This window comes from Telopea speciosissima, chromosome 6 (assembly GCF_018873765.1).
Source record: "Telopea speciosissima isolate NSW1024214 ecotype Mountain lineage chromosome 6, Tspe_v1, whole genome shotgun sequence".
NCBI lineage: Eukaryota > Viridiplantae > Streptophyta > Magnoliopsida > Proteales > Proteaceae > Telopea > Telopea speciosissima.
In genome coordinates, this window is record NC_057921.1 from 1,505,301 (window position 1) to 1,577,389 (window position 72,089).

Genomic DNA, 72,089 nt, shown 5'->3' on the forward strand with positions numbered 1-72,089 from the left:
CTTGAATTCTAAGAAAAAAGAAAAAAATAGAAAGAAGAAGAAGAGAAGATTGTTTACATAGACCTTCTATTTTTAGAAAAGTAAATTTCTAATTCTAACTGGTGCTTCCTTTTCTTTGTAGATATCTTCTCCAAGCAATAAAATCAAAGCATCTTTGATTTTTCAACCTTGCATAGATGAGAAAATATCTTTCAAAATAAATCTATCCCAAGTAGAATTTCAGAAGTGCCCTTAGAAAGTTGGAGGAGAGAGAGAATGATGACTAAGATTTCACTCATAATTAATGAAATGCCAAATCTGTCCTTCAAAAAACGTGGAGCATGGGGTGATTATATAGGCCTCACCATTGTATTTCTTGCTAAAAATCACCCAAACTAGACCCAAATTTCGTCCAATTTGGAGTTGGGGAGCCCAAGATATCTCAAGTTGAAGTTGGACTGTCCAGATCCCTCCAAATGGAATCTTTCGGGTACAGGAAAGTAACTTCTAATAATTATGTTAAGGCCCCTGGAATCCGAACTTCTGATTCACTTTATCCCCGGCCGATTGTCAATAATTATAAATAAACCCCTATAGACCATTTTCGCTCGTCGTTACGGAAACGGCCGTAACTTCTTCGTTCCAACTCGAAATCAAGTGCAGTTTGAACCGTTGCAAAGCTGACTCCATGGGCTATGCATCCATACTATTAACACCTTTAAAAAGCTTAAAAACATCTTCTTAGCATCATCTCCTCTATTTCACAAGAATTCACCTAAACCCTGAAAAGCACAAGAAAGCACCGAGTAACTCTGTCCAATGTGATAAAATGTATGCTTTATGTCCTAAGATTTCACACATAAGTGTGCTCATCAATGACTAGCCCAGTTTTCTCTCCAGCAGTTTGAAGTTGTTTTGGATCAGTCCTTTGTTTTCTTGTCTTCTGGTGGATGTTTGGAACTATTTTTCTTTTTAGTCTTCTTGCTTTTCTCTTTTCTTTTTCTTTCGATCAATTGGATTGGGAACTTTTAAGTATGGTGGACTTGTATATTTTGATCTGAGATGGACAGAATTAGATGTTTTGAGTTGGAACAGATGGGATCTTGTGTTTTGAGTTGGGAAGGGCACAGTTATGCCCAAACAGAGAATCTAGAACAATTATGGCTAAATTTGTATATTTTGGGTTGAATAAGATAGAATCACAGATGTTGAATTGTGAAGGACATAGTTGCCTTCAGGAAGGATTTGGAACAATTGGAAATTATAATTAGTTATATATATATATGTTTACTAACTTGCTCTTGTTTGACTCATTGTTGGTAATTGTGGTTAGTTATGTTTGATTCGTTATTTATTATGAATTATCGCATATAATTGCCCATCTATTACCTATTTAAAACTCAACCAAATAATTACACAGTTGTAACTTGTTAGCCTATGTTCCAAGTCCTAGGTTCAATGTTACCTATTATCTTCTAAGTTCTTGTTTCACCACAATCAGTCTTCTCCTATGTCTACACACACTTAGTTATGCTCTTAAGATTTTTAATTTAGAACCTAATTTGTGGAGAGTAAATCAAGAGGTTACGCCAGACTGTGGTTGATGTAGAGCATCATTGCTCTGATCCAACTCTGTCATGCCCCTATCCCGATGAAGATATTTTACATTACATAGGGGGTGACTAGGACAACCAACATTATCCCAATACCTACCAGGATCACAGATACAGTGTTCCGAGCCACAGTCCACCCTGTCATCAATCATGATAACAGTAAGGAACGTACCAAATGGAATAAATCATTTCAAATTACAGAGTTAGCAGAAGCAAAATTAAATCAAATCATGTGAAATTATAGAGCATCGGTTCTCTAATGATAACACATAGTACAATTTCTATAAATGTAACCATTCAATCTATCCTTATAATTAAACATAAAGTTTATACATGACTATGGATGAATATAGAAATTAAATAATAAATAATCGCCACAAGGACACCATTCTTGGGTGTACATATACATCCAAGTCACAGCCACTGGATCCACTTGATGCACATCCAACAGTGCTCATCAAGAGTTTACTTGCATATAACCTAAAAAGGGGTTGCGCAACGGGGTTAGCTACACCAGCTAGTGAGGGAGCAAAGGGGAATGCACATACATAGATACAAACAATTTCAAGCAGAATAATATATGTTAATGTTAGATTCATTTTCCACCTAATACACAAATTCTATCAGTCAAGTGTATTCTACTATGATAACTCGGGAGACACTGAGGGTCACTTAACCTATCGCCCCAGTGAAACCTCAATTATCACACGGGAGCCTACGTTGGTAGAAACCATCCGATCACCCAGTGGCAGACCCCAATAGCCATCACTATCCCTGTCCTAGCCTCTCCCACATCCACAAACCACAGGTGCTCAGACTATCCAACACATAAACCCCTGTTCGTAAGGGTCGTAGCATAAGGGAGCAAACATCTTAGGCATAGATATACTATATGCAAGTCCTATCGTCCCGAGAGGTATTCTGGGTGCATCAACGTCCCATTTCATCTAGTACCCGGGAACCAGCACGGCACGGTACATACAGATCAGGATGGCATATAGCAATTTTCATAATTAAATAAATTGGGGTTTCGATACCGGCACACCCAGCACCGTAGCTCGATACAATGGTGAGAATATTATCACATTCTTACCAGTCACAATTGAGATAAATAATGCAATGCGCACAATGCTTATATTTATATAATAGCATGCTTAAGATTGCCAAATATATATATTCAAATCCAATAAGGTCACCAAAAACCCACTCACCTAACTTGGGTGTCACTCGGTGTGGTTGACATGAATCTCACCGATGCACCAGCTATCCATCGAGTTGGGTAGCCTAAACATACAAAAACAATCATTAAAGCATGTATAAAAGGGTTCCATGCTAGGCCCCTAAGGTTAAAATCAAGTTTCAACCAAGATAGCATGAGTGGACTCATGGATGGTTGCAACAGGGTGAATCCGTCCCTAACTCCGTTCAGGCCAAAAGGTTCAAATACAAGGAGCGGATCCACGGATGGAACATCTTACTTGGATCCGTTCATGCATCCATTCGATTTTTGAGACACACCCGAGAGCAAGCGGACCCACGGGTGGTTACGCCATCTAAATCTGCCCCTGCATCCGTTCGATCCCTGAGACATATCCGAGAGTGAACTGACCCATGGGCGGATGCAACAGAGTGAATCCGTTCCTTCATCCATCCAAGTCAATTCACAGGGATTACATTGGGCGGACTGATGGATGGTACCACGATTGGTGGATCCAGTCGTGCATCCGTTGGTAATCTTTTTTGAGATTTTAAAGGGCTTCACCTCCAGCTTGAAGCTTGGGGTACCCCTTGCACTCAGGGACATGGAGAGGGTGTCTAGGTCTCCCTAGGGTCACTAGAACCTAGGTTCACCTCATGGATCCAAGATCACATAAAGGTTTGGCCTCAAATCGGTCCAAGGGTGGGGTTTCATAGCTTCGAACCAAAGGTTTAGCAGCATTGGCTGTAAAGCAGCTCATAGGAACCATTTTTAGAGTTAGGTCAACACCATTAGAGCTCCAATTAAGAACCAACCATCACCTTGAGTCCTAAATGGAACCCTAGGTTAGCTCAAGCTCAAGGAATCTTCAAAAGAGAAAATGGGAATGGAGTACCAAGTTTGAGGTCTCACCTTGGTTGGAGGAGCTGTAATTCCAACCCTAGCCAGCCTTGAAGATCCACCTCCTTTTCCTTCCAACCATCCTCTCCATCTCTCTTTCTTCTTCTCTTCTTCCTTCCTTGTTTGGACAGCAAGAGGAGGAGATGTGGGGTAGCTAACCATCTTGGCATGGCTTCCATCCTCTTCCCTTCCCCTCCTATTCCTCTCCTACTTCTACTTCTTCTTCTTCCTTCCTCCTTCTCCTCCTTTCCTTGTCTCTTCTCCTCCACGGTTTGCTTGGGAGGGGGAGAGATAAGGGAATAAAGGTTTTATGTTATCTTTTAAGGGGTAAAAAGGCCTTAGGTCATGTTTGGTTAGGTGCCTTAAGAACATAGTTAACACCTTAGGCTTTAAATGGGTTCTAATTATGTCTTACATCTTGTTTGTTCCATGTCAAAACCATTAGGTCCATTTAGTTAGTTAGGGTATGTTTGGGTGCACCCTAAGTCCATAGGACCCATTTGTCCCCTAAGGTCCATTTGGTTTAAGTTAGGTTATATGACCCATTTGTCCTCTAAGGTCCATTTACTTTAAGTTAGGCCTTATGGGCCCACTTTCATGGCCCATTCAACCAATTAATGGTAAGGGTGGGGGGTCCATATGGTCCAAAGGTCTAATTAGGATCTCCGGGACACGGAGGTGTGGGTCCCACAGGAAAACAAATCAAAAGGGCAGGTAATAGCACGGGCTGATGCTCGAGCGGATTCTGTTCGAGTGAGTCCATTCGTGACTCCGGTGCTGCTGTCAGAGCCCAAACTTCAAGGAAAGTTATGGGGCTTTGACCCGTACTTCCAAAACTTTAAGGGGACACTTGTAATAAAATATTAGATTCAAGGTCATAAATGTTGACCATTGCCACTATGGCAGGGCCCTTCGGTAAGGTCTAATAATGGGTCAGCATTGAATGTGTTGTTGGTTTGAAAATAATCGTGCAACGGAAATGGATCGAAGAACATCGCTTTTGCATTCATATTCGGAAAACCACGGTGAACCAAAAATAACATGGAAAAAGTTTGGTTACCTTAGTGTCGCAATTGAAGCTCCTCCTCTAGATAATAGTTCTTCCATACTGAAGCAAGAGGTGGATTGACTTGATCAACACTTTGTCGCCGTCAATCATCTGCAAAACAATGTAGAGCACCAATCACCAGTTTCTTGGGTTTCAAAAAACCCTTGCAAACACTCACAGCTCACAAGAAAAGAGGAGAGAAAAAAATAATGCTTGCGAGAGAGAGGGAGAAGCTCCAAAAACATGGAGCTCTCCTTTCTCCTCCCTCTTTTATATTTTGTGATCCATTTTGGAATCCTAGCTTGGCAAAGTTCACTTTCTAAAATTGAAACTTTCCAAGTAGCCTTTCTCAAGGATGGTTTCCAAAAATCAGAGTGTTGCTAAGTTGGTGAAATTCTCCACTTTCTAATTTTGTGTAACACCTTTGCTTCCATAATGGGAAGAGGTAGAATCTAAAAAGGATTGCTATCTCTTTAATTATGGTGAACCATATAATCTAATTATATTTGATTTATTGCCATAAGCAAAAAGATAATTAACCAATTTAATATTTTCAAATATTATCATGCATAATTAAACTCTTTAATTTGCATATAAGACCTTCCATTAATCTAAAATTGCATAATGAGCTATATGGCTTGTAATTAAATACTACCAACCCCCAACTCATTGTACAAATCAATTTCAGAGATTCTGTGATTGTGATCGGACGCCTAAAAAATATTTCAAATAAATTTAAATACATAAATAATTATTTTTCATATTACAAAATAGTTTTGTAAATAATTTACAAAAATGACACTGGTACCAAATTTCTGTCTGATCCATCACAGACTTTCTCTCTCCTGGATATTCCCTAATTAACAACAGTGGATTCCATGTTGAACATCTCTTTCATTAACAATGCGTGATCACGTGTCCAGTGCGCCGGTATATAGTCTGTAGGACGTCAACCATTGGCTTACCAAAACAAGTGACCCAACACTACAACGAATAGGATCTATCAGGTCAAAGTTCAACTTATGGGTACGAATCTCGTTCTCAAACAACTAGCAATAGCACATGCGAGATTCTTACTAGATTCTTTTCTATACACACACAATATGTGTACCCACATTTATGCATTGAAAACTCATTTTTGGTAACATACAATGTGACGACCATATGAGATATCCGGTCCTGTCCCTAGCCAAAAACCATTTTGGGTGAAAACCCATGGAACAACTTACAAGCCCAATAAAAAGAAATGAAGGATGAGGATGCTCGTTGGAGCTATAATGGCTCTGATGCCATGCTAGACCGAGAGTTTGAGACCAGAATTGAATTGGTGTTTATTGCCTTGCCTTTCATGAGATTACAACTGTTTATATACATGAGTGAGTGAGATCCTTGTCAAGGATTCTCAGCTATGAACTTGCTATCTACAATACATGAAATATAAGGAAACTACCCATTCAGTGTACATGAAATATAAGGTAAGTCTAACTGGAGATTGGGTTGCCGTTCTTGTGCCGCGCCATTATGGAAGCATCATGAATGGAAGGGTTTTCAAAGGGAACCGAATATAGCATGCCAAGGAAATCTTGCGTTGATATATTTGGCTGATAAGGACGTTGTACTTGTGAAAGTGTTGCATGCATTTAACTACATGTATTTTATTCCTCACATGTACTCAAAACATTGAACAATTCAATCAAAACAAAGCTCACAAATATCTGTTTGGAAGGAATTCTATATAACTGTCAATGTTCTTTGCATTAATTTCATTTTGTTTTTTGGTGAGAAAGAGTACATATTCCATCCTGTAGTGGATCATAATCCATTTATGTATTTAAAGAAGATATATTGACATATATATGCATCCATGAACTTGAGGGTGGATCCTTTCAACATGTATACTCCAAGTATAAGCAAGATAATAACAACTTTCTAAACACCAACAATTCTTTCTAATGCAATCTGGTTAACCTAAAGTCTCAAACTTTCAAGGGAATCCAATGATTGGATTCTAGTCTAAGACCCGCAGCATAAAATAGAACTCAAGATCCAAAATTTTAGGAAACCAAATATTTTCAAATCCAAGGATCAGAGCTACAAAATATGCTAGTTGAATGCAAGTACATCAGTAATTAGTAACTTGTAGAGAATAAAAAATCAAGGGAAGTAGTATTGTTGTAACAGAACATAGAAAAGGGGCAATGAGCTGTCAATCGAACTTGAGATCAATGGGATGAATCTACTGCCATTCCGGTACTAATAATCTGGTCTAAAATTAAGAAAGGTTGAAGAAGAAGGGAAAGGATAGGGGGATATAACCTTGGAATCACCACCAAGGCCTGCAAGAATGGCTTCACCACCAATCCCAACCTCTATGTTCCCCAACAGTAAAGCCAAGAAAATTTTTTCCACCCTTAAGCTTCTTATAATCATAAAGGTTATCCGTTTTGTCTCTAATTTGACAAGTTTCTTGAAAATTAATGAAAGAGAAATCGGTACTATTCGAATTTAAGGAAGTCTATTCAGTGGGTAAGTAGATTACCATTACCTTTCAAACTATTTGCTTGTAAACCAGTTCACTTATATTTGTCCTAATTTTCCATCCATAATATAACATCCTACTAATTCAAGATTTAATAGAATAACCAAAAGTAATGGACTGTTTTAGGATCTCATTAAAATCAGTTAGGTAATGGCAATTATTGGTTATTTATCATTTAACTAGAGTCAGGGTTTTCAGTTATGGGTTAAAATGATTACTGTTGGAAAGATGAGAGGAGATTAGAAAATCAGGGCTTACCTGAATAGGTAATTGTGACCCTTAGGATTAGGATCTAAGTGATAAAACTGGTTGGCAAGTAATTTTGTTTAGTCTAGTCCATAACCATTTCATACTCATTGTGTTACACCCACACCCGGAATATATCCTAATACCCCGGGTCAAATTAGACTTTTACCAACAGGTAATGCCACGGTGGCAATGGTCAACACCAGCGACCTTAAACTTTAAATTTCCAATATAAGTGTCCCCTCAAAGTCCTGAGAGTACGGGTTAAAGCCCCGCAACTTTCCTTAAGGTTTGGACCCTGACAACAACAACGGAGTCACAAATGGACTCACTAGACTGGTTCAGTTCGTGGATACGTCCGTACTGTTTCTTGCCCTTTTGAAGTATTTTGTGTGGGACCCACATCCCCGTGTCCCAAACACCATAACTAGATCTTCGGACAAGATGGACTCCCCACCCTTACCTTCAATTAGCTAATTGGGCCATGAAAGTGGGTCCATAAGGCTTAATTTAAATAAATAATAGATTCTTCTACTTAGCTAGAACTAGACACACCCTAGAATTAATGTGTCTTTTGTGAGACTTAGGGCAAACCCAAACATGTCTTAACTAAGTAGACTAATTAAGTGGTGACCTTAGCCAAATAGGCCCTAAGGTTCAATCAAACATAAAAGACTATCTTGTGTCTTAGAGACACTTAGGCAAATAGGCCCTAAGGCCTCTTTTGGCCATTAAAAGATAAGGCTTAGCCTCATATTCTCCTATCTCTTCCCCTCCAAGCCAAACCATGGAGGAGAAGAGACAAGGAAAAAGAAGAAGAAGAAGTAGGAAGAGGAATGGGAGGGGAAAGGAAGAAGATGGAAGGCATGCCAAGGGGGTTTGGCTATCCTAACTTCCCTCCTCCTGTTGTTCGATCAAGGCTTGCAGAAGAGAAGAAAAAGGGGAGAAGGAGAAAGGAAGAGGTGGATCTTCAATGCTGGCTAGGGCTGGGATTGGAGCTCCACTCACCAAGGTATGTCCTAACTCTTGGTACATCCCTCTTTTCCATTCCCATTCTTGATTTGAAGAAGATTCCTTGAGCTTGAGCTAACCTAGGGTTCCATTTGGGACTCAAGGTGAGGCTTAGCCCTTAAATGGGGCTCTAATAGTGAAGACCAACCCCTAATGGAGACTCCTATAAACCATTTTGCAGCCATTGTTGCTAATTCCTTGATTTTAAACCACCAAACCCTACCCTTGGACCAAATGGAGCCAAACCCTTATGTGATCTTGGATCTATGAGGTAAGCCTAGGTTCTAGTGACCCTAGGGAGACCTGGGACACCCCTCCATGACCCTGAGTGCCATGTGAACTCCAGGTTCCAAGTTGGAGAGGAAAACCCTAATAAATCCTGGAAAGAACTTCGACGGACGCACGAATGGAGTCACCATTGTGGTTCCATCCGTCAGTCCATCCAGTGTATCCCAATGACTGGAATTGAACTGATGAATGAATGGATTTACTCTGTTTCCTCCATCCATGGATCCGTTCCCTCTCGGGAATGTCTCAGGGATCGAATGGATGCAAGGACGGATTCATGAGGCGATCCATCTGTGGTTCCGTTCGCTCTCGGGTATGTCTCAGGGTTCGAACGGATGAAGGAATGGATCCAGGTGAAAGTTCCGTCCATGGATCCGTGCCTCTTGTTTTGACCTTTTGACCTGAACAGAGTCAGGGACGGACTCACCCTGTTGCTTTCATCCATGAGTTCGTCCGTGCTATCTTGGTTAAAACTTAAATTTAACTTTGGGGCATAACGTAGGACCCCTCTATACATCTCTTGACGTTTGCTCCTGTATTCTTAGGCTATCCAACTTGATGGATAGCTGGTGCACCGGTGAGATTCATGTCAACCACGCCGCAAGACACATGAGTTCGATGAGTGGATTTTTTGTGATTTGTTTGGGTTTGAATATATATATATATTATAGTCATTATCTTGCTACTATATGAATTATAAGCATCTTGTGCATTGTATTATTTATCTCGAATGTGAACTGCTATGAATTTGATGTGATAATGTTCTCACTATTGTATCAAATTACAGTGCCAGGTGTACCAGTACCGAAACCCTAGAATTAATTATAAAATTTATTAAATGTCATCCTGATCTATATGCATCGTGCCATGCTCGTACCAGGGTACTAGATGGAATGGGACGTTGATGCACCCGAAATACCTCTCGGGATGATAGGACTTGCATGTAGTATATCTGTGGCTAGGATTCTTGCTCCCTTATGCTATGACCCTTACCAACAGGGGGTTTATGTGTTGGATAGTTTGAGCACCTATTGCCTGTAGGGGAGAGAGGCCAGGTCAGGGGTAGTGATGGCTATTGAGGTCCGCCAGTGGGTGGTCTGATGGCTTCTACTGGCATGGGCTCCCTCGTGATAACTAAGGTTGCATTGTGGCGATAAGTTAAGTAACCCATAGTGTCTCCCAAGTTATCACAGTAGCATAAACTTGACTTAAAATTGTGTGCTAGGTGGAAAATGAATCAAACATATACATGCATCATGAATTGTTTAAAATTGCATGTTTGTGTATGTGCATTCCCCTTTGCTCTCTCACTAGCTTGAGGAGCTAACCCCATTGCGCAACCCCCTCTTAATTGATATGTAGGTAATCTCTTGATGAGCACCTATGGATGCGAATCAAGCGGAGCCGGTGGATGGGACTTGGATGTCGAAGTACACCAAAGAATGGTGCCCTAGTGGCATGATTTATTTATTTATTTCTTTATCCATCTTCATTCATGTATAAACTTTATGTGTAAATGTACGGAGGTAAATGGATGGTTACGGGATATTGCAACTGTATTATGTGTTATCATTAGAGAACTAATGCTCTATATTTACATGATTTAAATAAATTTCGCTTCCGCTAACTCTATAATTGGATGATTTATTCCATTGGATACATCCTCTGATGTTATCATGATTTGATAACTAGGTGGACTGTGGCTTGGGATACTATATCTGTGATCCTAGTGGTATTGGGATGACACCCGTCATCCCAGTCACCCCCTTTATTGTAAAATATCTTTCATCGGGATGGTGGTGTAACAGAGTGGTATCAGAGCAATGATGCTCTGCACTGACCACAGTCTGGCATAACCTCTTGATTTACTATCCACAATTAGGTTCTAAATTAAAAGCCTCAAAAGCATAAATAAATGTATGCAGACATAGGAGAAGGCTGATTGTTGTGAAATCGAGAACTTAGAAGATAATAAGCAAGTGTGGAATGTAGAACTTGAAACATAACCTGTTAAGAGATAACTGTGATACTGTTTTGTTAGGTCCTAATCGAGTGATAAATAGTCAATCACATATAACAACCCACAATAATAAAAAATGATCCAAATGAAGGAAATAAGTAAACATATAAACATATATAGATACAAAACTAAATCCAACTACCAAATTGTTCAGATCCCTCCCTTGGAGGTAATTCCATCCATCCCAACCCAAAAGATACATTTCCTCCACCAAGCTCTTGAAACCAACTGAAGAAAAAAGGGGAGACAAAGAAAACTAAAAGAAAATAGTTCTAACAACATCCAATCAAAGACAAGTAAAGAAAAGTTTGAATAAAACAACTTCAAATATCTGGGAGAGAAGTAGGCTAGTCCTCTATGCCATCGCGATCATCAGTCCTCTCACTACCACCATAGAAGAGGAAGGTGTTGATGTCATTCAATTCCTTCTCTAACCTCTCGAGATGTCAACCCTGAGAAGAGAACTGCTTCTTGACATCTTCAAAACCCTCCATCATCCTCAGGTTCATCCTCCTGATAGCCAACAGAACATCACTCCCACCTCCCTCTCGAGCACTAGAAGTCCCTGTAGCATGTGGTCCGGATCCCATGAACTCAATATCATCATCCTCCTCATCGATCTCTTGAGGCCCTCTACCCTCAACATATCTGACCGGCTCCCTAGAACTGTCATAGTTACAGTACGACCCCATCCTCTATATCGGAGCTTATTTCTTTGGGTTCATAATCGAGGTGTACTCCAAAGTGCAAAAAAATCTGAGTGAGCAGTCTACCATATGGCAAGGTGTTCTTGCGGTGTGGATTTGCCACCACATGGGCCATATGCTGAATAATCACATATGGAAGACATGTCTGCTGACCAGTGTAAAGAGAATACGCCAATGCTGCTGCCATCAAAGGGGGTTGGGTGCTGTGTCCTTTAGAGGGCGCCAAGTTGGTCTTGGCAATGAAGGTAAGAACCCGTTGAGAAGGGGTAAACCTTGTAAGATCATCATTTTCATCGGACTTGTTGTTGGTGAGTACCCTGAACAACTTTTGACTGTCTGCAAGGGACAAACATCTGTTAGGATCATTGCCTGGTGCATAAAAGACCCTATCTCCTTCTATAGAAATGTCCCAAAGTGTCCCTAACTCCACCTCATTAAATGCAATTGTGACCCCCTTCACAAATGAGGTCAACCTGACACCCTCTCAATCTTCTTTGACTAGCACCAAATTAGAATAAAACTCCCTAACCAGTGTGGGATAGTAAAAGTCGGGGTGAGTCAACATACTACTCTACTTCAGCCTGCCAAATCTGATGCCCACCTTGAGGGCAAGCAATTCCTCCACCATAATATCCCCCTCCACCAAAATCTTCATGTCATGAAGGTGCTCTTAGAAAATTCCCTCGGTCTCCGCCTGTCAAACCCTGCTCCTGACTGGTTGGATTTTTGATTTAAGGGCAGGAACCCCTGACCAGGCAACCAGGATCACTGTGGAGCATCACTCCACTCAGTGGGATCAATGAGAATACTTTGAACAGGTTTCCCTATATACCTATCAGAAGATGGATAGCAGACCCCTACAACTATGTAGCTCATAGCCTGATGTATGGTCTGAATCCTAGGTAATCTCTCTCCTCCCTATAATGGTGGGACCCACCTTTGTAAAAATGTGCAAAAAACCCCTAGAAGACCTGTGGGGACAATACCCTGACCAAGGGTCAAACCCCTGTGCAAGCCCCACTGAATTTTAGCTTGCTGGAATTCTCTGGGCGATGGCACTGGGCGATGCAGCAAGGCCTAGTGACATCGCCAAGTGAGTGATTCTGTATATTTAATTAATTTTTATTTGTGGGGACCACCCAATATGGACATGGGCACCCTCCACTGATAGAACGAAGTCTGAGGGACCACCTCATACCTTTGGTTCACTGTGGACCCCACCAGTATGCCCAGAATCAGTCAGAATCAGTTTAAAAACTGATTTTCAAAAGGGGCCTTCATAGCCAAACAAGCCTCAGTGTGGGCTGGGCCTATAAATAAAGGGTCTTGAGCTCATTTAGAGCTCTTATTTCCGCTGGAACCGTGAGGAGAGAAAAGAAGAGATAAAGGAGAGAAAGAAGAAGGAGAAGAAGAAGGAAGAAGGAAGGGGAGCTGCTGCAGCCCTGCACTGGGCCTGAACCCGAGCTCTATTAGACCTGCTCAGGTATAACCTACCTGCATATGCCTGCTGTCCCCATTTCTTCTTTATGTTTGATGTGATTTTGCTCCTTGGGCAGCCCTGAACAGCTAGGGTTTGCCCCGAACAGCACCGGATCTGCCATGCAAGCCTTAAGCATGGAAGATCTAGAATTTTTATGTAATTTCATAATTCTGATTTGCTGTTCATGGGAACCGATTCTGGCTGTGCGTAGCTGCACTGCCCAGATTCACTTCTAGCTGACTGATTGAAACCTTGGATGCAAGCCATAGCTGCAGAGACCAAACCCTAGGTAGTTGCAGCCTAGGAGGCTGGAATCGAATTCCAAGGTTAGAGAAAACCCTGTGATACTATTTACTGGGTTGCTTGGGCAGCCATTGGCAGCCTGATGGTGGACCTGATGGATGATCCATTTGGACCCATAGGTAGGCTACCCCGAGGGCTACACAACACCCTAACATGCATGGGGTGATGTTGAGCACACTGCCCAAGAAGCCCCACCTTGGAATCTCAGCCCATTTGTCGATTACAGCCTCTGGGCGATGCAGACATCGCCCAGAGCCATTGCCCAGTGAGGGGAAAATTGCTGGAATGCTGATCTGGCTATGGGAACCTCACCCATTGGCTGTGGGACACTATGGGAGGTTAGGAAATGACCAAAAAGCCCTTCCCCACATCTGTCCTTGGTGGAGGAATACTTTGGAACCCTAGTGGGCCCTGCAGGTGAAGGAAACTATGTTGTGCTTGGTCCTACAGCACAGGCAAGCTGTGGACAACACTGTGGACCTGATCTGACCTAGGGTCAGGTACACCTATTAAAAATGACCAAATTGCCCTTGTGCCACTGACACTGGATGATGCACCGGGACATGAGCCTAAGACCCAGTGATCCCAAATGAGTACCAACCAAGCATTGGGTCAACCCAGTAAGCTTAGGTTAACCCTAGGAGTACCAATGATAGACCGAAAACTTAACTTGATAGCTTTTGAATCAAATCTAGGAATTGATCCCGTGCTCGAGGTTAACAACCAGACTACTGTTGGAACTGAGTTTGCAGCCGAATATCTAGAACCCAACTTGGGTGGGTGAATAATACTATCATATGTGCATGTGTAATTATGATGTTATGCCGGCTAATAAGAATTGAATTATATATGCTGTGTTATTTACTTAAGTTCAAACTACTCAAATCACTGCATAATGACTGTTTGTTGATCAACACGGTGAATTCTTATATGATGATTGTGATTGTTAGACTAGATGACGTAGTCGGCTTGGAAATGAGGCCTATGGTAGCCCGTAGTATGGGATGCGGTTGACACCACCTGACTCATACGATGCCATATAGACATGGGGCTAGAGTTTCATCACCCTTGATACGCACCCTTGCCAACAGGGGTTACGGTGTTGGATGCCTATGGGGGCGACCATCAGAAAATGAGAAAAGAGAAAAAGGAATGAATAGAACACCGAAATGGTGATATGAGCTATATGCCGGGCTATAAGCCAGAAAAGAAAGAAATGAAATGGATTGTCCCACAGGTTAATCATAGAGGGTTGGTCGGGCTGACCTTGGTGATTGATGCGGGAGTTGACTGGTCTTCTCCGACAACTCAATGGGTGTATCACGGGAAGGGGTTAGAAGCCCGCACTAGGGATACATGTATTGGGGATTGTAGTAGCACTGACCTAACTTAGTTGTATTATTAGGTAGCTAATAATAAACTGAACTTGCACATCATGTAGGAACATATGAACTGTGAATTGTGATTGCATGTGCATGCATGATTGATGTTATTTGCTCACGAGCTCAGGTCGCTTCACACTCTATTATACATTATTTTTTTTTTCTTAGATGATTTTGCAGATAGATGCCAGTGTGGCCTGGAGGCTCATCTCGAGGAGGAGAGTCCTGGTTGTTACAATGATGTTGGTGTGGACCCCGACGGAGGTCATACCGATCCTACGTACTTTCTCGGTGATCATTAATGAAGACCGTTGAGGAGTGCTTCTGATGCTTTTGTTGTGGGGACTCCTTTTTGTTTTTGTTAGGAGTTTATTCCCGTCTTGACTGTGGTCCTGTTGTAGTTTTTACTTTCTTTTCCTTTTTGGGGTTGAGTATGCTCACCCTGTATATATTTATGTACGTAGTTCTGTTCTTGTCAGCTCTGTTTCTATGTTTGTGGGTTGGTGGGAAATGTGCAAACTTTCTTATGTATATATTATCATCATTTCTCCGTATCACTATGCTTCCTTTTATTATTGAAATTGTAGTTCATCTGCAACACTTTGATCTTGCCTTTGGTAAAGTGAATGAATTTGGTTCCATGAATGTAAGCACTGCTCCTAGATCCGTGGGATTTGGCGGATTGCCGTTATGCAATTCGGGTCACCTACCTAATCCTCCCAGGGGTGGTTTGGGGTGTGACACCGCCGATATAAACCTCCCCACATTGTAGGCGATAGGGGGAGCTGCCACTATGGCTAAATCACTTCGCCCTTCGAGGAGCCATGGGTATTTCCTACGCACAAGACACCACCCAAAGACAACAATAAATGAGCCAAACTGGAATAAATAAGATATGATTGGTGAGTATAATTATAGATGCAAATGCCTATGTGGTATGTAGATTATTGGATGAGAAGGATTACACAATGAGAAAATAAGATGTGATTACCATTGGAAACATGATTTATTGGGGAAAAGAAACAAGATTTATATATATATATATATATATATATATATATATATATAATCCATATGAAATCCCTAGGGCATAAGCATGAAGGAATGAAATCAATAGGGACAATTTATATTTTGTCTACCCTGCATCCCCAATCAAATATCAAACAAGCAAATGGAGTAAAGGAGAATTCCAACGAGAGACAAGGATTGATTATCATAAAGTAAAAGGGGAAGGGATGAGTTTCAAATTCAATATGGACAACCACATGAACAAGGAAACATGCTTGAGGATGTGTCCATGGAAGTATTTTCTATGAAATTTTTGGGCATATGATGGATTAGTCATGCCTTTGAAGTTTTTCCCAAAGTAGTGAGGATTTGAGAATTTTATCCCAACCAATACCTAGAAACAACTAAAATAGTTCAACTAGGCATGGTAAACTTGATAATTAATCTCTAGATTTTCTTTAAAAAGAATTTTAAATTCAATAAAAGACATAATATGCAAACAAAACCTGCTAAAATAGTGTCATTGATCTATTACGGCTTGAATCAATCGAAAACCCTAACCCCAATTGTCACAGCCCCTATCCCAAGCTTAGCAAATAAGCACAATCAAGAGGGTGATTAGGATAACACGCATCACCCCAATTGCTACCAGGCACAGTGTCCCAAGCCATAGTCAATAACCAAGGACCCACCCAAATAATTACATTTGAGAAAAAAGAAATAATATTCCATTTGTTGTCAGAGTTAATAGAGTGGAGCAAATATTTACATAAAGTAGTTACAATATGTTTAGCTGGCTAGGTGATAGAGTAATAGTTTAACACGGACTACCAACTGACCATGACATAACTACTCAAAATACTATTAAGTTATCACAAAAAATGTCATAACAGACACAAAGCCCCAAAAGAATCAAAAGTGGGGACAATCCCCAACAACATCAGTGCCCGTAGGCACAATCATCACAGGGGCAACCGACGTCGTGTTCTTTTGATACAAACTCAGGTTCCTCTACTCCGATACTGTCATAATCCATCGGCTGAGCTTTTAGACCAGCCAAAAAGCCACCATCTGCATCAAAATCTAAAAAGTTGTGTACACAAGGGGTTAACTCCATTGAGCCAATGAGGGAAAAGGGGAGTGTACAAACACACAATCACACATAGTCCATGATGCATGTAATGTTAAATATCTTTTCCACCTAACAAACAGTCTAAGTCATGGTATATGCTATTGTGATAACTCGGGAGACACTGAGGGTGACTTAACTTATCACCCCAGTGATACCTCAATTATCACGAGGGAGCCTACACTGGTAGAAGCCATCAGACGACCCAGTGGCAAACCCCGATAGCCATCACTACCCCTGACCTGGCCTCTCCCACCTCCACAGGCAACATGTGCTCAAACTATCCAACACATAAACCCCTGTTGGCAAGGGTCGTAGCATAAGGGAATAAGAGTCCTAACCATAGATATTCTACATGCAAATCCTATCGTCACGAGAGGTATTCTGGGTGCATCAATGTCCCATTCCATCTAGTTCCCAGATACCAGCACGCAACGGCGCATACAGACCAGGATGGCAAGCAATGAATATAATAAGAATTTTTGGGGTTTCGACACCGGCATACGTGGCACCATAAGCTAATACAATGAAGCAAAGTAACATATCCACATTTCATCAATTCGTATCCAACATGGTTTTATATGCAAAGATGCAACATGGTAAGAATGAATGCAAGCATAAAAACCATCATGTAATGTATATAGTTGTATATTATATATCAAGCGCAAACTTCACCCAAAGCCCACTCACAGTTTGCTTGCTTATCGTTCAGTGTGTTAGTAAGATTTACCTTGGTGCACGTACTCCCGTATAGATTCTGAAGTCTGAGGATGCATGAGAAGATAGTTAGAAGTGTATAGGTGGATCCCATGAGGGGTCCCAACAATTTACTTGAAGTTTGGATCAAGATAGCAAGGGCAGATGCAGGGATGGAGGCAGCCAGGTGAGTCCATTCCTGGATCCGTCCAGGCCAAACTCTGAAAACATATCGAACGGACTCACGGGTGGAGCTTCCAAGTGAATCCGCTCGTGCATCCGTCCAAACCCTAAGACATTCTCGAGAGCGAATTGAGCTACAGGCAGATTTACCCAGTGAGTCTGCTAGTGGCTCCAGCCAGGCTAAACAGCTAGGTTATACCGGACGGACTAACGGGCGGAAACACGACAGTGGATCCGCTCATGGATCCATCTACTCTTCCTTTGAAATCTGAGAAGATTTCCACCTCCAACCCTTAATCCATGGAACCATAAGGGTCCTAGGGCTAGGGAGGTGAGTCAAATCCTTTGTTAGGGGTCCAAGACTTGTATCCCATTATAGAACTTAGAGGATTCAAGGGATTGGATCCAACTCCAAGGTTTTTCCCAAACTTAATCTAGGTCTTCAATGCTTTGAACAGCAATTTAGGTCATCAAAGACATGAAGGTAGCAAGGGAGGAGAAAAGAGTCTCAAATTGGGTATTAATTAGAGATTATTGGGTTCCCAAGAGAAACCCTAGGCTGAGGATCGATCCCAAAGGAATCCCCAACCAGAAAATGGAAAAGAGAGGGAGAAAGGTGAGGACATTCACCTCAAGAATGGACCAATGGATGGCTTCCACCTCCACAGCTGCTCCAGTCTTCCCTCCAAAGCTTTCAAAGCTCTCCAAGTCTCCAATGTTTTGGGTAGGTAGGAGAAGTAAATGAGTCTTAATGACCAAGTTTTGCCTTTATAATTAATCCCCACTTAGGGCCTATTTGGCTTGGGCTTTAAGAGTCAAAACTCATTTAAAAGCCAACTAGGCAAGTGGGTCCACCTATATGGCACACCCACAAGCCAAGGAGACCAAGGGTGGGGCCCACCTTGTCTAGGTGCCTAGGCAGGATGCCCGGGGCATGGGGTGTGGGTCCCATAGGAGGGAAACACCCAAAAGCCTAAAATAGCATGGGCGGACTAACGGACGGATGTGGTCTTTATGAGTCCGTTCGTGCATCCGTTGCTACTGTAAGGGCAAAACCCCAAGGAATTGACTGGGCTTTGGCCCACACTTCAAGGCCAACAAGGGGAAGGTACACTAACATTCATAAGGGTAGTATCTTACCCCTCAACCATCAAGATGTGTCCTTCGTAATCCTGAAGAGTTTCCCAATTGTGATGCTAAGCTCATCTTTGAAAGAGGTGTCTAGGTGTGGGGACATAGGAAACACCCTCTGGTACTCTTCACTCTGAGGACTCGTGCTAGGAGGATGGTCGACGAAATCACCATCGTTAAATCTTCCCCACTGTCGATTAAGGAACCTCTCCTCCACAAGTATGCTTGTGAACTGGTCAAGTATCTTATGGCTAGGTTTGACCACAAGTAAAAATACCTCACCAACATACGGCAGCAGAATCTATACATCATAAGAGAGAGAAATTATAATTAATAGCAAATCCGGGGGCAGATGTAACATCCTCCCCACCTTACAAAAGTTTCATCCTCAAAATTTATCTTACCTTGTAAGAATCCAAGGGAGGGATACTTTGCTCGCATCTCCACCTCGGCTTCCCAGGACACTTTTTCTTCTAGGTGGTTGTACCACTTCACTTTCATATAATGAATAGGTCTATTGCGGAGATTCACCACTTTGCTGTCCAGGATCTTCTCAGGTTGTTCTTTATAAGACATATCCGCTGCCAGCTCCGGTGGTTCTTGAGATAGAACATGACTTGGGTCATGTACGTACTTTTACAACATAGACACGTGAAAGACATCGTGCATGCCATCCAAAGATGGTGGAAGTGCTAACTGATACGCCACCGGTCCAATCTTCACAAGAATTTCATAAGGCCCAATATATCTCGGGCTTGACTTGCCCTTCTTGCTGAACCGCATCATGCCCTTGGTAGGCAACACCTTGAGAAACACCTTGTCACCAATAAGGAACTCTAGATCCTTCCGCCTTTGGTCTACATAGCCCTTCTGCCTAAACTAGGCAGCCTTGATTCGTTCACGGATCAAGTCCACCATCTCACAGGTTGCTTGGAGTAATTCTGGCCCAAGGATATTTCGCTCACCTACTTTGTCCCAGTATAATGGAGTATGACACTTCTTCCCATACTGAGCTTCAAATGGAGCCATCCCGATAGTAGCTTGATAACTGTTATTGTACGCGAATTCGATAAGAGAGATGTGCTCATCCCAATTGCCCTGCATATCAACGGCATAGGCTCGAAGCATGTCTTCCAATATCTGTATAGTCCTCTCCGACTATCCGTCAGTCTGTGGGTGGAAGGTAGTGCTAAAACTCAATAGGGTACCTATAGCTCTTTGGAGTCCACCCCAAAACTTGGATGTGAACCTAGGATCCCGATCCGAGATAATGCTAACTGGAACTTCATGCAGGCAAACCACGTTATCAATGTATAAGCAGACCAACTTATCCATAGCATCAACACCTCTGGGTGTACGAGGTAGTCCAGTGACGAAGTCCATGGTGACATATTCCCATTTCCATTCTGGCATGAGCAATGATTGTAAAAGGCCATAGGGCCGTTGTTGATCTGCCTTCACCTGTTGATAGGTGAGACACCTGGCCACAAATTCAGCTACATCCCTGTTCATTCCACTCCACCAGTAGTGTCCTTTCAGGTCCTTGTACATTTTAGTACTACCTAGGTGAATTGAATAGGGAGAATCATGTGCTTCAGACAACACTTCCTCCCTTAGCTGGTTGTCCTTAGGAACATATAGCCGATCTCTAAACATGAGAACGCCGCTATCTATCAATGTGAATCTAGATCTCACTGTGCATTACCCTGGATAGCTTCAATGATTTCCTGAAAGCGTTCATCTAAAGCCTGAGCTGACTGAATCCTTTCCACCAAGGTTGATTGCACAGATAAGGCTGCTAGAGATCGAGTAACACCCTCTACCAGTAACTCCAAATCCATCCGTCTAGCTTCTTCCACAAGTTCCTTAGTGACAGCCAAGGATGCTATGGATAAGGTCTGGGACTTCCGACTAAGAGCATCCGCCACAACATTTGCCTTACTAGGATGGTAATGGATGGTGCAATCATAGTCCTTCAAGAGTTCTAACCAATGATTCTGTCTCATGTTGAGTTCCTTCTGAGTAAAAAAATATTTGAGGCTTTTATGGTCACTGTAGATCTCACTCTTCTCTCCATACAGGTAATGTCTCTAGATCTTCAGGGCAAAGACCACAGCCGCCAACTCTAAGTCATGAGTTGGGTAATTCCTTTCATAATCCTTCAGCTGACGAGAAGCGTAGGCCACCACCTTTTCATTTTGCATCAAAACACAGCCGAGGCCCATCATTGAAGCATCACAATAAACTACCATCCCTCTGGTACCATTTGGAATGGTAAGTACTAGAGCCAAAATCAATCGTTGCTTCAATTCCTGGAAGTTCTTCTTGCAGTCGTCAAACCACTCGAACTTCACTTCCTTCCGGGTCAGTCGAGTCATAGGAGCAGAGATCTTTGAAAAATTCTCAATAAATCTCCTATAATAGCCGGCTAGACCAAGGAAACTATGAATATCTACTACATTCTTGGATGTCTCCCAGTCAACTACGGACTGTACCTTGCCGGGGTCAGCTTCAATACCCTTTGCAAAAATCAAATGACCCAAGAAAGCCACTTGCTGTAACCAAAAATCGCACTTGCTAAACTTAGCATACAGTTGCTTTTCTCTCAAGCAATAGCATAAAGCAAAGGTGGTCAGCATGCTCTTCTTCGCTCTTGGCGTAGACCAGGATGTTGTCAATGAACACGATGACGTACTTATCTAACACGTTGTGAAACACCCTGTTCATTAATTCCATAAAAGCTACCGGGGCATTGGTCAGCCCGAAGGCCATAACCAGAAACTCGTAGTGTCTATATCGCGATCTGAACGTGATTTTACTGATGTCACCACCCCTGATCTTCAATTGATGATACCCCGAGTGGAGATCAATCTTGGAGAATACCCTTGCGCCTTGCAATTGGTTGAATAAATCATCGATCCTAGGCAGCGGGTACCGATTCTTGATCGTAAGCTTATTGAGTTCACAGTAGTCAATGCACATACGCATACTACCATCCTTCTTCTTTACAAACAAAATAGGTGCACCCCACGGGGAAACACTTGGCCTGATGAAGCCCTTCTTCAATAGATAATTAAGCTGCCCTTGAAGTTCTTTCAATTTTGATGGGGCCATTCTGTATGGGGCCTTAGACACTGGAGCAGCACCGGGCACCGGGCACCAGGTCAATCATAAATTCTGTCTCCCGGTCTGGTGGCAACCATGTGAGGTCTTCCGAAAAGACATCAGGAAAATCTCATACTACACTTATCTCTTTCATAGGTGTAATCTTAGCTTCAGTGTCCATCATGGAGGCTAAGTAACATTGACAAACTTGTGCTAATAGCTTTTGAACTTGGAGAGCCGAAATGATTGTCTTCTTAGGCTTTTTACTTTTGTTGCCCTTGAACACAAATTCATTGCCTTCCTTTGACTTGAAGAGTATCTTCCTCTCTGCACAGATCAGGCTAGCTCCATGAGTGGACAACCAATCCATTCCCAGAATGATATCAAAGTCCCTCATATCTAAAATTATCAAACTGGCCTCAAGTCCATGGTCGCTTACTCGAATAGGGCAAGAGTTGAAGGCTTGGTCACGTTCGACCTTGCTTCCAGTCGGTGTACAAACTATTAGCTTCTATTCCATACTGGCTGGTTCAATTGGTAATTTCTTGGCAAACGAAGGTGATATAAAGGAGTGCGACACTCCCGAGTCAAATAATACATAGGTAGGTAAGGAGCACACAAAAATCATGCCTGATAAACACCGAATAGCCAAACATGATAAACTAAACATAAGGAATTTTACTAAAGTGGTTGAGTACAATACTTGTGATGACACTAGGGTCAGACTGGGCTTCTTCATGAGTAACAGAATAAACTTGCCCCTGAGTCTTGCTTGCTGGAGGAGAAATAAGTGGGCAAACAGCAGTCTTTACATGGGGCGCCTTGGAATTCACAGCTGGCCACGAACCTGGTTATCGAGGTTGTGGGTAATCCTTGATCGTATGATCGAATTCCTTACAATTGTAACAAACAAGAGTCTGGGGCCCATAATAAGGAGCAGATGTGGCTTTAGGCACCTAGGCCACATCAGGTCTACGAGACTGAATTGGGGCTACATTTGTGTAAACCCCTCTCCTTTGGAATTTATTAGGTCCCCTAGAATCATGTGATGGCATTGGCCTCTTATCCACTTGTATGGCCCTATAATTCTCCCTCTGCTAATCTTTTATCAACTTAGCGGCTTGAACCCCTTCCGCATAGGTAGGGTACTTGTGTAGTACCATAGAAGTACTCAAATTGGCTTTAAGCCCCCTTTCAAACCTTCTCGCTTTCACTTCCTCAGTCTTCAAGTGTGTCGGAGCAAAGTAGAAATACTCCTCAAAGATCTGTTGATATTCCAGGACAGACTTGGATCCCTAGCTGAGGCTCATGAATTCAATTTCTTCTTCTCTCAAAAATTCCTTGGGAAGTAATTCTCGGGAAAGGCTTCTATAAACTGAGCCCAATTTGGGTACTTGGCCCAGAAATGTTCCTTTGAGGAACGCCACCATGCATCAGCGTCACCTCTAAGTTCGAAAGTGGCACATCAAATCTTCTCAATGTCACTACACGGTAGTACCTCAAAGATCCTTTCTAGATCCCATATCTAGGTAGCCGGGAACATAGAGTCATGAATCAACTTGTAAAAAGTAGGAGGACGATGCTTTTGGAACTTCTCTGAGAGTTTAGAGGCATCGGCCCACTCTGGCACCACATTTCTGACTGGTAAGGCAGCCAAAGCAGGAGGAGGTGGATTTTGAAATACTTGCACTGCAGGGACTTCATTTGCAGCTGGCCCAGGAGTAGGAATGATAGGAGTGGTATTAGCTGTGGGATTAGGGACTTCGTGCACCGGAGGTGGCACTCTTGGTCCTTCCCGACCAACATTTTGAAGCTGGGCAGTCACATTCTGCATGAAAGTATAATGCTCATCTTGGGATTCCCGATGTTCCCTTTGCATATCTCGTAGAATGTTCCCCAAGAGTGCCGCAACATCCACATTAGTGTTCACTGGAGGCGGTGTAGGCAAACCTTCCTCAGAGACATCACCGGTGTCATCCCTAGGAGGGGAACGATTCCGGTTGCGGGTATTGATCATGATTTAGCACCTGATATAATTAAGATGCATCACATGCTAGCACAAGAACAAGGGAAATAAATGCAAGGTAAGGGGCCTCAAGGGAAATGAGCACAAAATTTTTATACAAGGTGTGTGTACCAACACACAAGAAAAACTAGGGCCCTAAGAGTGAGGCTAAGCCAAAAATATAGGCCAATAGCCCTTTAGAACATGGGCGGATTCACGGATGGATCTAATCTTTTGAGTCCGTTCGTGACTCCGTCGCAAAATTAGACTGAATGGACTAACTGATGGATGTGGAACGTGAATCCATTTGTTTGTCCGTTCTCAAGGTGTTTCATTTTGGCCCAAAAGACCGAGCCGAACGGAACTACGAACGGATCCTTGGATCATGGTTCCGTTCGTTCGTCCGTGCAATTCAACAAACGAAAGGTCAGGTTTTTATACTCAACGGATTCATGGGCGGAATCACGATAGTGAGTCCGGTCGTGCATCCGTTCGAAATTTTTTGATAAGAATACCAACCGCGCTCATTTTAACTTTGGCTTGTTTGGGAGAGGCGGAGGCATAGAGCAAGGGAAGCCCAAACTTTGTCCGCTCGAGATTTTACACCTTGGGTTTGTGGATTTTAGACTCCTTCAACCTCAAATCCAAACTTCTTACTTCAAGGTATGAGATCCTTTCCCATCTTGGTTTCTTTGATTTGTTTTTAGTCTTCACCTAGGGTTTTTAACTAGGCTTTCCTTAAGTTCCAATCCATTGATAAACATGTCTTACCATGTTTACACCCATCGATTAGGGCTAGGGTTAGTCAAACCCTTGCCAAAACCAAAAATTTCCCACTGTTTTGGGTAATTAGTCTTGTGACATGAATGCATTATTATTATTTTTTTTATTCTTCCCACATTCCATGAGTTTGTTGTAATTTTAGATGTACTATTACTTGTTTAGCATTATTGTCAATGCCTCAAAGGGAATTAAAAGAAATTTCCCAAATTTTTGCCATTTGAGAAGGGATTTATTTTATGCTTTGGGTATATTTTACTCCTCTTTTGATTTCCCTTACAAGCATGTTGCTTGCATAATTTGTGTTTGATCTTTATTATTATATTTGATTTTATGGAGGGTTTATTGGGATTTTTCTTCCTATTAATTCTCTTTGTAATATTTTATATGAAGATGGATCACTCATTTGTTGTATTTACATTTAAATCTCCATACTTTTGTTAGAGTTGGAGTGACCAAGCACTCACATTGTCTCCTTTTTCTTTTATTTGTATGTGTAGGCAACTTAGAGTGAAATGGCTCCCAAGACTAGGGGAAACAGGGCTCCTGTAGCAGTAGCACTACCAGCTCCAGCCCTAGCCCACTTTGATGCCAACTTCTTTGTGTCAGCAGAGGCGGAAAGCCTATACACTCGAAAACTCTGTGACAGGAAGATTGAGGTGGGAAGGGATGTCATTGTAGAGGAGTTAATTGCCTTTAAGGTGGGGCAAAGATTTGAGAACTTGGGGTGATTCAACATGCTGACTTTGCCCAAGTACTACTACCCCAAGTTGATTGGGCACTTCTACTCCAATATGTCAGTCATTCTGGAGGAAGCAGGGAGGCTTCGAATTAATTCCTTTGTGAAGGGAGTCAGGATATCTTTCAATGAGGTTGAACTGGGGGTTATTCTTGGGATCAATTCCATTGGAAACCGTGTTTATCACCCACCGAGAAGGGATCCTTTAACTTGTGTGTCCAGGACAGAGGATTAATATCTGATCTCCGTATTGACCGATGACAAGTACACATATCGAGTGAATTTGACTACATTTGGTAAGTCACAATGGATTTTGACCATGATAGCCAAGACCAACCTTGTTCCTGTTAAGGGGCACAACACTGAACCCTCACTCATGTCTGCAACCCTAGGCTTATGTCTGTATCAAGGTGTTCAAGTGAGTCTGCCCTACATCATAGTCAAACACAAGGAGCAGGTTCAGTTCAAGTCTAGAATATAGAAGACCCTGCCCTATGGAAGGCTTCTTACCCGCATCTTCGAGCACTTCCAGGTCAACCTGGAGAATGAGCCACCCTTTGAGAGCTTCAAGGAACCTCTTGGGTGAAATTCCCTGGCCCGAATGAAGATCAAATGCAACACATACAGTGATGGGGAGCTAGTGATCCCAGAGGGTGGTGAGGAAGAGGGTGTAGAGGGGAGTGGTGGTGATGAGGAGGGAGGAGCACCAGTATAGTTTACTACTGGAGCTTCCAGTTTTAGGACCTCAGATATGGGCGCTGTCCTAGATGCCCTTGCCCAGCTGAACACCAACATGGCCAGGCTTAATTCAGACATGGTGCAGGGGTTTGCAGGCATTTATGGACAGTTCGCTTCATACAATCATCGGTTCAAGAGGGTGGAGAAGGACATCCACGACATCAACGCCTACTTGTATTATGAAGGCAACGATGAAGAGGATGGGGAGAGTGATGATGAGATGGGGGACTAGACCCCGGGGCTGCAGAAGTTATATTTTGACTTTCTCTGTTTGATGTTTTTTTGTGGTCGGGATGGATGTTTCTGAACAATATTTTAGTTTGGCTTTTTTTCTTTGACTTTTCCTTCTTTTTTTTTTCTTTTTTTTTTTTTTTTTTGAGCAAGCATGTAATTATGGTTCTTCCAATTGTAATTTTAGGAGTTTTTCTTTTTGGGTTGTATGCGGTTTGCTCGCCCCCACAGGAGGTTGAGTAAACATAACAGTTGGATGTATATGGAACCTATATTGCTATATATATACTAGCTCTTTAATTCTAATGTTGCCCCTATTATTTTCTATAGTTCCCAAATTCCACCCTAGCTAGTCTTCTCCCTATGTCTTGCACACATTTCAATTATGTTTGTTGGAAGCTTTTAATTTAGACCCTATTGTGCAGAGTAAATCAAGAGTCCTTGGTGGACCATGTTTGGTGCAGAGCATCATGCTCTGATACCACACTGTCACGCCCTTATCCCAATCTTAGGAAATAAGCACAGTCAAGAGGGTGATTAGGATGACACGCGTCACCCCAATTCCTACCAGGATCAACGACACAGTGTCCCAAACCATAGTCAACAACCAAGGACCCACCCAAATAATTACATTTGAGAAAAAAGAAATAATATTCCATTCGTTGTTAGAGTTAATATGAGCGAAAGTAATATTTACATAAAGTAGTTATAATATGTTCAGCCAGCTAGGTGATACAGTAATAGTTTAACACTGATTACCAACTGACCATGACATAACTACTCAAAATACTATTAAGTTATTACAAAAATTGTCATAATGGGCACAAAGCCCCAAAAGAATCAAAAGTGGGGACAATCCTCAACAACATTAGTGCCCGTAGGCACAATCATCACAGGGGCAACCGTTGTCGTGTTCATCTGACACAAACTCAGGTTCCTCTGTTCAAATACTGTCATAATCTACCGACTGAACTTCTAGACCAGCCAAAAAGGCACCATCTGTAAATTCACTTAGAGGGGGGGGTGAATAGGTGTAGGTTCAAAAATTAAAACAATAATGCGAAAATAAAATCTTAATACAAGAAATAGAGAAGAGTAGAGACAAGCAATAAGAAAAGACACAAGCGATTTATAGTAGTTCAGCCAATATGTGCCTATGTCCACTCCTCTCACCTTAGAGAGAATTCACTATATAGAATCTTGAGTGAGCAAGAGGACTCTTACAACAACTACTCTTGAGAAACTGAGCAAGAGGACTCAAACATAACTACTCTTGACTTGTGAGCAAGAAGACTCCTTCTCTTGATTTGGAGCAAGAGGACTCAACAACAACTTTAAGTAAAGTACTAAGTAGTTTAGGATTACCTTAAAAACTTAGTAGAATGAGTGCTACCTCTTAGTCAATGCAGCTTGGATGCAAGTATGCAATGAGGGAGTAAGGATGAGATTGAATTTTCTTCGATCTTCTTGATCTTGAAAGAATAATCTCACTAGGGAGTGCTTGATTGTTTAGAGCTCTTAATTGGTGACTATTGTAGTGTTTAGAACACTAATCAAGAGGGGTATTTATAGGCTAGAGGCTAAGAACCAATTCAAGAATCCAAATAAGAAAAGAATCCACATTCTATAAGTAATCCGGTATGCTGGATGGGAATCCGGTATGCCGGATTACCTAACTCCCTTTTAAAAATAAGAGTAACGGATATAATTTAAACAATTATAGGTGATCCGGTATGTTGGATGGGGATCCGGTATACCGGATCAGTGTACACTGCAGTACCTCAAGGATCCGGTATGCTGGATCTCATCCAGCATGCTTAAGTTAAACACTGTGAGTAGTTCCTGAGATTTTACCCCTGATCCGGTATGCCGGATTGGGAACCGGTATACCGGATTGGGCAACAGTGTGATTTCAGCTTAATTTTCTTGGGGGTTAATTTGGGTATTTCAAAACCACTTGGTCACATAGTTAGAGGGTCAAATGGCCTCCTAAGGTCATTCTAGATGCATACATGCGTGTGTGTGTGCATTACATCAAGTGTGACTCAAGAAATGGAAAATTTACACAAATATCTAAATTTATACAAAGTCTTCACAAGAGGTCTTCTTTTGACTTTCTCCAACCCAAGCTCCAATCTTCTTAAGGATCTTTGAATACTTGTATATGCTCCCCCTCACTTGGTGCTATGCTTTGACTCTAACACACTTAGAACAAAAGCATTAGTCCAAGACTTATTTGTTATCATCAAAACATCATCATGGGGATGACTTGGAGGGTGTGGAATGTAGGGTCATTTCCCTAACAATCTCCCCCTTTTTGATGATGACAAATAACACAAAAAAATAAATAAAGGAGAGTAAGGAGCAATAAGCAATTCAATTTAAAAAGTCAATTTATTTTACTTAAACCAAGCAATTACAAAGCAATTACAATATATAAGCATAAACAAGCATAAACAAGCCTTGCATTGCAACTTAGCCATAAATTTAAAATTTAAAAATCAAACAACTTCTAATTCCAACTTCTTCTCCCCCTTTGGCATTATCAAAAAGAAAAAAAATACCCTTAAAGGTCAAAAGGTGGAAGAGGGGAAATGGAAGTAGAGGCACCGGGAAAAGGTGGAGGAGGTCCTTGTGGAGTTGCTCCCGATGTATCAAGAGTGAGATGGCCAAGATTTAAGGCAAGAGTTTGAACTGCAATGAGGATTTTATCTTGGCGCACATTTAGGGAATCGAAGCCGGTCTTCAAGTCATGGCGTAGAGAAGCCAAATCTGCGTCAATCTTTTCTTGACCAATTTCAAGTGCTACAAGGCGGGTGTTAGTGTCTTCCATGTAATCATTCATAGAGGATACCCAATCTTGTAGTGAGGCTGGAAATCCTTCTTGAGCTGGAGGAGGAGGGGCATTTCCATCTAGATCTTCTTCTTCTTCAATGAATACATCGGTAGGAGGAGGAATGGCTATAGTATGGAAGCTATTCGGGCTGATGTGTTGAAAAGTTACCTTTGACTCCTCCTCACCAGAGAGGTCAATGTCATAGGCTTTGAAAAGCCGGGTAAGAAGGCGTCCATATGGGAGATTTGTGTTCTTTAAGGGATGAGCACAAGATTCCATATAGCACATAGTGAAGAAAGGAAGACAAAGAGGGGTAGAAGAGTACACACAATAAGTGAGACAGGCTTGAGGAGTGAGACACTTGCTTCGATCACCTCCTCTAGGAATGTAATTATGCTGAATTATGTAGGAGATCACATGGGGAATGAGCCGAAGTCTACCGATTATGACGGTGGCAGCTTGAGGGTCATATTGCTTCAAGATGGTTGAATAGACTTCTTGGTGATCAAAGAAATCTCTAAAAATTGTACTCTTTTGGAGATGCCCTTTCCTCCTATTTTTGTTCAAACTCAATTAAAAGTATACGTTCCCATCCCACACATTGTGAGATTTGATTATGAGCCTAACAAAATTTTTTGTCTCACCGTGTGGAAGAGGGAACCATTAATTTTAATTAGGATTTCTTGAATAATTTTTTTTTATCAATGTATACTAACTGTCCTCCCTTGCACATTGTAGTGATGGCTACCAAGAATGATGTTGTTGATCTAAACCAAGGCAATAAGTTAGATGGAAACAGCTATGACATGTGGCACCGTAAGATGAAGTTCTTACTTAATGAACAAGATTACCTTGAACACTTGACCACTGAAATGGCTAAACCCAATGAGGGTACTACCGCTCATCACCGTCAAGAAAAGGAAGCATATGAGGCTTGGTTTAAGAGAGACCGTAGTACTTGCTTTATCATGTTAAGCTCGATGCACGATGATCTCTTCGGCCAGTATGAAAAAAGCAAGACTGCCAAGTCCATATGGGACCAGGTTAAGTTAGAGTGTGGTGGTACAACAACTACAAGGCTTCGGGCCATGTCCTTGAAGTTTGAGATGTACTGTATTGACCCAAGCACAACATGGTTGAACACCTTAGGGTTGTGAAAGACATGATCTGAAAATTAGGTGATGCTGGGCTACACCTTACCATTGAGCAGTAGGTTCAAGCTATCATAAGGATGTTACCTGATTCCTGGGCCCAAATGAAAGTGGTTCTCACATATAATGATAGTGTCAAAACTTTCAATGACATTGCCACTCATGTGGAGTTAGAGGCGGAGCGCCTAGAGACGATCCAATCGCATACCCTTGTCTCCTAAGAGGGGCAATGCAAGACTTTTGGGTCTAAAAGCAAGAGACAAAGGAACACAGGGAATTAGCGACAGGCTCAAAACGCTGCACCAAGTGGAGGCAAATCTGCCAAGCGCAAACGTGGTGAGCGAGGTTGAAAGAGAGACATCACCAAGGTCAAGTGTTATAACTATTAGAAGATGGGGCAATTCGCTCGTGATTGCACTGAAGTAGAGAAGGTACCATTTCTGTCCCTCTCTCCTTGTACTTTTATGTGTACATATGTTTTGGTTGCCCAAATCCAATCTAACTGGATTGTGGATACAGGAGCAATAAGACATATTGCGCGTGATTGAAGGGGGTTCGTAGATCATAGAAAGATAACAGATGGCGCCCAGGATATGTACATGGGGAATGGCACAAGTGAAGCAGTTCGAAGAGTTGGTATCTATTAGCTCACATTGCGCACTGGGCACATCATGCTTCTTCATGATGTGTTATACGCACCGAAAATCCAAGGTAATCTATTTTCTATTACTGCACTTTTGACTTTAGGTTATTCATTTATTTTTTATGGTGAGACTTTTGAGATATGTTTGGATGGTAGTTATTTTGGACAATGTTTTTTTGAGAATGGTTTTATTAAAGTAGATTTGAGAACTCATGTGGTTGCTTCTTCGTCTTTTGTGATTAATACTGATATTAGTTTGGAATCAATTGCATGGCATGCTAGACTGGGAAACATAGGTCGAGATAGGATGGGACAGTTAGCTAGAGAAGGTCTTTTGACCCACTCGCTAAAATCAACCTACCGACATGTGAGCCATGTTTAGCTGGTAAGGCTCATCGAAAGCCTTTTAGAAAGGCAATCTGGGTAACGCAGACCCTAGAGCTTGTCCATTCAGACATCCGTAGACCAATGAATGTGAAGGCACGTCATGGTGCTTCTCATTTCCTTACCTTCATAGATGATTTTTCGTGATATGGCTATGTCTTCTTGATCGCTCATCGCTATGAAGCATTAGATTACTTCAAATGCTTTGTAGCAGAGGTTGAGAATCAACACGGTAGGAGTTTAAAAACTCTGTGCACTAACCGAGGATGTAAACATCTGTCAAACCAGTTTAAAGAATTGTGTGAGGAAAAAGGAATCACCAGACAACTAACTGTTCCTTATACCTCACAACAAAATGGCATAGCGGAGTGACGGAATAGGACACTATTGGATATGGTTAGATCGATGATGGCACAAGCCAACCTCCCAATATCTTTCTAGGGGGATGCTCTTTTGACCCCTGCCTATATCCTTAATCGCGTGCCATCATAGTCAGTTCCTTCCACTCCCTATGAATTGTGGAAAGGTACAAAACCCACTTTGAGGCATATGCGACCATGGGGGTGTGCAAGATATGTTCATAGTAACTCTCATAAGTTTGAAAAACTTGACCCTAGAGCTAAAAAGAATATCCGTATAAGATATTTCGATACCTCAAGAGGCTATGTAATATATGGTGAACATCAAGACGGAGGAATGACTGAGACTGAGTCCCGCGATGTTGATTTTCTTGAGACCGATTTCCCTAGTATTAGTGATGCTGGCAAAAATCTAGATCTCTTTGAGATAAAGACTGATGAAAATGTTTCGCCTACTCTTAGCAAGGCTAAGGAATCAATAATTCATCATGAGATCGCTAGAGAGGGTGAGAGTGATCATCAGCCTAGTGGGAGTGTGCTACTTAGTGAAAGCACATAACCCGGTCAAGATCCCCTTAAGCGTAGGAGCGCACGTAGACACGTTCCCTATCATCACTTTGAGATTGAGGGGGATGCCCTTGTCTGTGTTCCAAGGGATGAAGATGAGCCAGCCTCAATACGTGAGGCACTCTCCTCTCCAGCTAAGGAAATGTGGCAAGCTGCTTTGGAAGATGAGTTGAGTTCTATGAGTAAGAACCAAGTCTAGGAGTTGGTTGACCTTCCGCCTGGACGCAAAGCCATCGGAAATAAATGGGTCCTGAAGGTCAAGTGCAAGGTAGATGGTTCAGTTGACAAGTATGAAGCACGCCTTGTAGCAAAGGTATATACCCAAAAAGAAGGTGTAGACTATGATGAGACATTCTCCCCTGTGGTGAGAATGGCCTCAATTCACCTCATTCTAGCCATCGTCGCAAAGTTGAATTTGGTACTCTACCAAATGGACGTTAAAACTACTTTTCTCAATGGAGATTGGATGAAGAGATCTTTATGGCTCAACCCATGGGTTTTGAGAAGGAGGGACAAGAGCACAAAGTATGCCGTCTCAAATGTTCCATCTATGGCCTTAAGCAATCGTCCAGGCAGTGGTACATTAGATTTCATCATGCCATTACCTCTATAGGTTTTGACATGATTGAAGAAGACTACAGCGTGTATGTTAAACGGTACAAGGAAGGTTTCCTTTTCTTATCCTTATATGTTGGCGACATCTTACTAGCTAGGAATGACATTGAGTTGATTGTTGCCACTAAAGAGTGGTTGTCCTCTACTTTTGAGATGAAGGACATAGGTGAGACCAACTTTGTGTTGGGTGTAAAGATTGTGAGGGACCATACTAGGAGACTTCTTAGTTTGTCTCAAGAGACTTACATAAAGAAAGTCCTAGAGCGATTCCATATGAACAACTTGAAACCTATAGACACCCCAATGGACAAGGCATGCATTTTGAGCCTAGACCAGTGCCCTAAGACTGATGAAGAAAGAAACCAAATATCCAAAATACCCTATATGATAGCAGTAGGTAGTCTGATGCATGCGATGATGTGCACGCGCCCAGATATATGCTTTGCTGTTGGCATAGTTAGCCATTACTAGAGTAACCCAGGACCAGTTCATTGGCAGACAGTAAAGAGAATCCTTCGATACCTACGTGGAACTACGGACCTCTCATCTTCAGTGGTTCAGACTTGAGACTGAGAGACTATAGTGATGCTGATTGGGCTAGTAATAAAGATGAGCGTAAATCCACTTTAGGGTATGCGTTTGTCCTAGGAGGCAAAGCTGTTACTTGAAGTAGCAAGAAACAGACCTGCATCGCCCTATCCATGATGGAGTCGGAGTACGTCACATGTTCGACAGCAGTTCAGGAGGCCGTTTGGCTCAAAAGGTTCTTACAGAGACTTAGTGTTTCTTCTCACTCAGACAAAGCTGTGCTTATACATTGTGATAGCATGACAGCGCTTGCATTTGTGAAGGACCCCAAGTTTCATGGTAGAGCCAAGCACATTGATATACAGTATCACTACATTCGAAATATGGTCGTGCAAGGTAAAGTTGTTCTGCAGCCCATCTCCACTGGAAATATGTTGGCTGGCCCTTTGACAAAGCCTATTGTTAGAGATGTTTTCCTAGTTCATGTTAGGAACCTGGGACTCAAGCGAATATGATGTGTATTTTTCAGAACACTTTTTATGGATGGACATTTATTAGTATTCCTCTTACATTTATTTATGAGTATATATTTGTTTGAGAAATTTTGTGTGTATACATTCATTATTGTAAAGATGTCACCAGGCATTGAGTTGACCCACTCACACAGGTGACTCACCTTAGCGCTTGTAGATAGAGAGCAAGATGAGCCTATAAGCATTTGTGCTTCAAGGCGCAGTAGTTAGAGCTAAGATGTGACCTTATCTTGTCCAACTTAGAAGATACCACACTTTTATGTAGCCTGTGGAAAGCCAGATGTGAGGTTACAGGCAGAAACCATTAGGGTGACTGCGCTAGAAACTTAGGTTAGGCGCTTGAAGTAGCAACTAGACTAAGATCCATATGGCAATTATATTTTCGTAAGTGACATGCCCACCTCAGTGGGAGTTGCGCTATAGCATGCATATCATACGGCATTTGCTTATACCGACCGACTGTGAGAGTAACTGAATGGATCCCTGCTTCATCATTGTGTGAGCCACATAGATTATATTAATCCCACAGTACCCTTATTAACTGAGACAATGTCATGAAGAGGACATCTAATGACGCTACTTTGACGTTCTCCTTAGGATCATGGATGATGTGGTCCAGTGCGAAACGATTGAGAAAGCTGTTGGAGATAATTGGATTGACATGAGGGGCTCAGGGAAAACCATCTAACATTACACCTTTGTTTTGTGACTCATTGCCCAGGCGACTTGTCGTATTTGTGATCAACATAGTCATGAGTGCATTATATACAAAGGGTTAGCACTGCTCATCATGAGGGATCGAGAGTGATAGATTTGGTGTAATTGGATTGTTTGTGGTATTTCGAGATTGTTTGCAAGTGATGTATTATATTGGTTAGATGGAAGCTTGATATAGTATTCCTACCCTATATTATCTCATTAGGTCGCACGCCCCATTTCCTGTATGAAGAGTAACACAATTGAGAGAGGGAGATGTAAGACGATATGGGCCTCGGGCCCGGTTCGAACTGCCCACAAGGGCTAGCCAAGCCAACCCACATGAGAGGGGAGAGATCAGGCCAGCGAAGTGGTTGACTCTCTTCCCCCCTCTTGCAGAGTCCTATAGTGAATCTAAAAGGGGGGCAGGACTTAGGGTTTTGGCTTTATATAGACAGCCTCTAACCCTAAGGCCAGTTACATTGAAAACCTAATTTAAAAGTTCTCTCTCTCTCTCTCTCCAAGTTTTATGTTCTCTTTGGGATTCTATCTCTTCCCAGGGATTTGTGGTGTGGAGTTCTCTTTGTGAGAAACCTGACCAGATATTCAAAGATTGTGATCGTGGAGATTCGCTCTTGTGCTCGTAACCATAAGCTTGGCTTTTGATCCTTCTTTCGTTGCGTTTTCGTACACATTCAGGTATGATCCAAACCCTAGTTTATTTGGATCTTGATCTATGTGAACTAACAGTGAGATGGCTAGAAGAGGAACTATCTTATCTGGTAGATGAGAGGGCTGTTCTCAAGGATTTTATTGAGTGGCCAGAGAAAAAAGTAGATACAATGAGAGAAGCCACATTTAGTTATAGAGATTTGAAGAAGCTTCAATATGAAGTCTGGTCTTTCCGAGACAACCATAAGCACAACGTTAGCTTAGCTCTTCTGAAAAGGATACTGCAGTTGTGGCAATGTTGAAGCTGCAGCTTGATTGAAAAGGAGTAGCAGAAGAAGAAGAAGAAGAAGTTACCCGTTGGAGCAGGAGGTGGTCGTTACTGGAGCAGGTGGTTGCCTCGCCGGAGCAGCAGGTGCTCCAAAACCTTTCTCGCTCCAGGTGGGTATGTATGCAACGGGGTGGGGTGGGATTAGTTTATTAATAACAAATAGGGAAGGGCAAAACTGCCTTTTCAAATTAAAACTAACAGAGTTAGCACTCAGGGGTACAGACGTAGTTAGGAAAATTCTAGGGGTGGTAGACGTAATAGTTTAAAATCACAGGGGTGGTAAACATAAATTTACCTTTTGTTTTTAAGATACATTGAATTGTTTTGCTTGTTTTTTTCCACCCATTTTATAGGCATATTAGTTTGATTTCAAGAATAGGAGCAGATCTTGATTAACCATTTTCCTTTCCTATGTATTGGAAAGATCAAATTTGTCTTCATTGACTTGCCCAAAGAACCAACTTGCCTTTTTTTTTTTTGAGAAAATTACTCGGACCCCCCCTGACCTTTTTGACAATTCAGAGAACCTCCCCTGCCCTTCCAAAAATTACTTAGACCTCCCCTGCTTTTCAATCTTGGTTTCAGTTAGCCCCAGTCCGTTAACGGTGTTAGTAAAAACCTCCTGTGACCAAAATTCCCTTTCTTCTTCTACTTCTTCCTCTTTTTTTTTTCCTTCTTCCTCCTGCAAACCTACCTGCTCCCACCCCTCTGCAACCCCATCCACGCAGGCTACAACCCCCACTCTCCTTTGCAACCCATCCACACAGGCCCTAGAATCAAATTCCAAAATACAATTTTAACAAGGTGAAGAAGGATGGTTAGGTTTTCTTAACCTTATGGATTCAAGGTGTCGGTTAATGGTAGAATAACATCTAGCCCTCATACTTTGGCAAATTTTGAGGTTGAATGACTTTTAAAAATTCAAATCTGATCACTTGAATCGGCAAATCAAAATTAAAAATTGGCCAATCTTGATTCTGATTCCAATGGATTCATATTGGGTTTTTAGTGTTAATACTGATTGTGGCTGAATTGGAATCAAAATCGACTGAGATCGATCCCATCACCATTAATTCAGCTTGGTAGAACCTTGGTAGAATGCTCCAGAGCATTTCCTTTTACGATTCAGAAACACCAACTATTGAATGTCAATAAAAAATCCCTGAAGCGCCATTGTTCCAAAATTGGATACGTTGATGATGAAATACTACTTTAATTGCTTATTATTATTTACATTCTCATTATCACAGCTATCTAAGTGGTCTTGTTGTTCTCTTTCAACTCTGAAGTCTGATCAATTCAACTAACTACTATTGGTAGCAGAAGACTCAAGTCTCCGCGACGGTGACAACCCATGACTCAAATTAAACTTTTTTAGGGATTCACTACGTATCCCCATTGACAGATCCCTTCCTTCAATTTGCATTCGTAGAAGAATATTTGCTTTGGATTCTGAGGATCGTAGATGTAGATGGAACCAATTTCCATCGATGCATGCATGGTGGAGAACGGCGAATGGGGGTTGCAGAGGGGTGGAAGTAGGAAGAAGAAGAAAAAAAAAGGGGGAAAGGGCATAAGGGCAATAGGGTAACTTCCTAAGGGGAAAATAGGTATAATTCTCTATTTTTGTAGGTTTTTTAAATTTATCTGTTACCTAGTGTTAAAAAACTAATGGACTAGGGCTAAGTGGAGCCCAGTTTGAAAAGTAGGGGAGGTCTGAGTAGTTGTCAGAAGGGCATGGGAGGTTCCCTAAATTGTCAGAAAGGTCAGGGGAGGTTTGAGTAATTTGCTCTTTTTTTTTCTTGATATTCAACTAAACTAGAATAGGGATGATTCTTGACGACTTTGTTGTTGCAGACCAACCGTACAACTGCTAGGATTTTCCCAGCAGTTCTGGATGTTGAGAACCTATAGTTCAAGAGGAAGTTGGATCGAATGATGGAGATCAACCATAAGCTTCTTACAGTTGGAGAAAGCCAAGAAATAGCCTTGGTGAAAAACTTAAAGAGGGTTCCCCTCATTGTAGGTTTGACTACTGAGCTCTTGGATCTGTGGATTTTACAGCGTTTGAGAATCAATTTGTGTACTAAATGTTATATGTTTGACCCCATGCAATGCTTGATAGCTTTGAGTACTATTGTTAATTGTCACTGTAAGGCTCTTGTATGCTACTAAGGAAACATTAGTTTTCTAAATTGAACTCTTCATGTTCTTTATGTAAAGCTACAAGATTATCATTTCCCCCTTTTTATGGGGGATAGTGTATGCTTTTTTCCTTTTTCATACTTAATGAGGGTAGTGGATTTCCCTAGGTTCGATTCTCTCCCCTCTTTGATTGTACCCACTTCCCCTCCCAATTCCCTCAACCTCCTCGACATTTCCAGGAAGAAGTGCTTGAACCCTACTCGGACTTATAACCATGGCTAAGCAAAAAGTGGTGAGGTTTTTTGAATCGTCCCCTGTTGTGTTGGTTCTATAATCAACAAAGCTTCAAGGGATCCGACAATGGCATCTTTCTGTAAATTACCTTTTCTTTGTCTCCGCCTACTCCAAAAATTACGTAAAATGACAATGGCATCTCTTTGCAAGTTCAGATCTTTTTATTTTCTTCTTTTTTTGTGTAAACAGGTAGAATAAAAAACCCTAAATCAAAGATGGTTTCCATTTGAGAAATAGGGCAGTGTTAAAAAAATATAACTTGGGCAATTTTAGCAGAGGTTGAGTACTCGAGTGCAAAGATGACCTGCAGTGGTCAAGCATGACGAAGAATGGCAAGAGTCAAGTGCTAAGACAACAGAAGAGGTTGAGTGAGATGGAGAGTTGTAGAGGTCGAGCGCTTCTCTTCACATTAGAGGTTGAGCACGACGGAGATTTACAGAGGTCGAGCGCGAAGATAGCACCAGCGGAGAGTTACAGAGGTCGTGGGCAAAGAGAGCGCTTGAGTTCTTCTCGGATTTGCAAAGGCCGAGCAAGAAGGTAGTCTTACGAGTGAAGATTGTGAGGTTTTAGGGCAAACCAACACTATTGTTATGTTTTTATTGGAAATTCGAGTATTACCCTCGTTAACATAAGTCGAACTGGTGTTTCTCCAAAAATTTGTAGAAGTGTTTCTCCAATGCAAGAAACATGATTTTGGTGTTTTCAAATGGGACTCAAAAGTGTGCCATGTGCCCAGTTCATTTAAAAAAAAAACCCAGACATATCATACAGTTTTCACCCCATTTTTGTTCCAAAAAAAGGGGAAAACACAAGAAACGCTTTGTAAGAATCTGTTTTTTATTAGTGTTTTTGGGTCCGACATAGTTTTATGTGCTTCTGTGTTTTTTGAGTGTTTCTAGGTCCTAAAATGTTGAATGGTAATGCTGAAAAAATGTTTCTATAACTAAGAAACATAAATCTGTATGTGTCGCACTTAACAGAATCGATTCTATTGTTTACTAAAAATTACATAATTGCCACCTACACCATGGTTTATACTTATAAGATTTCGGATAATTCATACAAAAGAAAAATTGAACTAATTAAGAATGTCTATACAGACATGTAGTGCATAACCAAAGAGCTTAAAACCCAACCTTGAATTCAAAAGATAATTGGGAGAAGTAGATACAAAGGTAAAAGGATGATCCTCGAAAAAATATAAATCAAATACAAAACCCTGATTTTATAATAGAATTTCAAGGGAACCAAGGTTGACAACAATGATACAAAATTGCAGCCTAAAATCTGACCTAAGGCTCCACACGGTTCTCAATTCACACATTTGTAAGAGTGTGACCCCTAAACAATGATTGGAAGTCATATTTCATCTTAGGAATAGAAAAGTCTAGAACAAGGCACTGAAGGAGTAACACTGTAAGAGGGGGTAGAGAATTCCAATTTACAGTGAAGACTTATTTTAAAAACAAAATCCTTTGCAAGAAAATTGTTTATGGGGTGCTGCTCTCTGTGCCGCAGCACAGGCTGCGCCCAGGCACATGGGGGTGGGCACAATGACCACCCTGCCCCCCTAAGTGGCAGGCCCATGTGTCTGGGCGCAGACTGTACTGCAGCACAGAGAACATTCTCCCATTGTTTATATTGAGTTTTGATGATTCTATTATCTTAATTCGGCAAGGAAGATTTAATAACTCTTAATCAATAGGAGGTACTATTGTTATGCTAAAAATCCTTCAACCAGCGCAGTGTGGTTGGACTGGAGTGAGACCCTCTGACCCATCGTGGCTGTCTAGGGTTCTACTCATGCCCCAGTAATTCGAGGACTTCTCAGGGACAACAAAAATAAACAACGGACCCAAACACTGGGAAAGGACTGCACTTGGATTACTTGACGTGAACGATCTATAATGCAAATTAAAAGGGTGCATCAAGTGAAACAAGAAAAACCTTTAGTTTACACCATCATGAAGGTAAAGGAAAGAAAAACGCAAGGAAAAGTAAAGATAAGTAAAAACTGCAGGTTGCTTATGGGTTTGATTGATGCCCTCTCTCTGCTCCCCCTGCTTACTTATATAGTAGGTGTAACCGCTGAAGACGGTTCCCTTGATTATCGGCCATGATCATGCCACGTTCAAGCCACCACTTTGCCTGTAATGGTAACCACCTTCCACCTTGGCTGATGAAACAACTTCTGATCGAAGGTGTCAAGGCACAATCAGTCATTTGCCTGGCCGAGCTGCCCTGTGACTGCGGCCCCTTTCTCAACCATGACAAGGTAGAGCACAAACTGGGTGTAAACAATGCCCCTCACGAGTTGGGAGGTTGATTAAGGGAGCCCTCAAAACTCGTGTCGGTCCTAGTTTTGCTCAAAATATCTTTTGCCATGCCGTAATGTGACATGACTGCGGCTGCTGAAGAGTAGCCAGTTACAGACACGTGGCCCAATCCCGTTCTATTGCTCGTGCATTTTGGGTTATCTTCTCCATTTCCCAAGGCAGTCATAATTCCTCTTTGAGTTTCAAAAAGGACGAGAACCCTTCTTAAACCCTCAGCCTTGCCTGATTGCGCGACAACCCTTCATCTCCCCACTCGTCTTCTCTGCAACACCTTCCAACCCTTTCCCTTTGCAATTCTGGGTACATGGCTACAGAAGAAGATGCCGATGACACTTGGACCATCATCAAGAAGCTCGAGGCCAAGCATGTCAACCTACACCCTGCTATGAACCTTGGGGTGCCTAGCCCACGATCAGGCCACTTCGTGCTAGGTCCCATCTTCATGGACCTCACTGCTACTCAGTACCTTAAAGACTTCTCTGCCCATTCGGCCAAGTGCCTTTTATTCCACAGAGGCATTCCGACCAGTTACAAGTACAAACCTGCTATCGTGAAGTGACATTGGGCCGGCAACTATCCTATGTGGGACGATTGGGTGAGGAGGATGTCTGCTGCCAAAGAGGATATTTGTAGGGAACTTGGCATCTACGATGTCATCCAGATGTTCACCATGTATTATCCTTGTGATGCCGATTTTCTCCATGCCGCCCTCCATTTCTGGTCTAGCTCGACCAACTGCTTCCATTTTAGCTTCGGGATGATGGGGCCAACCCTTCTCGACATAGGGGCGCTCCTGGGCTTAAAGTCGGTCGACGAGGAAATCAATGGCAGTTTCGATTGTTCTCGGATTGGCTGGGACCTGAATCTCATGAAGAATGCCGACTATACCTCCTACCTCTCTCAGTGCCGGAAGCAAGGTGGTCCGGTAAGCAAATAAGAGTATGTCACTTTTCTCTTGTCTTGGATCTGTCGCAGCCTCATTTGTACCCGGGCCGACAAGATCACTAAAGCGTATCTCGGCCTTGCCAATGCTTTGGCTTCTGGCCTTTCCATCAATCTTGCAGCATTTGTTCTCTCCTCCTTATACAGGGGTTGTAATGATCTGGTTGAATCTGGCTTTGCCAATGGTGGGGGCCCTTTCTGGGTCTTGCAGCTGTGGCTGAGTGCCTACTTCCTGGAATTCAATTCAGCCCCTCTGGCCACCGAGTTTCCAGCCGTTGGCTTCAAGCTACTTCGGCCACCGCCATTGCGCTCTCCCTCAGAGTGCTTTGACCTCTTCTTTCATCTTAAAGATGTCCGCCCCTCGGCCTCTTTTACTTTGTTCCACTCTTCAAACAGTCTGCTCGGCTGGCTTAGTCAAGTGATTGCTGATCCAGCCGCCCACGAGGATCTCTAGGGCTCTTACCTGACTAGCCGAGACCTCCACTGTGGAGTGTTCCTTGAGCACAACAAAAGCAACATGTGCAGTACAGAGCCCTACAACCCCCAATTTCTACCCCGTTAGTTTGGCCTCACACAAGCCATTCCAGTCCCCTATTTTTTCTCTATCTCAAATGGTGGCCTGGAGCGGCACCTCATAAGAGCTTATGATAAGATTGTAGATGTGACCCTGCTAAGTGGTATAGCCCTTTTGGCCTTCCAGCCATGCTATTTCTCTCCTCTACCTATGACCACCGAAAGTTTTGATGCATGGTGGTCCCAATACTACTCTCAGTCGAGTAAGGATGAGGCTGATACCTGGGAGGAACGATAATCTTCCACATCCAACCAGCTTGGCTCCAAAAATTCAAAATTGCTGCCATCGTCAAAGAAACTACCGGCTCCCAGTGAGGGTAATGCCTCTGGAAGTTGCAACATGATTTTTCCTTTTTGACTGCTCCAAACCTCTGCTGATTGGTCTCTGGCTGCAGATGTAATGATCATAGACTCCGTAAGCGAGGAAGAAGAAGATAAGAAAGGAAAAGTGAAAGGAAAGAAGCAACAGGCCTCCAAACGGACTCACTAGGAAATGGCTAAAAACAAAAAGGCCGAGAGTGAAGGCACCCGCAAGAGTGAAGACCATGTCCCCCTAAAGACCGTGATGACCCGCCAATCACAGCTCAGGCTTGCCCCTCGGCCAAGCCAATCAAGTGTGAAGAAACAATAGGGTGAGGAGACCGGCAAAGCCTCTCCGTCCAGGCTTTCTCGATCAAGCTCGAGCAAGTCCACTTCTTCCACCCTTAAGTCAGGTGCACTGAAGGACTCTGTTGTGCCAGTTGTCTTGCTCTCCACTCCAGCCAAGCAAGATTCAAGCTCTGCATCCCCCGTGAAATCCATCGGGGAGAAAAGTCCACTACGCCATGAGAACTTTCATTTCCAGCCATTTCTCACTCATCTCCAGCCAAGGCAGATCTCTGTGTTGCCTCCCCTATGAAGAGCCTTGGGGAACAAAGTCCTCTGAAATTAGTCCCATAGCCATTAGGGTCGACCGTCGCTGCTCCTGAGGCCGTCACCCCCTTGTCGTGGCTGCACCAAGCCCCATCAAGCCTGCTAAAATAGGAACCACAGTCCCACAAAGAGCTCCAACCTCTGAGAAGCAATCATCAGCTGCATTGCCCCTAATCCAGGAAGAAGAAGCAGAAGGCAGGGCCACACCTCCCTTGGGGTCCGCTTTGTAGGTACGTCAGTTGTCCTTGTCTCAGGTTTAACAACATGACCGAAGCTCCCCCTAACCTTTGAGCTTTCTCGCAGAAAGAAGAAGAAGACTCCGTCGCTCTGCTGTTAGACTCTTTGGACGACCTCCTTGCCATAGGCTCTCCTGCTGCCCCAACCGCCAAAGAGGCCACTCACACTGCCAGGTACCCCTGAAGTTGTAGCGGCATGGCGAACCATAGGTGAAAATAGTTTTCTGACCGTGGAACAAATTCTCACCCACAATAAGTCCGAGCCAATGATCGACGCACTCCAAACAATCATTGCCAGGCCAAGCTCCAGCCCTGAACAGCGCACGACAACCTTTAGCTACATAGAACTTCTTTGCCTGATAGTCCATAGCCTGTCCTTGGTATTCCAATCGCTAAGAGATGAAAGGGACAATTCAAAACTGAAAGCTGAAAAGAAAGTCCTGCTCACCACCCTCTCGACCAAGCTGCGAGGATATCAGCAAGAGCAATTTGATCTCAAAGACGAGTTGGCAGACTTGGAACGTCGTATGAAGGCTGTCTCTGAGAGGCTAGAAAGGGTCAAGGCTGCTCTAGCCTGTTACAGCCTGGAAAATTTTTTTTTGACCCGAATCCTAATATAGATCCAGAACTCGAAGTCGTGGCATTGTGTGCGTTACGGAGTATTGATTTGATGTTTGAACGGGTAGAAGATGAAGAAGAATCCCGGTGGTAACCCGCCACATATCGATAAAATGACAGATACCTCCCCTGTGCAGTTGTAGGATCCACACACGGATGTACAACTCGTGGTAAGGGATCCTAAACTCGTATTAGGTGTTTCTGGTATTATAAATATGTTCATGTGGGTTCGCTTGCGAAACGAATCAAATTTTAGATGTCCTGACACGAAGAAAACAAAAACAGAAATCTCAGGTTGATGTACTAGTCGATTGTTGCATCGACCAGAGAATTGTACCACCGTGAATTTTACTCCTAGAGGTGCGGGGCCCAGTGTTTTGGGTAGGGGATCTCACCACCGCATCCTAAATACTGGTTTGGAATGTTTCCCCCACATTTTTGGATCCATGGGGCCCACTAGATTGGCTAATAATGATTAGGTGTCGGCTTATTACATAAATAAAACAAAACTTAACACTAAGAGTCAAACAAATAAATGTTAAGTCGGTTAGATGTGATATATGCATTTAATTAGTAAAACAATCAAAACTCAAGTGACACATGTATCCTAATTCAACACTAAACCATATGTCTCAACCTAAAACTAACACATGTTAGAGTTTATTTAAAAACTTAAAGTATATCTTCAATCTAATCCCTTTTAATATAACCGACTAAAAGAAAGACTTAAACTAATCTAATCTATCTAACCAAACCACTAGCTAAGACATTAATTAACTATATAAATCAAAACTTTATCTACACTTAACAAACCGACTCATCTTAAGATTAAACAACAATTTAAAACTTATCTTCTAAAGTTTTATCTAAAACTTAAAACCGACTAACTCATATATTAATTATTTAAGTAAATATATACGATTTAGTCTCTAAAAGTCTAGTCTTTTCCTATCTAATCTAACCGATTGAAAAGAGAACAAAAGAGAAAAGAAAAGAAGAGAAGGAGAAGAAGAAAGAAAGAGAGGCCAATTGAGAGAGGAGAGAAAAGAAAAGAAGAGAAGGAGAAGAAGGAGAAGAAGAAGAAAGGAAGAAGAAGGGGCTGGACTAATTTGGTCTGCTGACCTAGGGTATGAATCTTCACCTCCTCATCCCCTCTTCAATTTAATTGATTTTGCCATAGTAAACCCTAGGGAACCCATGTTGATTTTCAAAAATCTTGGGATAAACCACACTCTATTTCAGTTCATGGTTCTTATGAAACTGGGTTTTTGATCTATAGAATTGAAACCTAAAACCCACATATATGTTCAAATCCAAAACCCTAACCCTATGTTAGCCTTATCACATCTCTGATGTTGAATTAAAGTAATTGATTCATGTTCTAGCCATACAAAAACTGTTTTATCCGAAGCTAATTCATAGCTGTACCCATTTCCAAACCCCCAATTTTCCCATGCAAATTGATCATGGTGTGACCACTCAAACAATATCCGTGATCAATTGAATGAGGATTCAGCCCAAAACCCATTAAATATTCTATTTTCTGCATTTTTGGGGTTGTTGTACATCTCTAGTCGATGTCCCAGTTGACTAGTTCATCAACCAGAGCATGACTATATCAATTTTTAAAACACTGCCATCTTAGGTTGATGTCTCAGTTGACTTCCTCATCAACCTGAGATGTTGTTTCACTTGTAAACACATCCTAGACCTTTCCTAACCTTACCACGGGGTAACCCTAGGACTCCACATGGGTTTTTGATGCTTTTTAACACCGAATATGATTAAACATTCGTAGGACCTTACCGTTCGCTCATCAAATCGTGCCGACAACCAACATCGGATAAAACCCAACATCACCATCTTGATCATAACAAGGTAAGTGGGGGTAGGCTTTGATTTCTTTTGGGAGTGTTTAATTCATTCTTAGTATTACTTGTTGATAAATCAAATGCATATTTAAATTCTTGTTTTGCTTATGATACTTAATGATTTCATTATTTATGACTTATGGACGTGAACAATGTAATGTGGAATGATATGCAATATGAATCTTTGTGTTAGAATAGATGCCACAGTCGGCTTGGAAACGAGAGGTATGGTGTGTCGTAGTATGGGATGCGGGAGCACTGTACACCTCGTACTATGCCATTAGTTTGCATGGCTAGTAATGTCACTCCCTGGTGCTACAACCCTTACCAACACGGGTCTACGTGTTGGATAGTCCTCCCTGGGGAAACCAGACATTACCAACGGAGGTACTGGGATCGGCGATTCCGATTGAGGACCGGGAAACCAGGCGTTACCAACGGAGGTACTGGGAATGGCAATTTCTGATCGAGGACCGGAACTATGGTAGAGGACTAAATCTTGAGGGTTTGCTGAGTAAACCAGATGTTACCAACAGAGGTATTGGAACCGGCGATGTCCGATTGAGGACCGGGAAACCAGCCGTTACCAACGGAGGTACTGGACCAAAGATGTCCGATTGAGGACCGGGACCCGCAGGCTTTCGGAGCAACTCGGGTTTGACATCGCCAATGGAGGGTATGCTACCTAACGTGTTCCTGTAGCACAAACCCGACTTAGGCATTTGTTTGTTAGGTGGATTAATATTAAAATTGAACCCATGCATTTAGGATGCATGCTTGTGTGTGTGTGTGTGGTCTATCCTTTTCTTGCTGGGCTCAGTAGAGCTCACCCCTGTGCAATTTTCTCTTTTTAGATGATCCTACAGGTGAATGCGTTTGTGGCAGAAAGGATTACTTGGAGAATAGGAACTGATGATGTGGCATTATCTTTATGTTTTATTTTGCTAAATACGATCCTTTGTGGTGGATGAATTTCCATTATTTATTTTTAGAATAGTTGTGTATTGGCTTGATGGTCGTGAACTTGGGAATATCGAGCTGTTGGAACTTTCAATGTAAATAACATGTATAAAACATATAGCATTTTACTTTCCCTGCACTCTGATCAATGTAACACATGTTATCTTGAAATTGTGTTGTGCTTGTGACGTGTACTTACTGCATCTGGATCCTGGTGGTCTCCGAATAAGTTGGGTATTCTGGTCAGTCATCGAATCCTCCCAGGGGTGGTTTTGGGGTGTGACATGGCCACTGGGGTTTCCTCTATCATCGCTGAAAAGGAAGTGTACCACATTATTTGTCAACGGAGGAGAAAATTTCACGCCAAGTTACCTTTTCACGATCGGAGATTAATAGGGTTGAGAAGCTGTTGGAGCAGGTTCAAGAAGACTTGGAGGGCAAAATAGGCCCTGCCTGATGCCGTTGGACACTCTTTCTCTCTTTCTGGCCAATCCTTGGTGATTTGGCCCCTGATACCTGTTATTTTATGGTGGCCGAGGTGTCTCGGCTTGGACAATCTTTTTTTCTTTTTTTTTTTTTGTGGCCGGCAATCGACCTTTATCATTTTGCAACCTCCCACATCGTTGGGTGGTACTTCTTTAAATACTTGCCATTCAATGACCTTAATTGTACTTGGCCGTCCACTGTTCTTAGGTGATACGCCCCACCTTTTAAGACTTGATGCACCACGAACGGTCCTTCCCAGGTAGGTGACCACTTCCGAATTTGGGGTCCTTGTGCCCGATCGGTAACACGGCTTTTAAGACCAAGTCAAATTCTGCAAATGCCTTGGATTTGACTGTTTTATTGTAGGCCTTAGCCACCTTGCCCTTCTAGGCCTGCATCCGATCAAGAGCTAAGAGACGCTCCTCATCCAGGTCATCAAGTTCAACCATCATGGAGTCCCTGTACTGACTTGGGGACATCTCGTAATGCCTCACCACCCTTAGAGACTTCATGGTCACCTCCATAGGCGGGATAGCATCATGACCAAAGGTCAGTGCATAGGGGGTTGTCCCTGTCGTCATCCTCATTGAATTCCTAAAAGCCCACAACACCTCTGACAACATCTCCGCCCAAGATCTTGGGTTGTCATCGATAACCTTGGACAAATTTACCTTGATGACCTTGTTGCTTGCCTCTGCTTGACCGTTACCCTTAGCATAATAGGGCGTTGAAAAGGTAACTGTTATACCATACTCCTGCGCGAACTGAGATACCTCCTCTCTAGAGAAAACTGACCCATTGTCACAGGTGAGGGTCTTAGGTAGGCCAAAACGATGTATTAACTCATGCTTCACAAACCTAATTATGTCAGCCTGGCTGACCGACTTCATCGGCACAGCTTCCACCCACTTGGTAAAGTAATCGGTTGCCATGATAACAAACACATGCCCATGGGTGGATGGGGGAGTCACCTTCCCAATCAAATTAAGGGCCCATCCCCTGAATGACCATGGCTTGACGATGGGGTGAAGCTGTGCTGTCGGCACACTTTGCATGGGCGCATGCCTTTGACATGCTTGGCACCCCTTCACATACTTGATGCAGTCCTGCAAGATGGTTGGCTAGTAATAGCCATGGCACCTAAGTAGCCATCTCATCTTAATTCTGGCTTGATGGGAACCACAAATCCCTTTATGAACCTCAGCCATAATGAGCATCGACTCATTCAACCCCAAACACTTGAGCAGGAGATCATCCTAACCTCGCTTGTACAACTTGTCGCCAAGTAGAAGATAGTTCAACGCACGATATCTCATCTTTCGGTCCACTCTCGCATTAGGATTTTAGAGATAATGGATGATCGGGGACCTCCAATCTGGTCGAACCTCGTCCAAGTTCCCCACCTCAGACGCTCCTTCTTCCAGGATAGACGAGAATGTTTTCTTCTAGATGATAAACACCTTCTCAACCTCTCCCTTCGAGAACGACACACTTGACGCAGCTTGGGCAAGGCCATTTGCCACACTGTTCTCTGCTCGTGGGACATGCTTGACTGAGCTATCATCAAACTTGTCCAAACATTGCTGGGCCAGTGAAAAAAATGGGAGTAAGGTCTAGCTCTCACAGCAGTATTCCTTGGCCAGATGCTTGATGACCAATTGAGAATAACCAACGACCTCAACATTCCGGGCTCCTAGGGCGTTGAGAGTTTTGAGGCCGATTATTAAGGCCTCATACCCGGCTTGGTTGTTTGTGCATGGAAAATAAAGTTGGAAAGTGAGGTGGGTCTCAACGCCGGCTGGGGACACCAATACTATCCCTGCCCCTGCTGAGGCACTAATCCTAGATCCATCAAAAAATAATTTCCAGGCCGTCCGTGCAACGGCGTTCACTCCCTCCCCCATTTTTGGTTCTCCCAACTCCAAAGGAGGATGTGCAGCAAGAAAATCAGCTAAGGCCTGGCCTTTGACCGACTTCTGAGGTACATATTGGAGTGAAAACTCCGTTAAGGCTATCATCCATTTTCCTATCTGACCCCTTATAATCAGTTTGGAAAACATATACTTGATGACATCTATTTGACAAAGAACAAACACCGTTGTGGGCAACAAGTAGTACTTGAGTTTGGCGTAGGCGACATACGATGCCAAACAAAGCTTCTCAATAGGCACGTACTTTCTTTCCACATCGATCAAGGCACGGCTTAAGTAGTAAACAGCCTGCTCGAAGTCAATCTCATTGTCTTGGGCGAGTAGGCTCCCAATCGATTCTTCTGAGGCCGAGACATAAAGCTTGAGCGGCACCCCCTTTCGCGGTGGCATCAATACAAGGGGATTGGTCAAATAGCGCTTTAGCTCATCAAAGGCCTGCTACTGCTCAGCCCCCCCAGCAGAACTCGTCGCTTGACCAAAGTCATAGCAATGGAGAAAAAGCCCTCACTCGGCTAGCGGAATTAGAGATAAACCTCCTGAGGAAGTTGATTTGACCCAAAAACTTCTGTAGCTCCTTTTTATTCCTTGGGGCCGGCGTTTGCATGATTGCCTTAGTCTTGTTCTTATCAACCTCAATTCCTTTTTGATGCACCAGGAAACCAAGGAAATTTCTTGCCGACACCCCAAAGGCACACTTAAGGGGATTCATCTTGAGACCGTGGTGTCTCATTCGCTCAAAGGATCTCCGAAGATGTTCGAGGAGCTCTTCCTAGCTCATAGACTTAACCACAATGTCATCGATGTATACCTCCAAGAAATGGCCAATCATGTTATGGAAAATGAGGTTCATTCCCCTTTGATACGTGGCCCTCGAATTCTTTAGGCCGAAGGGCATCACGGCCCACTCAAATGTCCCAATAGTGCCAGGGCACCTAAAGGCCATTTTGGACACTTCTTCCTTAGCAATAAATATTTGATTGTACCCCAAATGCCCATCCATAAATGACAGGATCTGATGCTTCACGGCTGAGTCGACTAGCATGTCAACCATTGGCATCGGGTATTCGTCCTTGGGGGTCACAGCATTCAAGTCTCGAAAGTCTATACAGACCCTCAACTTTTCGTTCTTCTTAAGGATGGGAACGGCATTCGCTAGCCACTAGACATAGCTAGTTGGCCGAATAAACCCTGCCTTAAGAAGCCTGTCAATCTTATCCTTTATCTTTCCTACAACCTTAGGCACCCAAGGAGTTGTTTGACTGGTTTGTACCCTTCCAGGATAGGCAAACAGTGCTCAACAAGTCTCCGGTCTAACCCAGGCAGCTCGGTATAGTCCCAACCAAAGCAATCTTTATATTCCATTAACAAGTTTACAATAGACGCCCAGAAATCCAGAGAGAGTAGGCCACTAATAAATGTTGGTCTCTTGATGTCCCTGGAGCCCAGATCAATCTCCTTGAGCGGATCCTAGACCTCGGCCAATGTCTCCTCCATCTTGGGTGGCGTCGGCCGGAGATGCTTTAGCGCCAATCCTCGGCCTGAGTCTTCACTGTGGGTCAAGCACTAGGCTATGTGGGCTTGAGCCGGCTCCAAACGTTGTTCCAGGCTATAGCGACCTAGCCTCTTTATTATATCAATCACTACGCCTCCCTTCTTGGGCCATCTATCCATCAATCCTGACTTTACTAAGTGTAGGCCCATCCACACCTGATGGCCTAAAGAGCCCAGAGAGGGCATAGCTTAACTGCTCAGTGTCTTCAGCTACTGTGGAGGCCATGGCCATTGCTGTCGATCTCTCATCTTCGTCTTGCCCGATGAATGTGATAGGGGTGATTTCTCTACCGTAAAGCCTAGCCTCTGCATGATTCACGTTGACTAGGAAAGGCCTATTGTCAGTGCTCACCCACTCGATCTTCCCTTTGTCGTTCAAGAATACCAGCAACTGGTGGAGAGACAATGGGATGCAACTGTTGGCGTGGATCCAGTCTCGCCCTTGCAAAGCATTATAATTGGCATCAACATCCATCACAAAGAAGGTGGTTAAGGACTCTTTGCCCCCAATCCTGACATCGATTGGGAGTATCCCCTTAGTTTAGAAGCCCCCCCGGGAAATTGGTGACCGAGACGCCTGTTGACAAAAGCTTGGCCTCATCATAGCCCAGACGCTTCATCATCCTTGAGGGGAGGATGTTGACCGCGGCTCTATTGTTAATGAGAACTCACGACACAGACTTCCCATTTATCTAGACGTTGATGTGCAAAGGCTTCAGGTGCTATATCATCTCTTTGCTGGGCTTTTCAAAACTCACACTCAACTGGGAAGATTGTTGCCCCTTGCACGCTACCCCTGCATTGGTCACATCAATCGAAAACATGCCGTGAAGGATAGGGTCCTCAGCCACGCTTTCAGGTTCAACACCTATGATCATAGGGCCACCGTCGTCCTCCTCAAACTCTTCATCAACAACATCCACAACCCCATAGTTCGACTGGTACACTTTTAGAAGTACGTAAACCATGTTGGTCGGGGCCTTGAATGAAACTGGTGTCTTTACTAGAATTATGCCGACCATCATAGTCTGAATATACCGTTGAAGCTTAGAATCGTCAGTATACTCCTGCTCTGAATAGTTGGAAGTTCCTTTCTCAGAGGAGGATGGCTCAGACTCGGTCAACCCTTTTTCTTCTCCAACTGAGGCAAGATACCCTGAGGTCAGCTGCTGATCCACCTCAAAACTCACTTTCGATTCTTTACCAACGGCTACAGGTTCTATCTCGGCCAACATCTTCTCCTTCCCCTTTGAGAAGGGCTTAACCTTCTATTGGCTACTTCCTCTGCTAGCCTCCAACTGACCTGTGGAAAGTGAGGTGTCTCCACGATCGCCCCTCTCCCTCGGGAGCCTGTGTACCTGTCGCCTTTGCTCCTACCTAGCCGGGAGCATATCTGTTCGGCCAGGCGACCCCTCAAGCTGGCGACGCATTGCGGCTTGCTGCCTCTGCTGCCTACATTTATGAGTTCTGGTCATCCCCCTCCCTTGGTCGAAAGGGAACTTTGGGTGTCTCACCATACTCCAACGGTAGTCCCTTTTAGCCCTCGATCGGGGAATCACCATCCTGGGTGGATAAGGCATGGAGAAACCTCCTGGCAGCTCATCTCACACTTCCTGCTATGGTACTATGACGGCTGATTGCAGATGCATTGGTGCCAATGCTGATGGCCTTGCCAGCTGACCCTTTGCCGATGGCCTCCGCCGTGACCTTCTCTCTGGTCTGCTGGTCAACTGATGGCCTAAATTCTCTTCCCCGAATGATCTTCCTGTCCCCATTTTCGATTGCCGTGGGGAACCCCTTGATCATCTGTGGTCATACGCAGTGGCTGGGTACCTCAGCCTGCCCTCTCTGCTGGCTCATGCAGGCCGTGAGAACTTCGCCTCCCTATCTCTAGGTTGATCGTCCAACAATGGAGTACTTGACTCTGCCTGGGGCTTGTTCTCGTACAGTTTTTTTGCAATGCACGCAAACCCCCCATTGAAAGCGCTGGCCGGGCAGCGGCTCAATGGCCTCTAGGTCGACTCCTTTCTTCTTTTCCTTGGATAAGTGCTGGAGATGCTTCAACAAGGCTAATGGCTCTTTCCTATTGAGCAGGCGCAACTTCGACAGGTCAGCATCCACCATGTTAATCGGCGGGAAAGGATTCTCGTCAACCAACATAATGCCTTTCCCCTTGTCAGGGAACTTCAGGTGCCCATCATTAATAACTTTCTGCAATGCCATGTGCAAAACAATACAGCCATTAGTATTATGAGTAAAGGAATTGTTCCATTTACAATACCTTTTCCCTTTAATCTCCTCGGCCGAGGGTATTTGATGCCCCTCTGACAACTTGGTCTGTTTATCCTTCAGAAGGTGGTCAAAAATTGACTTGGCCTTGGATATATCATAAGAATACCGAGCCTTATTGTCCAAATTCCTAGCCAGAGTTAGCTTTGGCTTTGGGCTTGCCCCGGTATGCTCGGCCATGGGAGACAGAGCCTTGCACACATAGGGCTTCCCTGAGACAATCTCGGCGATGCTAACTTCGCATTCCTCATTGACCTCAAAGTTTGAGAAATTAACTGGGCTTGTACTAGGGGTTATAGGCCCCATAATTGCCAAGGCTAGTTTCTTATAATAAGTCCCTGAGGACGAGGCCTTTCGGTCTTCTGCCTCCTTGACGACTAACTTATAGCTGGCTACCTGAGCTACGAGCTAACCGAGGTCTGGGAACTCCTGACCGGCAAAGCGCTTTCGTAATTCAAATGAATGCCCGCCCAAGGCCATCTTAGCGTACTCTGGGTCTTGCAAAATAGTTGGGCACTTATATCATGCCAACCTATTAACAAATTTCATAGCTGACTCATCAGGCAACTGACACATGTGTGCAAAATCAGCTATGGAGACGAGGGGATCAATCCGGTAGAACTGGGCATGGAATTGATCCTCCATCTCGTGCCAAGTTTGAATCGAGTCAGCTGGCAGGTTAATATACCATGTAAATGCCAAACTAGTTAGGGAATTTGGGAATAACCTCAGTTTCATGATCTCATTAGCCCCTAAAGTTCCATACTGGGCTACAAACCTTGCTATGTGCTTGACAGTAGACGTATTGTCTTCTTTCGAGAACTTAGCAAACTATATACCTGAAGTCCAACTGACCATAATACTCTGGGTAAGGCTTCATATACACTGGTCGGGTAATAGGCCAGAACAAGGGATTAATCTACTTTTGGATCAACCGAGTCAGATCCTCTTGGTTAATAAGTACCTGATTGGCTTGCTCCGCAACCACTGGCCTCGGTCGGACCTTTGCCTACCCCTCGTTGGGCGGTGGAGGAAAATGACCAGTATATGGCCACTCTGGCTCTGGTAGATTCATCTTGGGCACTGCTGGCCTCGGATAAAAGCTTATATTTGTGCGGCTAGCACGCTCTTCTCCTCCAGCCTGAAGTCCCACTGCTGGGCCAACAGTGGTGACCGGCACGGCTGGGTTCCTTATCTGCACCGCCGAAACCGTGGCTCTGTTCTAGGGAAGTGAGGCCCTAGCCGCTGCACCATTTGGGTGTATCGGCTGGCTGGATGAACTTCCTACCTGACCAAAAACCCCGAGATAACATCCCTGAGTCGTCGGCATACCAGCTCCTGTTCCCACCGTGCTTCCCACCTGACCGATCGAAGTCTGGCTGATACGGAGTTGAGCAACCTGAGGTGGCCGCTGTTGGACCAGGAACATCATGACTAACTCTTCAAAGCGGGCCTGGGTGCCATTATAAGCCTACGCCATGGAATCCATGATGGCTTTCATGTCCTCAATCCCTGATTGCAAGCACCCTTATGTCTCAGTGGCCGTGCGGGCCTGCCCTTGCAACAATGCAGCCACGTAAGGAGGCATAGCAGCATCCAACTGTTGTTCACCTTACGCGACCATCTGATCATCATTTCCGCCATCAAACTCATCCGAGTTGCTATCCCTGTTACGTTGACTTGCTCTGGTTTCCACCATCGCTTCTTGAGTGTCCCATCGGGTGTGCCAAAAATGTTATGCTAAAAATCCTTCAACTAGTGCAGTGTGGTTGGACTGGAGCGAGACACTTTGACCAATCGTGGCTGTCTAGGGTTCTACTCGTGCCTCAGTAATCCGAGGACTTCTTAGGGACAACAAAAATAAACAACTGACCCAAACACTGGGAAAGGATTGCACTTGGATTACTTGATGTGAACGATCTACAATGTAAATCAAAAGGGTGCATAAAGCCAAATAAGAAAAACCTTAAGTTCACACCATCATGAAGGTAAAAGAAAGAAAAACACAAGGAAAAGTAAAGATAAGTAAAAACTGCAGGTTGGTTATGGGTTTGATTGATGCCCTCTCTTTGCTCCCCCTGCTTACTTATATATAGTAGGTGTAACCATCGAAGACGGTTCCCTTGATTATTGGCCATGATCATGCCACGTTCAAGCCACCACTTCTTCTCAGTGCGAACTGTAAAGAAACTACCTGTAGTGGTAACCACCTTCCACCTTGGCTGATGAAACAACTTCTGACCGAAGGTGTCAAGGCACAATCGGTCATTCGCCTGGCCGAGCTGCCCTGGGATCGAGGCCCCTTTCTCGACCATGACAAGGTAGAGCGCAAACTGGGTGTAAACAACTATGAAAGTGAACGAATAAAAAGAGGAACTTAAGATATATAATATAAGAGTAAGAACAAACTCCTTCATGATCTAGGAACCACAGCTAACCAGGCTTAAATTTAAAATTAATTTGAAAAATAAAACCGAGTTCCTCACTATTGACAAAAGCAGAGGACTATTGGTAGTTTGAAGCTTTCTTAAGATGAAAACCCGTTCAATATGGGGGCCAATCAATAGGAAAGAAAACATAAATCGGCTGAGTCTATCACAAAAATGAAAGAAAAGACCCCAAAATTTGATGGGTTCAATTAAAAAATGTACCATTGTTGGGGAAGAGTTCATGAATTGCAACCTTAGACTTTAAACATAGAGAAGCAAATCCCCACTGTAGAAACGAAGACAAAGTCAAGGGTCTACTGAGATTAGAGCCAAAAGTAGAGGATAGCACCATTAAAGGAAGGGGCAAAGCCGAAGCCCAAGACAACATATAATAGGAGTTTTCTTTTCACAGAAGTAGCGCAATGGGAGAAAGGGCAAAGGTACCAAAGGACGCAAAGGGAGGAAAGCTAACAACTACAAATGGGCTGATTGAAAATAAGCCACCTGAGTTGCAGAGGTGCAAGCAAGAGAGAGACACTGGAGTTGCAAAAGTAACCGCAAGCCAGAGTGAGGCACCGGAGTTACAGAGGTTGCCACAAGAAAGAGAGAGTAAGGTTTTAGGGCACAGAAACGGGAGTTGCAGAGGTTTTATAGGCAAAACATGCCTTATGTTATGTTTTTCGTGGAAATCCCCAAAATACCCTTGTTAACTTAAGCGGAAATGGTGTTTCTTAAAAAATTGGTAGAAGTGTTTCTACCAAGTGAGAAACACCAATTTGGTGTTTTGCAAATGTGTGCTAAAAGTGTGCCAAGTGTCCGGTTCGTTTATAAAAAACACAAAAAATCAAACTGGACATACCATATAGTTTTTAGCGTGTTTCTATTCCAAAAAAGCAAAAAAACACTAAAAATGCTTAAAAAGAGCATTACCACTAAGAGCCTATGAGACCACCTTTTTTGGTTGTGAAAACTCCCTTACAAAGCAATGGTGTTTTGTTGAAGGAATCAAAGTTTTGTTGCTGGATGTTGGCTTTTTTTTTTTGTTTGGTTTTCAAACTCTCCTCAAGGGATGAAAAATTCAGAATACTTGAACAGGATCGATGTCTGGTATGTTCAGTGTAAACATATTGTTCTTAGGCCTTGGTCCCTCCATGCATTTAGACTTGTCTAGGGTTTCCCTGACTTCCATCCTAATCTGGGTGAACTTTCCTAGACTCTCTTTCCATCTTTGGTCTGAAGAGGCTTTGAGTAGAATAGGCAGTTGTAGGTCAAACTGCGGTCCTGGGATCAAGTCATGGTTCCCCAGGGAAACCAATTATAAACCAATGAGGGTATTGCATGCCTTGGGTCAGCCCATGGTCGCACATGGGCATGCTATTTAAATTTTAGGGTTTCCCATGGTCGCCCACGGGAACCCTGGTGCATCCCAATTAGGGTTTGGTCTGATAAACCAATGCCCTACCCTTCTCTTTTGTGTCCCATGCAATTATGGAACCCAAAACAGATGGCGAAAATTCATCTCTAATCCATCACATGGAAAGAGGGATCCATCCCATACCCGAATGCGTAGCGGAAATAAATCGATTCGGGTTTCTTTCGCATCCCATGAATAATCAATAATTAAAATTAAGAGGAATTCATAAAGAACTGCTAACCTGGTGAGCCTCAAGTGTTGCTCCTCCAATAGACAGTGGTTCTTCCTCCAATGAGCACTCCAAGTAAATAGATCTAAACCTCCAATGGTGCAGCCAAGGTTCTTCAAGCCAATCCTAGATTTAGGTTTCTATAATCCTAACTCTTAATCACAGAAGAGAGAAACAAGAAGAAGAAGAAGAGACCACATGAGGGAGAGATGAACCAAAACACTTTAGGAGGGGGAGAGCCAGAAAACATGGAAAACTACCTCCCCCTCTCCATTTTGGTCCTATTTATAATAATGTGATTTAATTTAATCCCTAGATGGATTTAGATAAATCCCTGTGAGAGTCTGACTCTCTCTCTCTCTCTTTGTTTGGCAGTTCTATTTAAACTCAAAGTGCTTCTAAAAGGTGAAGAAGCAGAATCTAATAGGGAATGATTTAATTAGTTACTTTATTTAAATTTATGGATAATTACAATTAGCACCATATCTATTAATTAAATAAAGAATCAATTAATTTAGCAAATTCTAAATAACTCCCTACATGATAACAAATTATCATGTACAACCCCCCCACTAATCAATACCATCATTATGGAATCTAGGGCATGTACACTTGTATTGCCAAACCCCAATCCATAGTACATGTCCATATAAGAGCGTCTGTGTATCTGATCGGGTCCCACAAAACTCGATAAAACATTTTGTTCAAATAATCATATATAATCTATTATTTTATGTAAAATATATTTTGCAAAAACCATTTCCAAAATAGCATTGTATGTAGATTTCGATTCGACCATACATAGACAATCTCAATCTTGGTGTTCCCCAGTCGGGCAGTGGTGACCATGTTGAGTAACTCCTTCACTCACAAAGTATTCACGCATTCCCAGAACACCGGCTTTGACTCACTTGAGTCTCAGTCATTGATGAACCAAAGAATGCGGTCACACTTTGCAGTGACAGGATTTCCTCAGGCAAAGGGTGTCGGTGACACATGTCTATTACTTCCTATATCTGGCACTAATACATGAGGGAATCGAAAAAGTAGATTATTCACCAATACACACATCAAACATGTGAGTACTCACATTCGTACCCTGACATCACATGTCTAGGCATACCCAATATGACGACCATATGATAAGGGTGCCCAGCCCAAACCCTAGTCTTGACTACCATTTTAAATAAAACTTACCGACACATAATGCTCAAAAAGTTTATTTCACATGAGATATTATTAAACTAAAATGTATAAAAGTTCAATACAAAGTAAAACCAGATTGAACCAGATCGAACTAGGTTTGATGGACACATAAGTCCAATAATCTCCCACTTGTACATAAAAGCCAATTTCCCATACATTTTAAACCCATGCCCTTCATGTGTTTCTCAAACACTCCAGGACACACTCTTTGTCATGGCATCAGACACATTTTCAGTTGTGTCCACTTTGGAGATACTCACATCGCCCTGCTGGATAATCTCTCTGATGAGGTGATACTTCCGCTACATGTACTTGTTCCTCTGATGAGCCCTAGAGTCCTTAGCTTATGCAATGGCCCCTCTATTGTCACATAATAGGGGAATAGGGCCATTGACAAGGTCAAGGACAACCTCTAAATCTGATAGGAATTTCCTTAGCCAAACACCTTCTTTTGCTACATCGCACGTTGCAAGGTATTCTGCTTCGATAGTGGAATTGGCTGTAGATTTCTATTTTACACTCCGTCACATAATGACACCTCCACCCATTAGATATACCATCCCAGAAGTGGATTTTTTGTCATCCTTGTCAGTTTGGAAATCTAAGTCTGTGTATCCCAGAACTGACAATTGATCAGATCCAAAAACCAAGAAATATTCCTTAGTCCTTCTCAGGTACTTGAGGATATTCTTGACAGCACTCCAATGCTCCTGCCCAGGGTTCTTACCATGCCTATTACATAGCAAATGTCCGGCCTTGTACACAACATAGCGTACATAAGACTCCCTACTGCTGAGGCATAGGAAATCCTCTTCATCTCTTCAATGTCTGTCTAAGACTGAGGACATTGAGATCTGGAAAGACTAACTCCACGTCGAAAAGGGACACTTCCCCGTTTGGAGTTTTTTATGCTAAATCTAGCTAGGACTTTGTCTATATAGGTAGCCTGTGATAAGCCTAGCATCCTTTTTTGGCGATCTCTCACTAGTTTGATCCCAAGGATATAGCTAGCTTCACCAAGGCCTTTCATCGAAAACGTTGTGGATAACCACTGTTTCACTGATGAAAGGAATCCTACATCGTTACCCATCAGCAATATGTCATCTATGTATAAAACAAGAAAACATACTGCCCTCCCACTGATCTTCTTGTAAATGCATGGTTCATCCATGTTTTGATCAAAACCAAATGATTTGATTTATTGATCAAACCTGATGTTCCAGCTCCTGGAAGCCTACTTCAGTCCATAAATGGACTTCTGCAATTTACACACTTTTCTTTCTTCCTTCAAGGAAGAGAACTCCTCTGGCTGTTGCATGTAAATTTCTTCTTGAAGAAACCAATTTAGAAATGCAGTTTGCACATCCATCTGCCAGATCTCATAATCAAAGTGTGCGGCGATAGCCAATAAAATCTTGATGGATTTCATCATCGTCACTAGTGAAAATGTTTTCTCATAGTCTATACCCTCTTTCTGGGTATAGCCCTTTGCCACCAGTCTCACTTTGAATCTTTCGACCTTTCCATCAACACCCTTCTTCCTCTTGAAGATCCATTTGCATCCAATTATCTTAAAGCCAAGTGGTGGATCGACTAGTATCTAGACCTTGTTGGAATGCATTGAATCGATTTCAGTGCGCATTGCCTCTAGCCAGCTAGTGGCATCAACATCCTTAAGAGCCTCAGAGTATGTTATCGGATCATCATCTGATTCAATTGATACCATGTGGAACTCTTCCACTATTTCCTCTTCAGTTAGAAGAGTAAGCTTGGTGGGTGATCTAACAGTCCTCCCACTGCGTCGAGGTTCTTGAGGTGTTGGTATTTTAGCAGGTATGCCAATTGGTCTCACTTCTGGAAGTGAAGTTTCTGAGCTATCCAATAACTCTTTAATGACTACAGGTTCAGACCTTTTGGTCACCATTTCTTCCTCCAGAAATGTGCCGTATTTACTTACAATGACCTTTTGGTCAATCAGGTCATAGAAATAATAACCTATCGTGCCTTTGGGGTAGCCTAAGAAATAGCATCTTGAAGTACTGGATTTCAACTTGTCTGTCTGTTGCTTTCGCACATGTGATATGCAACCCCATACCCTAAGGTGTTGAATGCTAGGCTTACGCCCTTTCCACAACTCAAAGGGTGTATTAGCTACAGACTTGGATGGAACCCTATTCAAGATATAAATTGCCGTTTCCAAAGCGTACCCCCAAAAAGAGAGAGACAGCTCACTGTATGTGAGCATCATCCAGACCATATCTAATAGGGTTCGATTGTGTCATTCGGGATACACCATTTTGTTATGGTGTTCCTGGATTAGTTAGTTGACTAACTATCCTTTGCAATATGAGGTATTCTTTAAATTCATCAGATAGATACTCCCCTCCATGATCTGATCGTAAGGACTTGACGCGTTTATCGAGCTATCTTTCGACCTCGGATTGGAATTCTTTGAATTTATCAAAGGCTTTCAATTTTCTACGCTTCAATTATATGTAACCATATCTAGAGTAATCATTGGTGAAAGTTATAAAATACTCATACCTATACCTTGCTTGTATGTTTATGGGTTCACACACGTCAATGTGTATTAACTCTAACAGATCTATGGCTCTAGTACCTTTATTGCTAAAGGGTTTCTTTGTCATTTTACCCTGAAGGCATGACTCACAGATAGGGAATGGTTCCACCCTCAGACACTCCAAGGACCCATCCCTCACCAATCTACTGATTTAGTCCAAATTAATGTGACCTAATCTTAGATGCCACAGATATGTTGAGTTCACTAGGGCTGCTTTCCGTTTCAAATCAACATTCGAAACAACATTCATTCTAATAGGGCAATCTAGGAAGTACAAACCACTTTGCATATATCTAGATGCCAAAAAAGAATTATTAAAATGAATAACTAATTTAGAATTAAAGGAAAAACTATACCCATCCAAAACAAGTTTTGAAACTGAAAGAATCTTCCTCTTAAAAGAGGGTACATAGTAGCAATCCTTTAAAACTAAAATTTAAAGTAAAAGTCCCCACAGCCAGCTCTAGTGCCCATCCGAAGACACACCTCATTTCTTTTCAAATTCCTTGTCTCCTTGAACCCCTGCAAATCATTGTAAATGTGAATAGTGGAACCACTATCCACCAACCAAGAGTCGGTCGGTTCAAAAGATAAATTAGACTCATAAAGAACGTGAACATCACATGTACCTTCTTTAGTAGCCTTTGTTTCATCCGGCTTTTTGTCTTTCACAGTAGCCAGGTATGCACGACAGTTCCTTTTCTAGTGACCCTCCTTCTTACAATAGAAGCACTTGCCTTTGCCTTTATTGCCAGACTTCCCACCCTTGGGTTTCAGAGGCTTACCCTTACTTCCCATTTGAAGAAGGTTTCACATCAATTGCATTGACCTCAGCTTTATCCTTTTTCAAGGAAGCTTCCGCCTCTACTAATGCGTTAGCAAGCTCGGTGAGCTCCATCTCCTTATCTGACATCTTGTAGGACATCTTAAAGGGTGTATAGGCAGAAGTGAGTGACACCAATATCACATCGGTCTTGTATCGTAGACCAAAATCTGTCCCCATTGATTCCAGTTTTTCAAATAGATTGATCATTTTCATGACGTGATCCATCACTGGAGTCCCTTGGGACATCTTGAAGTTATGGATATGACTCACCACATCAGAATGGGGGTGTGTCAACTGCCTGTTGAATAATTCAGCAAGTTTATCCATTTTACCCCCAATAGTGCGTATATCCTTGATTGAATCTAGAATTGACTTTTCCAACGATCCTAGGATGTAAAGTGATGCCTTGGAATCCCTCATGAGGAAATCCTGCATCTCTTCATTTGCCTCAAAATCATTTGGGTAGGGCTGAGAAGGAACTTGTTCATCTAGAACTGTGAGTGGTCTTTAGGTCTAAATGGGTTTTAGTTTGGGTCTTAGGGCATGTTTGGTCTATGTCCTAACCATTAGGTCCATTTAGCTAGTTAGGGTATGTTTGGGGTGCATCCTAAGTCCATAGGACCTATTTGTCCACTAAGGCTCATTTGGTTTAAGTTGGGGTATAAAACCCATTAATTCTTTAAGTTAGGCCTTGTGGGCCCACTTTCATGGTCCATTTAATCAATTAATGGTAAGGGAGAGGGTCCATATGGTCCAAAGGTCTAATTAGGGTGTCCGGGACATAGGGATGTGGGTCCCACAAGAAAATAAATCAAAAGGGCAGGTAACAGCACGGGCAAATCCTTGAGCTGATTCAGTTTGAGTGAGTCCGTTCATGACTCTGGTGCTGCTGTCAGGGCCCAAACTTCAAGGAAAGTTATGGGGCTTTGACCCGTACTTCCAAGACTTTAAGGGGATACTTATAATAAAATACTAGGTCCAGGGTCATAAGTGTTGACCATTGCCACCATGGCATTACCCTTTGGTAAAGGTCTAAATTACCTCGGGGTTTAGGGGTATATTTTGGGTGCGGGTGTAATAGATATAGTTAGCGACCATCTTCTTTTGCTTGACACTGCTTTGGAAGCTACTCACAAATGCTCTGGCCAACTCCATGAAGCTTCTTATAGAGTTGGGCTTTAGCTTGGAGAACTAGAGCGCTACTAGACCCTTTAGGGAGGTTGGAAAAGAGCGACATGACACGATGTCGGACCCACCATATACTATCATCATCGCATTGAAGTAACTGATGTGATCATTGGGGTTGGTCTTCCCATCATAGGCCTCAAAAGAAGGAGGTTTGAGGCCTCCGGGAGGTTCACCCCTCATAATCTTGATTGTGAAGGGGTGTTGGCCAGGCCTGAAATTCTCCCCTGGGATGCCCCCTTTCCCTAGGGCTTCCAACTTGGTGATGATCTCTCTGAGCTTACGATCAGGCTCGCTTTCCATGACCTGATTTGCTATCGGCTCGACCCATCCATTGTGTCCGTTCACTTCTCGTCGGTTATCTTGCCTGACCGACCTTTATAAACTGACCCGCTCAGTGCATGCATCTGAGTTCTTAGCATGACTTTGCTCTGTTCTGTCGTGGGTCCCTCTGGGTGTTGAAACTGATGGCACCAATATGTGAGAAGGATTGTTCCTCGCAGGCAGGTCTCTGGTGTGAATGATCCCTGGCGAGGGAATGTTCCCTCGGGAGGGGTGAGATGACCCGACCCAGCTTCTGGTCCTACGCACCTCTCCTTCTCTCAGAGCCCTCTCATCTTCTCGTACCGGTCTTGGGAGAACTGGTGGTGGGGGCAGGATCCATGCTACAACGGGTGTAGGATTAGCCGTTCTCACGGCTTGCAATTCTTAGACCACCTCCCTAAGGAAGTCATCTGCTGAAGAACTTGCCGCTGCAAGTCATGTATCTAACCCACCATGGCTGGCACATCTGGGTTCATGCTCACTAGGATGAATCCCTCTGGCAGTGGAGGTGGGGGTGTCAGAGCTCTTGTGCTTTGGTTGGCCTGAACATCTTCTGAGACTGTGCTTGGTCTAGTCACCATTGCTGTTGATGGCTAGGATGCAACTGTGGCCGCTACGGCTGCCTGTGGCCGAGATCTAGCCATTGCTACTGCTGCCTGGCGTACAGTTTGTTTCCCTGCCTGTCCTCCACCGCGAGTGTTTTTTGTCATCCGATGGGCTGCCAGATTCTCGACAGGCGGGGGAATTTCGGGATTGGTGGGAACCATGTTCTATTCTCCAACCATCATTTTTAGTTAGCTTGTAGAGCTTTTGGAGGCTTGCGATCGTTGTTCCCATAGACGACACCAATCTATCGCGTCAAGAATCGCACCGAAGTGACCTGTTCTTGCAAGATAGAATTAACAAGAGAAGGCCGGGCTATGTCGGTGCCTAAGTCAGAACTCTTAGCAACAAATAATGACATTAGAAATGAGATTATCATGGAAGGATTTTACCCCGTTATTTATAGATGAAGGTGGGAAGAATCATGCCCTAATAGGGAAGTAGAGTCCTCGGCGTGGAGTGAGAGATTCTAGAAGTGTTTTTAGGGATAGTGTTGATCCCTTGATCCCCTTACGCCTTATTAGGTGCCATATGGGCAATAATCTCGGGCCACTGTAGTTCAGGGCAGGCTTTGTGTTAACAGAGTGAAGTGTTCAGGTCGTCCCTTCCAAATATGGGCAAGGTCACCCTCAGAAGGGAGTCCGCCTGGCGACTCCTCGCAACCACATGAGGTCCATCTTCATGTGTGCGCTCTGTGAGGTCCGATGTTCACCCATACCTCGCTCCTTACCAGTTTACTCAGATTGTGCTTGCCCTTCATGGCCTCAGCTCGTTCCTTATACATGTGTCAGGTCCTCATTGGTGGGTGACATCTCCTGACATATCAAGCCCCATCAATTGGTAGATGTCCTTGTGAAATGTCACATCCTTGGCAAGGATACTAGTCTGCAACTACCTGTCTTGGTTTTATATCCAAATGAATGAATCAAATACAACCTGAAGTTTGAGTTCCTATTTCCTCTCAACAGGGAACTAGGTTCTTAAGCCAATGCCCTGATGCTCCATAAATCCCGATAGGCGAAGTCCAATAGTAGACGTTACAGCTTCACCTGGATGCATATATGTGAAATACATTCCTGGAAATATATGTAACCCTGCAAATTCATTAGATATTTACAAAGTGATGATAGAATAATCCTCTAAAAAATTACAAGTTGTCCATTGATATGAATAATTTCTCATTATTCAATCCTGTGAGGACACGTGGAAAGAATGAATCAAGGAAGGAATGGTAAATAGAAGAGTGGGGTAAAAGATCTACTACAACAAAGTTTAAGTAAGCCCATGAGTAGGGAATCAAGATTGAGGAAGGGGTATTCTTGGAAATGCATTATAAAAACTGGAATAAGGGAGAACGCTATAAATAGGAGGGAAGGAAACAAGAGTGAGGGGGCTCGGCCGGAGGGTTCAGATCTGTTTTTTTCTCTCTTCCACTGATTCTCACATCTGATGAATCTCTAGATCTTATTTCTCTTCGTTCACCATTGTGTATTCTGGTTCTGATCCGAATGAATTAATCTGATTAAGATCTTTGGATCCTCGATGTTACACCCATACTCGAAATGCATCATAATACCCGGGTCAAATTGGACATTCACTTAATGGGTAATGCCACAGTGGCAATGGTCAACACCTATGACCTTGAACCTTAAATTCTATTATAAGTATCCCCTTGAAGTCCTAAAAGTACGGGTCAAAGCCCCATAACTTTCCTTGAGGTTTGGGCCCTGACAGTAGCAATGGAGTCGCGAACAGACTCACTAGGCTAGTTTCATTCGTAGATCCGTTCGTACTGTCTCTTGCCCTTTTGATGTACTTTCATGTGGGACCCACCTACCCGTCCCCTGGACACCATAACTAGATCCTCGGACAAGATGGATTCTCACCCTTACCTTCCTTTGGTTAGTTGGGCCATGAGAGTGGGCCTACAAGACTTAACTTAAATGAATAATGGTTTCCTTTAATTGGGCTTGAGCCAGACAAGCCCTAAAACTAATATGCCCTTATAGGACCATAGGCTAAGCCAAATGTGTCCTAACCAATTAGACTTAATAGGTTGTGACCCTAGACAAATAGGCCTTAAGGCCCACTTAGACCTAAAGGACCATCCTTAGTCTTAGGGGCACCTAGGCAAATAGGCCCTAAGGCCTCTTTTAATCTTTAAAAGATAGGGCTCAGCCCAAGTTTCTCCTATCTCTCCCCCTCCAAGCCAAACCGTGGAGGAGAAGAGGAAAGGAAGAAGAAGAAGAAGAAGAAGTAAGGAAGAGGAATGGGAGGGGAAAGGAAGAAGATGGAAGGTATGCCAAAGGGGTTTGGCTGCCCTACCTTCCCTCCTCTTGCTGTCCGAACAAGGATTGAAGAAAACAAGAAAAAGGGAAGAAGGAGAGAGGAGGAGGTGGATCTTCAAGGTTGGCTAGAGCTAGGATTGGAGCTTCACTCACCAAGGTATGTTCTATCTCTTGTTACCTCCCTCTTCTCCATTTACACTCTTGAGTTGAGTGGGTTCCTTGAGGTTAAGCTAACCTAGGGTTCCAGTTGGGACTCAAGGTGAGGCTTAGCCCTTGAATGGGGCTTTAATAGTGAAGACCGAGCTCTATAGAAGGCTTCTATCAGTTACCTTGCAGCCTTAGTTGCTAATCCCCTGGTTTTCAAACCCCAAACCTCTTGTTGGACAAAAATAGGAGTTAGATCCTTGTGTGATCTTGGATCCATGAGGTAGGCCTAGGTTCTAGTGACCCTAGGGAGACCTATAATAGCCCTCCATGACCCTGAGGGGCATGTGAACACCAGGTTCCAAGATAGACGAGAAAACCTTAAGAAATCTCGAAAAGAACTCTGATGAATGCACGAACGGAGTCACTGTCGTAGTTTCGTCTGTCAGTCTGTCCAGTGTTTTCTAGTTGTTCGTTCGAACGAATGCAAGAACGGATTTACTCTGTTGCCTCCGTCCGTGGTTTCGTTCCCTCTCAGGAATGTCTCAGGGACTGAATGGATGCAGGGACGGATTCATAAAGAGTTTCCGTCCGTAGTTCCATTCGCTTTCGGGTATGTCTCAGGGTTCGAGCTGATGCAGGAACGGATTCAGGTAGAAGTTCTGTCTGTGGATCCGTCCCTCATATTTTGACCTTTTTGGCTTGAACGGAGTCAGGGACGGACTCACCATGTTGCTTCCGTCCGTGAGTTCGTCCGTGCTATCTTGGTTGAAACTCAACTTTAGCCTTGGGGGCATGACATGGGACCCTTCTATACATCTTTTAACGTTTGCTCTTACATTCTTAGGCCACCCAACTCGATGGATAGAAGGTGCAACGGTGAGATTCATGTTAACCACGCCGGGTGATACCCGAGTTCGGTGAGTGAGTTTTGAGTGATTTGTTTGGGTTTGAATATTTATTAAACAATCATTATCATTCTATCATATGAATTATAAACATCTTGTGCATTACATTATTTATCTTGATCATGAACTGCTACGAATGTGATGTAATAATGTTTCCATTATGGTATCGGGTCACGATGCCAGGTGTAGCGGTATCGGAACCCCAAAATTAAATATAAAACTCGTTGACTATCATCTTGACCTGTATGCGCCGTGCCGTGCTGGTACCTGGGTACTAGATGGAATAGGATGTTAATGCACCTGGAATACCTCTCGGGACAATAGGACTTGCATATAGTATACCTGTGGCTAGGATTATTGTTCTCTTATGCTACGACCCTTACCAAAAACGGTTTATGTGTTGGATAGTCTGAGCACCTGTTGCCTGTGGGGGAGAGAGGCTAGGTCAGGGGTAGTGATGGCTATCGGGGTTTGCCACTGGGTGGCCTGATGGCTTCTACCGAGATAGGCTCCCTTGTGATAACTGAGGTTTCATTGTGGTGATAAGTTAAGTGACCCACAGTGTCTCCTGAGTTATCACAGTAGCATACACTTGACTTAGAATTTATGTGCTAGGTGAAAAATAAATCTAACATTTGCATGCATCATGAACTGTCCAAAATTGTGTGTTTGCGTGTATGTGCATTCCCCTTTGCTCTCTCACTAGCTTGTGGAGCTAACCCCGTTGCGCAACCTCTTTTTAGTTGATATGCAAGTAATTTCTTGATGAGAACCTATGGATGCGAATCAAGTGGAGCCGGTGGCTTGGACTTGGATGTCGATGTACACCCAAGGATGTTGCCCTTGTGGCATGATTTAATTATTTATTATTGTATTCATCTTCATTCATGTATGAACTTCATGTGTAAATGTATGGAAATTACTGGATGGATACGGGATATTGTCAATGTATTATATGTTATCATTAGAGAACCGATACTCTGTATTTATATGATTTAAAATAGTTTACGCTTCCGCTAACCACAATCTCTGTAATTGGAAGGATTTATTCCATTTGGTTACATTCGATGACATTATCATGCATTGATAATTGGGTAGACTGTGGCTCGAGACACTATATCTGTGATCCTGGTAGTATTGGGATGACTCTTGTCGTCCCAATCATCCCTTTTCTTGTAGAATACCCTTTATTGGGATGGAGGCGTGATAGATTGGTATTAGAGCGTGATGCTCTGCACCGACCACAGTCTGGCATAACCATTTGATTTACTCCTAACAATTAGGGTTCTAAATTAAAAATTTGCAAGATCATAATTAAGTGTATGCGGACATAGGAGAAGACTGACTGTGGTGCAACTAAAAATTTTAGAAGACAATAAGCATATATGGAATCTCAGACTTGAAGCACATGTTGTTTGAGTGATAACTGTAATACTATTTTGTTAGGCCCTGAGTGAGTGATAGATGGGCAATCGCATATAACAATCCACAATAATCAATAATAATCCAGGGAAAGCTAGAATTTAAGGGAAATAGGCAAGTATATATATATAATTGCCGAGTTGTGGCAATAGTGTGAAAGGAGTCATCCTTACGTCACACTGGCGTAGACATCCTTTTCCCAAACGGGTTGCCCTGATTGTCCTTTGGCTAGGATGCATGACCCGGATCCACGGGTTTTTGTAAAATCTTTTTTTTTTTATTTTTTATATATATATAGACTCAAAAGAGTCTCTATCTGGTCCTGTTTGACCGGCGGGTCAGATGGCTAGCAATGTTGCCACGTCCTCTTCCACTGGTCTTGTTTGATGAAGAAGCTATTTCTGCTTGCTGGGTAAGTAGGTCTTCATGGTCATCAGGGTCTTGGGCAAACTGTCCCTCATGGAGGTAATGAGATAGGGAGTCCATGCTGAACCTTTCTTCTTCATCTTCATCTTCCTCGCTGGCTGGGCCGAGTCGAGCAAGTTCTTCTTCAAGTTGTTTTCGTCGGAGACGGATTTCTTCATTGGATCCTTGAGAGTGGATGATATTTGGAACGGGCTTCAGCCCAGTAATTGCTTTGATGATCTTGTCGGTGGTACAGTGGGTGATATTGCACCCATCCCACCATTTGACATAGAAGATCCTTGCCAGAACTGGTAGGATAACTTCATGTGTTTCGAGGTTTTGAACTTGGTATTCCCAATACATGATCCAGGCCAAATGACATTGCAAAAAGAACCTGAACAAATCTGATTGTCTTGGGATCTTTGGTGTAATTTCACAAAACTTAGTGAAGACTTCTACGAGGGAAGCAGGGAGAACTTCCTCAATTGGTCCGTAGGTGTGCCACCATTTGGAGAACTAATTTGGAACATTGCTTTTGAACTTGTAATCAAAACAGAAGAACCACGAGTGTCTTCCTTTTGAATTTTGCAAAAGGAAAGCATGGTGCCAGGCATCCACATAATCAAAGTAGTTGTATCCTTTGGGATTGTAGTGTTGGGAGAAGTCTTTGTGATGAAGGGGAGACATACCCCAATCTTCAGCATTGATGATCTTGAGGATTGTGACTGAAGAGTGAGTCACAAGGGATTTGTCAACTTTGTCAATGTTTTGCTTGATTCTGATGGAATCGGTATCTACGAGGATAAATTCGTAGAATTCTTGGGATTTCACTGGACTTGGAGAGTAGAATTGCCAATCTTGATAAAAAATCCTCTTGGCGATATCTGAGCCAGAGGTACACTTTTGGGTATAGTAATCTTCTAGGATGAGGAGGTCTTGGAAGATTCCTTTGTTTATGTACTGGCTTTTCTGGGTTGGTGTTTGTTGGGAGGGGAAATTGGCTACTGATTGGGAGGAGCTTGATTTGGCAACTATTTGAGATGTCCCTGCAATAATGTGTGAGAACGGGACAATTGATGTGGCTTGAGAGGGGCTTGCTATTTGTTTTGGTGGGGTCTTGGCATAAGCAGCTTTTGATTTGACTCTTGAGAGTGGTTATCTTCTTTGGGAGGCATGGTGCGGATGGGATTTATAACTCTGGAGCCCTGTAAGAATTCTCGGGTGAGAAAATCAGGGATAGAATTTAACTCTCCTTTTATATATTCAATTTCAAAATCAAAGCTTGATAAAAGGGCTTGCCATGTTGCAAAAATTTGTTTTGAAGCAATATTTTGGACACCATTTTTCAAAACTTGTTTTGCAGCACTACAGTCAACTCTGACTAAAAACTTCTTGTTGAGTAAATCTCCTTGAAACTTTTGAATGCACAGAACAACAGACAAAATTTCTTTTTTGATAGTGCTATAGTTCTTTTGTGCATTGTTCCATAGCCCAGAGGTGTATTGCACCAATTTTTCTTTTCCTTGGTCGACTTGTTTGAGGATTCCTCCATAACCAAGGTCGGAGGCATCAGTTTCAACGATCTTGGGAAATTCTGGATTTACAAGGGTTAAGCAAGGAATTTCCTTGACTAATTTTTGTATTTCTTGAACAGCTTTTGTTTATGGCTCAGCCCATGCAGGGGCTTTCTTTTTAAGCCTTTGGTATAAAGGTTCACAGATCTTGCTTATTGAGGGAAGGAAGTCTCTAACATAATTTAGGCTTCCTAGGAACCTTTGTAATTGTTTCTTTTCTAGGATTTGGTCTGGAAATTTTTCTGCAAAAATAATTGTTCTTTCAATGGGGATGATAGTCCCCTGGTGGATATAATGTCCTAAGAATCTTATTTTGGTTTGGAACAGGTCCATTTTCTTTTTTGAGAGGACAAGTCCATTAGTTTTGACTACTTGGTAGAAACTTCTTAGGTGTTTGAAGTGTTGATCTATAGAGTCTGAGAAAATTAAGTCATTGTCAATATAAACTATGGCATAATGGCCATAAGGGTTGAAAATATCATTCATGATATTCTGAAACTCACTTGGAGCATTTTTAGTCCAAAAGGCATTACATTCCACTCATAATGTCCAAATATATATATAGTCATATTCAACTGCCAAATTGTTCAGATCCCCCCCTTGGAGGTAATTTTGTCATTCCCAACTCAAAATACACATTTCCATCACCACCGAACTTCTCAAAACAAACTGATCAAAAAAAAAAAAAAAAAAAGAAGTAGAGAGCAAGAAAATAAAGTAAAGTTAAAGGTAAAAGAGTTCCAACAACATCCAACCCAATATAAGTAAAGAAAAGCCTGAATAAAACAACTTCTAGTTTCTGAAAAGGGGAGACGGGCTAGTCCTCCATGCCATCACGATCATCAGTCCTCTCGCTGCCACCATAACAGAGGAAAGTATTGATGTCGTTCAATTCCTTCTCCATCCTCTCAAGGTGCTGACTGTGCTAAGAGAACTGCCCCTTAATTTCTTCGAACCCCTCCATCATCCTCAGGTTCATCCACCTGATAGCCAAAAGAACATCACCTCCACCTCCCTCCCTGGCACTGGAAGTCCTTGCAGCATGTGGTCTGGATCCCATGAACTCTATATCATCATCCTCATCATCAATCTCTCATGGCCCTCCACCCTCCCCATATCTGACCGGCTCCTCGGAGCTGTAATAGTCACAGTATAACCCCATCCTCTGTAATGCATCAAACCCAAAAGGTCCTTCTGAGCTAGTTCCCTTGGGGTCATGGTCGAGGTCTATCCCAAAGTGGAGGAAAATACGGGTGAGCAGCCTACCATATGGCAATGTGTTCTTGCGGTGAGGATTTGCCACCGCATGAGTCATGTGCTAGATAATCACATAAGGAAGGCATGTATGTTGGCCAGTATAGAGGGAGTATGCCAGTGCTGCTACCATCAAAGGAGGTTGGGTGCTATGTCCTTTGTTGGGAGCCAAGTTAGTCTTGGCAATGAAAGTGAGAACTTGTTAAGAGGGGCCGAACCTGGAAAGATCATCATTTTCATCTATCTTGTCATTTGTAAGGGTCTTATACAACTTATGACGGTCTACAGAGGATAGACAACGGTTAGGGTCGCTGCCTGGATAATAATAGACCCTATCTCCCTCTGCTGAAATGCTCAAAAGAATCCCTAGCTCCACCTCATT

The 72,089-nt window shown here is 42.9% G+C and overlaps 1 long non-coding RNA gene across 1 annotated transcript; it reads left to right on the plus strand.

Annotated features, from left to right (window-relative positions):
* The first annotated feature begins 15,134 nt into the window (after positions 1 to 15,134).
* LOC122665022 lies at positions 15,135 to 37,807 on the plus strand. Its single transcript, XR_006333417.1, has 4 exons — positions 15,135 to 15,145; positions 20,401 to 20,406; positions 25,405 to 25,410; positions 37,629 to 37,807. It is a non-coding gene; the product is annotated as an uncharacterized LOC122665022 (long non-coding RNA).
* The last annotated feature ends 34,282 nt before the right edge of the window (positions 37,808 to 72,089 follow it).